At 39.0% G+C, this 50,537-nt stretch overlaps 1 long non-coding RNA gene across 1 annotated transcript; it reads left to right on the top strand.

Moving 5' to 3' along the window:
* The first annotated feature begins 21,500 nt into the window (after positions 1-21,500).
* On the top strand, positions 21,501-48,983 carry LOC108583777. The gene is made up of 3 exons (XR_002519441.2): positions 21,501-22,568; positions 44,713-44,813; positions 46,523-48,983. It is a non-coding gene; the product is annotated as an uncharacterized LOC108583777 (long non-coding RNA).
* The last annotated feature ends 1,554 nt before the right edge of the window (positions 48,984-50,537 follow it).

Genomic DNA, 50,537 nt, shown 5'->3' with positions numbered 1-50,537 from the left:
AAAGATCCTTGCTGCTTAGCTTTGACTCTGGACTCTGGTGGTCTTCTTCGGGGAATAAACGGTCTGGGCATAAGAGTGTGACCTTTGGCCAATCATTGAAATGCTATGAGCCTCAAGTTTCCTCATCTGTAAAATGGGGATAGTACATATCTCACAGAATTGTTGCAAAGACAAAATTCTTCTAGATGAGGCTAGGGCGGTGGTTTTCAACCTTGGCTATGCCTCAAAAATCATAGGAAAAACTATTTTTTAATATGTAAATACACATGCCCTATTTCCAGGAACTCTTAGTAGATCTGGGATAGGACTTGCTTATCTAGATTTTTTAAAAATGTATTCCTTGGGTAATTCTGGTTTGTAGACGTTGTTGAGAACCAATTGAGTAGATATTCTGGACAGGTTAGACAGCAGGGTAGGTGTCAATGAAGAGATAAAAATAGCAATTATTAATGAACAGCACACATCACTGTTAAAGATATTAAGCAGCCAAATCCATCAGAATTAAAGATCTTTTCAAAATTTTCAGGCAGCCTGCTTCAGAAGTTTTGGAATCTTTCAGTTCATTAACTTTCTCTTTCTCTTGGGTCCTATTTGGCTGTTTTGTCATTCAGCATGATGGTGATACTGAGCAGTAGGTATACCACCCCTGCAAACTGCATATTGTCTTTGTGTGAGAGGAGGAGGGCAGAGCTGGTGATGAGGTGGAAACCCCAAGGGAAAAAGCTTAGAATAAAAAATGTGCTTCCAAAGCTCAAGCAGAGCCAAGTATCTGTAAATCAGTCACTGCCCGGTCAGGTGGAACCTCACTGCAGGATCTGTTGCTTGTCATCTGCAATAAATTTGCTTGTGAAGCAATGCATGCCCTTCTCACAAGGGTGTGTCGGCCCAAGACTGAATTTCACCAACTGTTAAATTAAGAGGGCAAAAAACTGTACCATCTACCTGGTCTACTGAAGCTGACGGATATCAAGGGGTTCTCTCTCTTTCCGCATTAGTTTAGAGCATCCCAAATTTTAAACTCCATTTTAATGCTCATCTTCTCACTCACCTCTATCTACTACCTTCTCAGTAAGAAAACTCCATGGCAGAAAGCATCAGGGGCCTTTGTCAGACTGCCTTGTGGGTATAAAACAAAGAGAGAAATTTTCCTCCAGGGAGATGCAAACTAGGAATTTCCACAGAGACCCAATAAACAACTTTCAAACCTCTGATTCTCACTGTCATTTAAAACCTAATGCTTCAAGGCCTCATACCTCTGAGTGTGTAGGCTTTTTGTAGTTGTGACCATACTTCCTATCATAAGTGACTTTACAACTAGAATGTAGCCAAAACAGTGTGGGCAAAACAATATGAACATCATGAGACCCTTTCCCTCTCCCAAACCTTTCTTCCAAAAACGTTCATCAAATGACTTAGTTTAAAAATTTCCCAATATTAGAAATTAATTTGGAGGAAACTGATCTTCTTTTAAAATTCAGAGTCCCATGATTACTCAAGAATTTTCAATCATCCCTACCTTACCTTTGAATTAGTTCAATCAGATTGACTTCCTCCTCATATTTAGGTGAATCTGCACCTTAAAGAACATATATTTTATGATGAGCAGGAAGAATAGAAGCTGAACTTTTAAAAATGGGGGATGGAAAAGATTTTGGTGGAAAGAAATAAAAGAAAGGCCAACTAGAGAGCAGAACTGGGGAGATGAGAACAAGGAGGCTGAGAGCACAATTCTAAATTTTAAAAGAAACAAATGCAATTCTTTTCAGGGTTCACATCAAGCTCTGACCAATACTTATTATCCTTTGGATTCATGAATTATTTTTAATTATTATAAGCAGCAAATAGAGGAAATCATTTCATTAGAGTGTCTCAAATATTCATAAGACCATCAGAGGTTTCCTCTAAGGTTGAAATACAAAGCTGCTATTAGCTTTCCTTGCCTTTGACTTACTCATTCTACCACTTCCACATGACTGTACCCACATCCAATACCCAGGTTGCTTTACTAAGCAACACTTGGCTGGCACAAGGGATCTGTTGCTATTTGGCTTTCTCTCCCATGCCCTTTTGTTTCTGAGGTTTTCCATGCTTGGTAATGAGAGATTTGTGGAGGGGAGATTTCCTATTTAGGGCTTTATCCCCCAAACTCCATTTAAATGCTCAAGTGTCCTAAAGCCCATTTCTCTTGATTTAGAAAATAGACTAAATAAAGAGCAGAGAATGAAGGAGTCGGTGCTACACATCAGTTTATCCTAAATGGTTTTGGTGTAGGGCTTCCTACAGACTGAGGAACGAACTAAGATCCACATGGCCTGCCAAAAGCCCCTGCAATCCACTTGATCCTCTGGTTCTAAGAGAAATTGCTCTGTGTCTTTTTCAGGCTGTTACAATGTTGGATGCTGTGATTCCCAGTTTGTTCCCAGTGGCTTCAGTGATGATTTTCCTAAGCTCAAGCTTTGAGAAGACTAGCAGTAGGCAGAGTGCTTTACCAGCCATCAACCCAACACAACTGCCCTAGAACCAGATGCCGCCAGAGATCAGACTGTCCTTAAGGGGTCTGGAGATGGACACAGCAGGGATGTGCATCTACAGTTCTGACTCTTCCCTAGCTGTTTCTAATAAATGAAACCTAAGAGCAGAATAGACACCAACAGAAAAACATGATGCAATGTTGCTACACTCGTTTCTCACAAAACAGTTATCCCAAGCAACCTGCATGTTTTCTGTTTAAACACCTAAGAAGGGCTTTACATTGCAAAATGTCAAATGTATTTTAAAAGCAATTTTATTTATACATATATCCAACCAGGGAAATTGTAGTCCCCATTTTATTGTGTGAGAATTTCCATTTAAATCTAGTTTCTTTAAAGATGGTACTCTACATTCAAGCAAATGCCCGACTGACTCTAATCATGCAAACCGAGAGGTTACAGCCTATTTCGTATGTATTTGATTATAAATACCACTGGATGTAGGGCCCTCACATATTTCTATATGGTGTTATAATGATGATCGACACTTACTAAGTTCTGACAATGTGTTGGGCACATTTCTAAGCGCTTTATATGAATTAATTTATTCAGTTTTCACAAGAATCCTTTGAAGTAGGTACTACAGTATTATGATCTTCATTTATCAAACAAGAAGACTGAGTGACAGAGATACAAGTAACTTGTCTAAGGTTAAATCTGGTGGTAGAACTGGAAACTGAAAGCAGGTAGTTTAGCTCTAGAGCCAATACTCTTTATGTCTATGCCATGGAGCATACTGTGGCACCAACCACGCAGTAGGCACTTAAGAAATAAAAGTTGTGGTTTTAAAGAAATGAAACTAATTTTGGAACAAACAAACATAAGCCAATGTTTTTAATGCTCTAGAGTTATGGCATCAAGAGGCTATACTGATTCCTATAATGCTATCATAAATAATCCCTTATACTTGTGTTATATTCCCCACTTCAAGAGAGTTTTTCTTGCAATTTTCACGTAAAAAAATCATGTAAAAAATCTTGTAACATACAATGACTATTGTTCTTCCCATCTGAGAAATAAAGCAGGTGAAACCAGGCAGATTAAATGACTTGCCCTAGCATCCCATGTTCATGGATTAGAAGACTTAACATGGCTACAATGGCAATATTCCTCAAAGCAACCTACAGATTTAAAACAATCTCTATAAAAATTGTAGCTGCTTTATTTTTGCAGAAGTTGAGAAGCTGATTATAAAATTCATATGGAAACGCAAGGAAATCAGAAGAGTCAACATAGTCTTCAAAATGAAGAACAAAGTTTGAAGACTTATACCTCGATTTCAAAACTTACTACAAAGCAATAGTAATCAGGACAGTGAGTTCTGGCATAGGATAAAGATATAGACACATATACAATCAATGGAACAGAATTGAGAACTGAGAAATAAAAACTTACATTTTTGGTTAACTGATTTTTCTCAAGAATGCCAAGACAATTCAATGGGGGAAAAATAATCTTTTAAACTAACAGTACTGGGACTACTAGAATATCCACATACAAATGATTAAAGTTGAACCCCAACCTGTCACTATACATAAAAATTAACTCAAAATGGATGACAGACCTAAATGTACAGGCTAAAACTACACAACTGTTAGAAGAAAGCATAGATGCACATCTTCTTGATCTTGGATTAGAAGTTTCTTAGATATGACACCAAAAGCACAAGAAATCAAAGAAGAAATAAATAATGGGATGTTCTCATAATTAAAAACATTCATGCTTCAAAGGAAACAATCAAGAAAGTGAAAAGATAACTGACAGAATGATAGAAAATATTTGCAAATCACATATTTTACAAGGGACTTGTGGAATCTAAATAAAAAAAAAGCCTCATAAAATAAACAGTATAACAGTGGTTACCAGAGATTGGGGAGGGGATAAGGAAGGGAAAAATGGAGAAGGGTTGGCGAATGAGTACCAAGTTACTATTAGACATGAAGAATATGTTCTGGTGTTCTGTTGCACAGTAGAGTAACTATGGTGGATAGTTATACTCTTTATTGCATGCTACAAAATTGCTAGAAAATAGTTTTTTTTAATGTTCTCACCACAAATAAATGATAACTAAATCATGTGATGAATATGCTAACTATTTGATTTGATCATTTTACAACAGATATGTGTATTGAAACATCAAATTGTACCCCATAAATAACTATGATTATAATGTATGCTTTAGAACGTTTAAAGAAATTGACCAATGTCACAGAGTTAATGCATAGCAGAGATGGGACTTTTATTCAGCACAGCTCTCTTCTAACCTGCATTTTGAATCTCTATTAGTCATTCTAAAATCACAGCTTTTGTTGTGACTTTCCTCTGATTAAAATCCTCTGGGGTACTTCTCATCAAATAGAAACTCCTCATGATGATATTCAGCCTTATTTTACCTTGCAATCTTAATTTTCACTAATAATTTATTTCTTAAACATTAACTGAACACCTCCCATGGACATCTCGACTTGCTAGGACTGAAGATTAAAAGTTTGGGTACCTGTCCTTAATTTTAAAGTACTACTTTAAAGTTAAAGTACTAGTTGGGATAACCCCCCATCAAATAACTATAATACAAGCTAAAATTGATAAGTGTCACATGAACTAGAGTAATATTAGTGGTGTGGTAAGTTTTAAACATGAGACAGCTTTTAGCTAGTGTTTGAGCATATTTGTAGGTGCACGGGGTTGGTAGAGGGAAGGATTTTTGCAGAGGAAGTAGCATTTGAATTGAGCCTTGATAAAGAAAGGACTCACCATCTAGAAAAACACATAGACAAAGGCAGTAGAATATAGGCATATCTTGTTTTATTGAATTTCACTTTATTGCACTTTACAGATACTGCATTTTAAATAAATTGAAGGTTTGTGGCAACCCTGCATTGAGCAATGCAATCAGCACCATTTTTCCAACACCATGCGTTCACTTTGTGTCTCTGTGGCACATTTTGGTAATTCTCACAATATTTCAAACTTTTTCATTATTCTTGTATCTGTTATGGTGATCAGTGATCACTGATCTTTGATGTTATGGATTGCAATTGTTTTGGGGCACCACAAGCCACACCCAGATAACATGGTAAACTTAATAGATAAATGTGTGTTCTGACTGCTTCACTATCCAGCCATTCCCCCATCTATCTCCCTCTTTTCAGGCCTTCCTGTTCCCTGAGAAACAGCAATACTGAAATTAGGCCAACTAATTACCCTATCTATGATGGCCTCTATGCGTTCAAGTGAAAAGAAGTCTTACATCTCTCACTCGAAATCAAAAGCTAGAAATAACCTTAGTGAGAAAGGCACATTGAAAGGTGATATAGGCCAAAATCTATGCCTCTTGTGCCAAATAGCCGAGTTGTGAATGCAGTGGAAAAGTTCTCAGAGGAAATTAGACGTGCCACTCCAGTAAACACATGAATGACAAGAAAGCTAAATATCTTGATATGGTTTGGCTGTGTCCCCACCCAAATCTTATCTTGAATTTTAACTCCCATAATTCCCACGTGTCATGGGAGGAACTCAATGGGAGGTAACTGAATCATGGGGGTGGGCCTTTCCCATGCTGTTCTCGTGATAGTGAATAAGTCTCATGAGATCTGATGGCTTTATAAAGGAGAGTTCCCTGCACATGCTCTTTTTTAAAATTGTTCTTTCAAGGATTTCTAAAAACAGTTTTACTTTTTTTTTTTAATTTTCATTTTTTTTAATTTTACTTTAAGTTCTGGGATACATGTGCAGAATGTGCCATGGTGGTTTGCTGCACTTATCAACCCATCATCTAGGTTTTAAGCACCACATGCATTAGGTATTTGTCCTAATGCTCTCCCTCTCCTTGCCCCTACCCCCTGACAGTCCCTGATGTGTGATGCTCCCCTCCCTGTGTCCATGTGTTCTAATTGTTCAACTCCCACTTATAAGTGAGAACATGCAGTGTTTGGTTTTCTGTTTCTGTGTTAGTTTGCTGAAAATGATGGCTTCCTGCTTCATCCATGTCCCTGCAAAGGACATGCACTCATTAGTTTTTATGGCCACATAGTATTCCACGGTGTATATGTGCCACATTTCCTTTATCCAGTCTATCATTGATGGGCATTTGAGTTGGTTCCAAGTCTTTGCTATTGTAAATAGTGCTGCAATAAACATACGTGCCCTGCACATGTTCTTATTGCCTGCCACCATGTAAGAAGTGACTTTGCTCCTCCTTTGCCTTCTGCCATAGTTGTGAGGCCTCTCCAGCCATGTGGAACTATGAGTCAATTAAGTCTCTTTCCTTTATAAATTACTTAGTCTCCAGTATGTCTTTATTAACAGCATGAGAACAGACTATCACAAGCCTCATTGCTGATATAGAGAAAATTTTGGTGGTCTTGATAGAAGACCAAACAACCCACAACACTCCTTTAAGCCAAAGCCTAATCCAGAGCAAGCCTCTAATTCTTCAAGGCTGAGACAGGAAGGAAAACTGCAGAAGAAATGTTGGAAGCTAGCAGAGGTTGGTTCATGAAGTTCAAGGAAAGAAGCCACCTCCACAACAGAAAAGTGCAAGATGAAGCAGCAAGTGCTGATAGAGAAGCTGCAACATGTTACCCAGAAGGTCTAGCTAAGATGATTGATGAAGGTGGTTAGATTAAACAACAGATTTTCAGTGGAGATAAAACAGCCTTCTAATGGAAGAACATGCCATCTAGGACTTTCATAGCTAGAGAGGAGAAATCAACGCCTGGCTTCAAAGGAAAGGCTAATTTTTATTAGAGCCTAATGCAGCTGGTGAATTTAAGTTTGAAGTAAATGCTCACTTACTATTCCAAAAATCCTATAAGAATTATGCTAAATCTATTCTGCCTGTGCTCTATAAATGAACCAACAAAGCCTGGGTAACAGTGCATCTGTTTACAGCATGGCTTACTATTTTAAGCCATTGTTGAGATCTACTGCTTAGAACATTCTTTCAAAATATTATTGCTTGTTGACAATGCATCTAGTCACTTAAATGCTCTGATGGAGATGTACAAAAAGATTAATGTTGTTTTCATGCCTGCTAACACAGTATCCATTCTGCAGCACATGGATCCAGGAGTAATTTTGACTTTTAAGTCTCATTAAGAAATACATTTCATAAGGCCATAGCTGCCATATGCAGTGATTTCTCTGATGGATCTAGGCAAAGTAAATTGAAAGTCTTCTGGAAAAAATTCACCATTCTAGATATCATTAAGAATGTCCATGGCTCATGGGAGGAGGTCAAAATATCAACATTAACAGGAGTTTGGAAGAAGTTAATTCCAACCCTCATGGATGACTTTGAAGGGTTCAAGGTTTCAGGTGAGGAAGTAACTGCAGATGTGGTGGAAATGGCAAGAAAACTAGAATTAGAATTTGAGTATGAAGATGTGACTGAATTTCTGCAATCTTACGATTAAACTTTAATAAATGAGGAGTTGCTTCTCATGGATAAACAAAGTAGTTTCTTGAGATGGAATCTAATCCCGGTGTAGATTTACTGGAATGACCACAAAAAATTTAGAATATTTCATAAAGTTAGTTGGTAAAACAGTGGCAGGATTTGAGAGGATTGACTCAAATTTTTTATCAGTATGTAATATTTTACATATTTATATGGGTACATGTGATATTTTGCTACATGCATAGAATGTGTAATAATCAAATCAGGGCATTTGGAGTATCCATCACCTTGAGTATTTATCATTTCTATGTGTTGGGTACAGTTCAAGTTCTCTTCTGTAGCTACTTTGAAATATACAATAAATTGTTGTTAAGTATAGTCACACTACTCTATCATCAAACAGTTGACTCTAATTTTGAAAGAACTTCTACTGTAGATAAAATGTTGTCAAACAGCATTGCATGCTACAGAGAAATCCTTTGTAAAGGGAAGTGTCAATTGATGCAGAAAACTTCACTCTTGCCTTATTTTAAGAAATTGCCACAGCCACTCCAACTTTCAGCAACCACCACACCGATGAGTCAGCAGCCATCAACATTGAGGCAAGACCTTCCACCAGCAAATGATTATGACTCTCTGAAGGCTTAGACTATTATTAGCAATAAAGTATTTTTAAATTAAAGTATGTATATATTTTAGACATAATGCTATTGCACACAGTAGACTACAGTATAATGTAAACATAATTTCTATATGCACTTGGAAACCAATACTGCATGATTTACTTTACTCTAATATTTGCTTTATTGTGGTCGTCCAGAACGAAATCTACAAAGTCTGCAAGATACACCTGTACAGGGTATGTTTCAGAAGTGGCAAGTTGTCTTTATAGGCAGGAGTAGAGTGGACAGAAGGAGGAGTGATGTGAGAGAGAATGGAAAAGTAATGGAGGTAGATTATGGAAGACTTCAATCACCAATAAAAGGTATTTGGACTATATTCTGACATGGTATGAAGGAAAAAGACCATGGACTTTGGAAACAAATGTACCTGAGTTCAAATCCTGGCTGAGTCACTAAACAGGCCAGTGACTTCCAGTAAATTATGTTCCTAATTTCCAAAATGGGAATAAGGATATTTATTGTATTTGGGTTGTTGTGAAAACTAAATGTGATAACTAGCTATTAGGTGTTGGGAGAACCATTGATAGATTTAGGGGAAGGATAGAAGAGGTGATTAAAGCTATGTTTTTGAAAGGTTCCTTTATTAGCAAGGGGAATAGGGAGGAGCTGGGCAATGAAATAAGTCAGGAAGGCTGCTGCTATAGTTCAGATAAGAGATTATATACTGATTCTCAAAAGGTAGCTGTAAAAGAATCCCTTACACTGATGAAAATCTAAACAAGGATGGTGATATACAAAGACCTTCCATAAGATGAATCAACCAAAATATTTGACTGATAAGCTGCATGAAAAAAGGGGAAAAAAGAGTTAAAGAGGACCTTGGGCTTTCTAACTTAAATGAATAAGAATTTTATTTCTACTGACAAAGCTTGAAAAGTCAGAAAGCAGAACAGTCTTGGAATAAAGGTGAATGAGCTAGGTTTTGGACGTCTCTGAGGAAATATTAACTTGATTGAGGGTGAGGGTGAATAGGAATTTTGAAAGCCATGGGAGACTGGAGATGCTAAAGCAGTTTAGGAAGCTGTCAAGCTCTGGGTCTTAGGACAACCTAAAAGGCCCGGAAAAGGTGCAGAAAGGCAAGTGGGTATTTTTCAGAAACCATGTGGCATATTTGAAAATTTGCCTTAGGCAGGCCAGAACTATTCCCAAGGGAAGAGCAGGCACTGTGGAATTCTCTTCCTCTTTCTTCTTCTCCTCTTTCATTCTGTATTACACAGGCCCTATTAACCAGAAGTGAGAATTCCAACTAATACTACAGTATTACACCTCAGCTACACTGGAAGATTAATAGGCTTTTTTAACGGGCTGATTTGGAACCTGAGAATTAATGTATAGCATTAAATCTATGGGAAAATGTGTTTTGAGTTCCAAATCACTAAATCTTTGGAACATATCTCATTTGTAAGCTGAAGACTGCCTGTATTAAAATCATAGTTATAATTCCTCTTGTTCCACTGCATTCAGCCTTTTCAGAAAGCTAGATAGTATTTAAAGCACATAGGAAAACGATCTGTTTTGTGTGGAAGGTCCAATATCAGCTTAATCAGATGGTTGGCTGCTGGTCCATCTGCTTTAAGGGCCCTAGCCATCCACAGCTCTTGAAGGTATTATGCAAATGAGCTTCTTAACAGGTGTTAGCCGTTTCATTCATAGCCCCTTGGCTCCCATCTAGAAAGAAACTTGTGGGTCACAAATTATCTCTGTTTCTCTGAGCCTCTAGCTACTGCCTTCTTCTAGCAAAAGCCAGTTGGTAGAGGAATTCTTTGGTTTATTTGCCATTCTACAAGCCTGGGAACATGCTGGGCACAGGCATTCAGTGCCCTTTCAGAAACCTTCTGTACCCTGATATATGGAATGTCTTTTTAATGCCCTCTTACTGGCTGTTTGTAGTTTCCTACAGTCCTGCCTTGTCAATTAGCCAGCTGGCAAGTGTCTCTAATCTCTCCATGTCCTTTCTTCTGAACATTAGCTTTCTGTGCCACCTGAGAAGCTAATTGACAGTTAACTGGTGGTGGGGATCACAGTAATGTTCAAGGACGAAACAGCATTGGACTGATGTTACTGAACCAGGGCCTTTCCTCTTGGAGAGCAGCCATTGTACTAGAAATACTTGTTAACTGGTTTCCCATTTTTTTCTCCTACTTCCATATTCTAAATACATTTCTTGGGGGCAGGGGCAAAATAATACCAGACTTGTTTGACTGTAGGAATAAAAATTTCAAGGACAGCAGTAGAAATCACACTAAAGTTAAAATGATATTGTGTCAAACAGCAACTGACCAAGGATTATTGAGACTCTGAGATCCCTATGCTTCCAAGGAAATAAACAAAAAACATAAGGACCAGACCACTGCCAAAGCTCCAAGCAGAACTGATTGCTCCTTTCTCCATCAACCCAAAGTAATTTGTGGCATTGAATTATAGTAACCCTGTAACTACATATCCAATAACCAATTTCCTCTACTAGATTATAGTCTTAATACTTCATTCAGTCACTCTTTCTACGAGAAAATTATCCAGAGATCTGATGTGAAAACTTGAATCAATCACAGATTCACAGATTATAGAAATCAGAAAATTTTCTATATCTATATAAAACTGCTTTCTGAAAAAAAATCAAAAATGCGAACAAAGTTTTATGTATAAGGATAATATAGTATTATTTATTAATGGTAATATGATTTGGATGTTTGTCCCTCTAAACCTCATGTTGAAATGTAATCTCCAGTGTTGGAGGTAGGGCCTGGTGGGAGCTGTTTGGATCATGGGAGTGGATTCCTCATGAATGGCTTAGTGGCATCCCCTTGGTGATGAGTGATTTCTCACTCTGAGTTCACACAGTATCTGATTATTTAAAGGAGTCTGGGACCTCCCTGTTTGCTCTCTCTCACTCTCACTCTTGCCATATGATGCAATTATTCCCCGTTTGCCTTCTGCCATGATTATAAGCTTCCTGAGGCCTCACCAGAAGCCAAGCAGATGCTGGCACCATGCTTCCTGTACAGCCTGTAGAACTGTGAGCCAAATAAACCTTTTTTGTTTATAAATTACCCAGCCTCAGATATTTCTTTATAGTGATGCAAGAATGGACTAATACAGAAAATTGGTACTGAGGAGTGGGGCATTGCTACAAAGATACCTAAATATGTGGAAGCAACTTTGGAAATGGGCAATGGGCAGAGGTTGGCAGAGTATGGACAGATCAAAAGAAGACAGGAAGATGAGGGAAAGTTTGGAACATCTTAGAGACTGATTAAATGGTTGTGACCAAATGCTGATAGAAATATGGACAGTGATGGTCAGACTGACAAGGTCTCATATGGAAATGAGGAAGTTTTTGGGAACTAGAGTCAAGGTTACCCCTGTTATGCCCTAGCAAAGAGCTTTGGAACTGGGTAATGGGCAAAGGTTGGAAGAGGGCTGCATTGTGTTAATGCCACAGGAATCTATAGAAGTTTGAACTTAAAAGTGATGACCTAGTTTATCTGATGGAATAAATTTCTAAATGTTCAAGAGAGGGCCTAGTTGCTTCTTACAGCCTATGATCAGATACAGGAGCAAATAAATGACTTAAAATAGGAACATATACTTAAAAGGGAAGTAGAACATAAAAGTTTGGAAAATTTGCCACCTGGTCCTGTGGTAGAGGAAGAATTCAAGTGGGCTGTGGAGCAACCACTTGCTAGAGAGATCAGTGTGACTAAAAGGGAGCCAAGTGCTAATATCCAAGACAATGGGAAAAAGACTTCAAAATCATGTCAGAAATCTTGGCCTCAGCCCTTCCCATCACAGGCCCAGAAGCCTAGGAGGAAAGAATGGTTTCAGGGGTAAGGTCTAGGGCCCTGATGACCTATGCAGCCTGAGGAGGTTACTCCTCAAATCTCGGCTTTTCCAGCTCCAGCCTCAGCTCGAAGGTGCCCAGGTATAGCTCAGGCCACCACTCCAGAAGGTGCAAGCCAGAAGCCTTGGTGGCTTCCATGTAGTGTTAAGCCTGTAGATATGTGGATTGCAAGAGTAAATGAGGCTTGGCAGCTTCCCCCTAGATTTCAGAGGATGTATAAAAAAGCCTGGGTGCCCAAACAGAAGCCTGCTACAGGGGTGGAATCCCCACAGGGAACCTCTACTAAGGCAGTACAGAAGGGAAATGTGGAGTTGGAGCACCCACACAACCTCACAACTGGAGCACAGCCTAGTGGAGCTGTGGGAAGGGGACTACTGCCTTCCCAGACTCAAGAATAGTAGATTCACCAGCAGCTTGCATCCTGAGCCTGGAAAAGCCACAGGGACTCAACTTCAACCCGTAGGAGCAGCCGTGGAGGTTAAGCCCCACAAAGCCACAGGGGTGGAACTGCCGAAGGTCTTGGGAGCCCACCTCTTGCATCAGTGTGGCCTGGGTGTGTGACATGAAATCAAAGGAGATTATTTTGAAGCTTTAAGGTTTAGTGACCTTCCTGCTGGCTTTCAGACTTGCATGGGGCTTATAGCCCCTTTCTTTTGGCTGATTTCTCCCTTTTAGAATGGTAATGTTTACCTAATACCTGTATCACCATGTATCTTGGGAATAAATAACTTGTTTTGATTTTATAGGCTCATAAATGGAAGCAGATGAGTCTCACATGAGAGGACTTTGGGCTTGATGTTGAAATGTTTTGAGGACTATTGGCAGGGGATGATTGTATTTTGCAATGTGAGAAGAACATACGATTTAGGGGCAAAAATGATATGGTTTGGATGCTTGTGTCCTCCAAATTTAATGTTGAAATGTAATCCCCAGTGTTGGAAGTGGGGTCTGGTGGGAGTTGATTTGATCATGGGGGCAGATCTCTCATGAATGGCTTAGTACCACCCGCTTGGTGACAAGCAAGTTCTTGCTTTTAGTTCATGTGAGATCTGGTTGTTTAAAAGAATCTGGGACCTTCCCCTGTGCTCTGTCTCATACCTGCTTTCACGATGGGATGTACCTGCTCCTCCTTTGCCTTCCATTATAATTGTAATCTTCCTGAGGCCTCACCAAGAGCAGATGCTGGCACCATACTTCCTGTACAGCCTGCAGAACCATGAGCCAACTAAACCTCTATTCTTTATAAATTACCCAGCCTCAGATATTTCTTTATAGTGAGGCAAGAATGAACTAATACAAGTGGTGATAAACTAGAAGCCATTTGAATGCCCAGCGATGGGGGAATTATTAAATGAGCTAAGTTATAGATACAAGGTGGAAAATTATACTGCCATTAAGAAGCACTATTTGAGAGTGGATAATGATATGGAAAATGTCCATGAAATACAAAGCAAGATATACAACTACAAATAGAGTATGATCCCTGTTTGAGGAAACACACACACACATACACACACACACACACACACACACACACACAGAGAGAGAGAGAGAGAGAGAATGAGAGAGAGAGAAAGAGAGAGAAATTTCTAACCATTAGGGATAGGTGATCAGGTTCCTGAAGATTCATTTTCCTTCTTGATACTTTTTTATGTTTTTTAAGTTTTCCACTGTGGACATGTATTACATATGTTCTACAAAATACACTAAATATCATATGAAACATCAATGGTATATATAATAGAAATGGAAAAGACTCCCTCTATACTAACCTTTTTTTCCATTATGTTCTCATAGTTTTGAATTTTCTTTTTTGTTGTTGGTCCTTATATTAGTCTGTTCTCTTGCTGCTAATAAAGACATACCCAAGACTGGGTAATTTATAAAGAAAAAGAGGTTTAATGGATTCACAGTTCCACTGGCTGGGGAGGCCTCACAATCATGGTGCAAGGTGAAGAAGGAACAAAGGCACGTCTTACATAGTGGCAGGGAAGAGTGCATGTGCAGGGGATCTGCCCTTCATGAAACCATCAGTTCTTGTGGCTTATTCTCAAGACTTATTCACTATCAGGACAACAGCATGGGAAAAACCTGCCCCCATGATTCAATTACCTCCCGTGGCGTCTCTCCCATGACATGTGGGGATTATGGGAGCTACAATTCAATATGAGATTTAGGTGAGGACACAGCCAAACCATATCAGTCGTATTTACTCAATCCATGAGAGACAAGGATGATTTGCCAAAGCTTTTATAAAATTAACAGAGTCAATTAATGGGATAATACATAACGTTGGTGAGGAATGTTTAAAAGAATGAGATCTGTGGAGAAGATAACCCACAGGGATGGAATATGACCAGTTAGCAACCGGAAGATGTACAATGGGAAGACTTGTTTCCCACTGAAGACTAAATAACAGAAGATTAAATTGAAGCTAGGGGGAATTTAGGATAGAGACATTGCAAACATTATTGGTAGTAAAGACTGTTAAACTTTCAAGTGGGTCACTAAGAAATGACTAGATAATCAGCTGTGTGAAGTGATTTTAAGTCTAGATTTATTTACAGATGGGGGATAGACAAAATGACTTCATGCAATTTTTTTTTAGTCATAAAATACTATGACTTTATGCTAGATCAGGATATAGAAATGATGGTAACAGCTTTTTTTTTTCTCTTTAGAGACAGAGTCTTGCTCTGTCACCCTGGCTGAAGTGGCAAGCTCATACCTTGCCACAGCCTTGAACTCCTAGGCTCAAGGGATCCTCCCTCCTCAGCCTCCCAAGTAGCTGGGACTACAGGTGCATGGCATCATGCTTGTCTGTTTATTTTTATTTTTGTAGAGACATGGTCTTGCTATGTGGCTCAGACTGGTCTCAAACTCCTGGCCTGAAGTGATCCTCCAGCCTTAGCCTCTCAAAGCATTGGGATTACAGGCAGGAGCCACCACTCCTAGCCTGGTAACATATTTTAAAAGGGAGAATGAGCATTTAGAAGTGATTGGGAGCCTGTAATCCCAGCACTTTGGGAGGCCGAGGTGGGCAAATCACCTGAGGTTGGGAGTTCAAGACCAGCTTGGCCAAAATGGTGAAACCCTGTCTTTACTAAAAATACAAAAATTATCCAGTCCGTGGTGGCACACACCTGTAATACCAGCTACTCGGGAGGCCGAAGCAGGAGAATCACTTGAACCTGGGAGGCGGAGGTTGCGGTGAGCCGAGATCATGCTATTGCACTCCAGCTTTGGCGACAAAGTGAAACTCTGTCTCCAAAAAACAAAACAAACAAAAAAGTGATTGGGAGCTGGTAGTCATTTGTATTTTTATCTCTACCTTCTGGCATGTCAATTGATAAGAGATTTGGATATAATCAGGACTCAATCAAGCATAATTTTTGACCACAATGCAACGAATAAATCTCAAAAATTTCAGATTAGGCTTTTACTAGCTCTTAAAATATACCATCCCCAAGGAATTCTAAGTGCCAGCATCCTTCAAACAGTAACTCTTGGAACTAGAGCTCTGGGAGGTTGGCTCAGGCCCAGGGACCCATTTAGCTGATGTTGTATTCTGAAATCACTCTGCAGAGCTTCTAAGTGCCAGATCTCAGACAACTCAACGAGTTGACTCTGCAAAGCTAACAGGAACCCAGGAAACCCATTGGCAGCACTGTTAGTTATTACTGTTTTTCAGCTAGGGAATTGTTACCATTACAAATCTCTATGCTCCAGAAAAAAACAAAAAAAAAAAAAACAAAAAAAAAACCAGGGAGCCCAAAGGGACTGCTTATCTTTGAGCAGAGAAACTCAAAAGTATGAGGCTAAGTAACCTCCTGGATGTAACATCAGGAGCAATGTGAAAGTCCTCCTTACTTCTGAAGAAATTCTGGCTTAGATTAATGGATACCTGAAATATCTTTAGTAGAAAAACGCCATTTTTCTACAATCACAGATAAATATTGCTATGCAAACACTCTCGGGTGAGAAAATAAGTTAATGGCATAACTCATCCATACTGAGGTGAATGTACAGGCAGAAAACTTTAATGGGAAGATATCTGAAGTAGTGGGTATGCACAGAAGCAGTGAGAGGCACTGGGATGGCATGGCAGAATTACTCCCTCTCCAACTTTGGCCCCAGGGCAGCATTATCAGAATCCAAGTGCATGTGTTGGTATGTATGGGTACTCCTGTGTGAGTGCACATGGGCCCAGGCCTATTATATTTAAAGATTGTGAAGAAATATTAACACCTGCTGAGCACCCAAGAGTGCTAGACACTGTACACCTATTATCTCACTCCATCCTTACAAAGTAGTTATTATTCCCATTGTCAGAAAACTGATGCACAGAGAGGTTAAATTGCTTGCTCAAGATTTTAGAACATGATGAAATCTGGAAATAAAATCAGTTTGGGGATGGAGAGTGGCCTAGGCTTCTACCTAGATTAACAACATCTCTATATGAGATCACAGAACTAGTCATTGAGTTAATGTGTGTATTTGAAGTGTTAATTTGTTAAATATAATAATTTTTGAATAGTTCATACTGTTTTTGGCTTATTCTATAATTTCTGTTTTTTTTTTTTGAATTATTGTGCCAAGAGCCTTCATAAAATGGAACTGGACTGAGCTTCCCTGAGCTCTCAGAGGTCTTGTCTCTATTGCTTCAGAGTAGCCACCACCTGGTCAATAAATGATGTCTCTATAACACACATCTGCTCTTGTCATTCACTTACTTAAACCCCTTCATCGGCAATCATTTTAATCTGTTTAAAGGACAAAGTCCTTAACATTTTCTTTACTAATCTGACTCTACGTGAACAGCCTGCCATATTACTTCATACATCCTCTGAGAGCCTTGCTGAACTTCTGGTTGGCTATACCCTAAATGTGTTGTGCTGACGATTTTGGTTCCTCTGCCTGGAATCTCTCTGTCTACTTTTCCGCCTAGATAACTGCCACTCCTTCTCTAAAATCATTGTTTAAGGTGCCAGGATGAGGTAAGGATGGGGATGTGGGATGCACGTCAGAGGCAGCAATGTAATATTTAACTACATATAGTCATAACTACTCTGTAAAATGTATTAAACACCCCAAAGTACATGATACATTGTTTTGTTTGAAAATGTATTAAACACCTCATAGTACATGATACAACTTTGTACCTAAATATGTAGGTAAAAAATATGTATAATTAAACACTAGAATCATATTCAGAGCAGTGTGGTGAGATGCCAAAACTGCAAAAGTAAGGAACTAAGATCCTGTGGGACAATCACAAATGCATTTCTGCTGTCTCACACTCACATAATTCTGCACTCACTAAGTCTTCTTGGTAGTCTGAATTATTAAAATTCTTCCTCTTTTTTTCTCTTTTCAATGTGGATGCACCCCTGTAATGTTACTTCACTATAGCCAAAAACTCTGTGAAATTTTTCTGACTCCCTGTGGCAGTATCAGCTTCGTAGAATTATATTCATGTCTCTACTACAGCACTAGTTTGTCTAGCTGTAATTAAAGTATCTGTTCTTTCAAATAGACTGTGAACTTCTCAACAGTGTGACCCATATCATCTTTATTACTCTACTCATAGCACTGAGGACAATTCTTAGTAAAGATAAGGCCAAAGCTTCTCTAAGAATATCTGTGGATCAATATCAGAATTACCTAGGAAACCTCTTAAGATGCAAATTCATTAAGAGAAATAACAACTTTTATTTAAGGTTCTGATTCAGCATTTCTTGGGTTAGCTCCTGGAATTCCTATTTTCAAAGTACTTCACAGGCACATCCACATTTATATATGGAAGCAAATATAAACGTGGCCTCTTGTGATGCCTTCTGTATTCACTCCCTGTCTGTCCTCCATAGATGTGGCCTTTCCTGTTGTAATAGGATGAGATCTGAAGAGGCATCAGAACTGAAATGCAGAGAAGTGTTGCAGGCACTGGAATGAAACAGCTGTGAAGGAACTGGAAGGAGAGCTTGAATTTTGCACAGAGGTTTTGTATCCTAGTCTGTGCACTTGAGTTGAGGTTGCTCCACAAGTTGTAAATTGGAAGTAGTGGACATTGTGGTTGACTCCCTAGGACTCATTTTCTTCCTCTCCTATTGAATTGCAGCAATGCAAGTTGGAGAATTGATTTCAGCTCAAAGGGTGAGCCTGGTTGGTCTGAGGATAAATTTATATCATTTTCCAGCTATGGTTCAGATACTCAACCTGCCTGAAATTCAAGGAAAAGTATATTGGAAGCTTTGCAGGAACTGTCTTTGGTTTTAGGAAAAAGGCTCTTCCCTCGGTTGTAAGCAAGAAAACATACAGCTCTGATTGTTGTTGTCTATCATGACCACGAGGAGATTCTAGCTTTAGAAAGCAGTGAATGCTCTAGATAACAGAGTATAGTGACAAAAAATGAATCTGGACCAGGGGCAGCGGCTCACACCTGTAATCCTAACACTTTGGGAGACTGAGGCAGGAGGATGACTTGACCCCAGAAGTTCGAGACCAGACTGGTCAACATAGTGAAACTCTGTCTCTACAAAAAATAAATAAATAAATAAATAAATAAATAAATAAATAAATAAATAACTGGGTGCTGTGGCCCATGCCTGTAGTTCCAGCTACTTGGGAGGCCGAGGTGGGAGGATTGTTTGGGCCCTGGAGATCTAGGCAGAAGTGAGCCATGATCATGCCACAGCACTCCAGACTGGGTGACAGAGTGAGACCCTGTCAAAAAAACAAAACAAAACAAAACAAAACAACAACAACAACAACAAAAGAATCTGGGTCCTTCATGGCTTTTTTTATTGGTAAAATACACAGAACATACATTTTATCATCGTAACCATTTTTAAGTGCACAGTTTAGTGGTATTAAGTATATCCATATTCTTGTGCAACCATCACTACCATCCATCTCCAGAACTTTATCTTTCTCAACTGAAAGTCTGTCCTCATTAAATAATACCTCTGATATTTCCCACTCCCCTAGCCTCTGGCAACCACCATTTTGTTTTCTGTTTTTATGAATTTGACTACACGATGCACTTCATATAAAAGAAATCAGCCCGGGCGTGGTGGCTCATGCCTGTAATCCCAGAACTTTGGGAGGCTGAGGTGGGTGGATCACCTGAGGTCAGGAGTTCAAGACCAGCCTGGCCAACATGGTGAAACCCCGTTTTTACTAACAATACAAAAAAATTAGCTGAGTGTGCACACACCTGTAATCCCAGCTACTTGAAAGGCTGAGGCAGAAGAATCGCTTGAACCCAGGAGGCAGAGGTTGCAGTGAGCCAAGATCATGCCATTGCACTCCAGCCTGGGCGACAAAAGCAAAACTCTATCTCAAAAAAATAAAAAAAGTTAAACAAATCATACAATATTCGCCCTTTTGTTACTGGCTTATTTTATTTAGCACACTGTCTTCAAGGTTCATTCATGATGTAGTGTGTGTCAAAATGTCCTTCCTTTTTATGGCTAAATAATATTCCATTTTGTGAATATACAACATTTTGTTTATCCCTTCATCTGTTGATGGACACTCAGGTTGCTTCCACCTTTTGGCTATTGTGAATAATGCTGCTATGAACATATATGTATAAATATCCGTTTAAGTCCTTGCTTGCGATTCTTTAGAAGTATATACAAGGAAGGGGAACATCACACACTGAGGCCTGTTGTGGGGTGGGGGGAAGGGGGAGGGGGGAGGGATAGCATTAGGACATATACCTAATGTAAAAGACGAGTTAATGGGTACAGCACACCAACATGGCACATGTATACATATGTAACAAACTTGCACGTTGTACACATGTACCCTAGAACTTAAAGTATAATAAAAAATTAAAAACTAAATAAATTAAAAAATAAAAAGCAATCAGGAAGAGTAAAAAAAAAAAGAAGTATATACAAGAAAGAGGAGTTGCTGGGTAATATGATAATTCTATTTTTAATTTTTTCCACAGAGGCCGTACCACTTTATATGCCAGCCAAGAATGCACAAGGGTTCCAATTTGTCTGCATCCTTGCCAACACTAGTTATTTTCTGTTTTTATTTTTATTTTTTTCTTTTTTTAATAGTGGCCATCCTAATGGTTGTGAGGTGGTATCTCATTATGGCTTTGATGTGCATTTTCCTAATGACTAGTGATGTTGAGTATCTTATCGTGTGTTTATTGGTTATTTGTATATTTTTTTGAGAAATGTTTATTCAATTTCCTTGATCATTTAGATACTCTTTCCTGTTCTTTAATGTTATGCTATGTTTTACATTATTAGAGATAGGGTCTCACTCTGTCACCAGGCTATAGTGCAATGTTACAATCATAGCTCACTGCATCCTCAGATTCCTTGGCTCAAGGGATCATCCTACCTCAGCCTCCTGAATAGCTAGGACTACAGGGTCATGCCACCAGGCCCAGCTAAATTTTGTCCATTTTAAAAATAAAGTTGTTTGGTGTTGAGTTGTCCTCGATGATAGTTTTAAATGTTTGAATCAACCAACAACAAAGTCTCCTTTAACTTTGTACCCCCAATGTGTAATCCAGTAAACTACGTATGGTAGACAGAATAATGGCCCACCAAAGATGTTCATGTCCTAATCATTGAAATCTGTGAATATATTCTCTTACATGGCAAAAGGGACTTTGAAGATGTGATTAAGTTAAGGATCCTGTTATATGAAGATTATCCTGGATTATCCTGGAGGGCCCAATCAAATTACAAAAGTCTTTATAACAGGAAAGCAGTAGAGTCAAGAGTTACAGAGAGCTACAACAATGAAAGCAAAGGTCAGTGTGATACATGTCCATGAGCCAAGGACTGTGGGAAGCCTCTAGAAGCTGAAAATGGAAGGGAATGGAATTTTCCCTAGAGCCTTCTGAGGGAAGGCAGCTCTGCCAACACTTTGATTTTACTCCGGAAAGATTTATTTAAGATTTATGACCTCTGGAACTGTAAGATAACAAATTTGTGTTGTTTTAAGTATTAAGGTTTGTGGTAATTTGTTACAGCAGCAATAGGAAACAAATACGTTACCTTATTGTTTAAGCCAGTTTGAGTTGAGTTTTCTGTTATTTACAGCGAAGAACATCTTAATTGACAGAAAAAATAAACCAATAATATAAGGTAGCCAATCCCAGACTTTTAATGAATTCTAACTACATAGCAACCATGTTCAGGAAGGTTGATAATAGGCAGTCATTGCATGACAGGAGACAGGCTGGGAAAAGAATTTCCGATGTACGTTATGGTTAAAGAACAACTGGAATAGCACTTAATAAATGTTTGATTAATGAATGATATTTTTGTTTAGTTTAAATATTGGTGTTTATAATTTCCTCTCTGGTTTAATGATTCTGTGGTACTGACTGACAGGGCTGTGTATTTCTCACCAGGCTTGGCTTGCATGTATGTTGGAGGATGAATATATATAGGAGTTGATTGTTGCCCCAGAGACTTGTCTTAGAAACTTAGGCTATTTGCAGACTCCATCTTGCCTCCCTCAGGGACCTTTTCCTTCTCCGTTATTTTTGTTAAATAGCTAGGCTGAGCTAAGCACCCAAACAACAGATCTTTCTCGTTAGGACCCAGAGGAAAGAGGTTTGTACTACTCACCTTAGACCCTTCTGTCCCTAGGCCCTAAACCACCAATGAAACATAAGTTCCCTAGGCCAGGGTCTTCATTCCATCCTGGATGAGCAGAGCTCTTGCCTTAAAACAAAAAAATCAAAATTAATAGGCTTGTTTTCCTTCCTCTCTTGATGTTTAGAGTTGATGTTAAAACTAGGTTTCCTGTTGTTACTTTCAGATAAGAGTGTGGGGAATTACAGAGCAGTGCTGAAAAGACCATTAAAGACCCTGAAGATTGCTTTAAAGTGAAAATAACACTTCCTGGAAATCATATAAGCAAGTGCTGAGAATATAAGTAAAGCTGTTTCCTGGAATAAAATTTCCATTAATCAGATATCCCTTTCCCCAGGATGAGCTCCAAACAACTAGAGATACAATCATCTTTCTTTCTAAGCTGGCTGATGATCTAAGTTGTGGATTACTCAGAAACTTGGCGTCTCCTCAACCTCTCCATGGGCTGCTGGATTTTTGGACTTTTCACAGCAGGTCAGTATCCCCAGTAAAGCTAAAATATCATCCTCAACAACTACCACCCAGATCTCAAGAACAGTGAGAAATTGGATGTTTATGTGAAAACAGGTTTCCAATTAACTGCTTGACTCCAAGTTTCAGGGCTTGAAAGGTGAATCAGCCTATGGAAGCAGGTCTGTCCCATCTCACGTCCTTCACAAATTAACTTCAGGCACAGAACTTAACTTTCAGCCTGTGCTTCGGAGGAAGACAAGTCTGGGTTCAAGTCTTGGCTCTCTCATAATACTAGCTAAAGGTAGTTTTGAGGTTGTTTAAACATTCCAAGCCTCAATTTCATCATCTGCAAGAGGGGGATTACAGGATCGTTCTGAGCATTAAATGAGATTATATGTATATAAGTGCTCCGTAAATGTTAAAGGAATTGGAAAATGTTTGTATTGGCCACTTGGGGGTCAAGTTCTTGGCCTATGATACTCTAGAGTTGGCTGATAAAATCATCATTCCTGGCTGGAACCTTGCAGTAAACTCTTGATAATCATCTCAAACTGCAACTTAAATTCTACCATGAGAGTACACAGCCCTTGCTCTGTTGTATTATGTCTGTTTGAGACAAAATACCACAGAAATATTCATTGTCTGAAAAAATGAGTTTCATTCAGTTCCACCAGGTGTGACTTATGATAGTTTATCTTAGGGAGCAGGCAGCTTCTTTGCAGCAAAGTAAGCATTAGGCCTAACAGGTATCAGGTAACTATTGAATGTACAGAATCACTAATCCTACTGCCCAATTTGAGGAAACAGACATTCCATTTCAATTGTTTTATCTCTTATGCCAGTGACCCCCAGGGCTAACTCAGCCAGTCAGGTGGAGTAAACCCAGCTGGCTAAACAGGTGGTCCCTTCCTCTCCCACTGTTCCATTTGTTGTGTCATATTAACTTCTTTTCTTGGGAATATTAAGGCTCAAGGGGAATATAAATCTATTCCTGCTTGAACTGTAAACTATGGAAAGTAAGGTCGAGGTCTATTTCATTCCAGTTCCAGAGTGGTATATTAACATCAGTTTCCTAATCCAAAAGAGGCATTTGAGTTCATTTAAATGATTAATACAACCTCCAAGAGTACCTAATGTTCACCTGGAGAATGATATTAAGTTAAAAAGGAATTGGTCTCCTTACCATCATTCAATAGGAGGGCACAATGGACCTTAAATAAATTTCAGACCTCAGTAATTGTGCCTTTCTAGCATCACTTGTCCTTAACTTGGTAATGAGAAAAAAATATTAATACATATACAGTTGACCCTTGAACAACAGAAGAGTTAAGGGTGCCAACTCCCTGCACAGCCAAAATCCGTGTATAACTTTTGACTCCCCCAGAACTTACCTATGAATAGTCTGCTCTTGACTGGAAGCCTTACTGATAACATAAACAGTCAACTAATACACATATTTTATGTGTCATATACTGTATTCTTACAATAAAGTAAGCTATGGAAAAGAAAATGTTACTAAGAAAATCATAAGGAAGAGAAAGTATATTTACTGTTCATTAAGTAGAAGTGGATCATCATAAAGGTCTTCATCCTCTTCACCTTGTTACTGAGTAGGCTGAGGAGGAGGAGAAAGAAGAGGGGTTGGTCTTGCTGTCTCAGGGATGGCAGAGACAGAAGAGGCAGAAGAGGTGGAAGGGGAGGGAGGAGAGGCAGGAACACTCAGGATAACTTTTGTTGAAAAAATTCCACAGATAAACAGACCCGTGCAGTTCAACCTCATGTCAAGGGTCAACTGTACATATATGAGACTTAGGTGAGCCAAAAATCATAGCAAGAAGAGAAACCCACAAAACCCTCCTATATTTGGATATAGTTTTGGCTGTTTGTAATAGAGACCTAAATTGACAATGGCTTTAACAAGTAGAAGGTGATTTCTCTCTCGCATTACAGTCTGCAGGTAGGTAATCTAGGGCTGCATGAGGTTGTCTAGGAATACAGATGTTTCATATCCTGTGGTTCAACCAATCTCAGGGTATTTCCTTTGTCCATGGGGATCAAAATGGTTCTACACAATGTCTAAAAACCAACCAGTAGGGTAAAGGAAGCAGGAGATATTCTCTTCCTTTAAGAGTTAGATCAGGGGTGCTTCAAATCTCTTCCAGCTGCATCCCATTGGCAATAGCTTAATCATATGACCAGAACTAGCTGCAAGAAAGGTTGCAGAATGTGCTCTTTGCCTAGGTGGTCATGTGTCCAGCCAATAATCCTTTTACTTTGGAAGAAGAGGAGAATGGATATTAGATAACAATGAACACTTCTGAGCAAATGCCCATGTCATCACTAATGTCCTCATGACGTGTAAAAGGAAAAAAATAATATGTTAAAAATGTTTTCATGTATTTGGTTTTTCAGGAGAAAAGCATAAACCTGCTTGCCTTCTAACCACACACATTCCTAGGCAGTATTTCTGATTATAAGCACCTCGAGACAGCATTTATAGCCAGTAAGACAGTGCTGACATTCAGCCGGTCTGTCCCACTAAGGCTGTTTCTGTTCAATTCTTGAAATCCTTTCCATACTGGTTGGTAAGTAGCTACTGCTTCAAGATCCCCACCATCCCCTCTGACCCTGCTCTATACTTTCCATGATCCAGCAACTAAAGACTTAGGGCCTGGCTCAGCAAGTGGCTTTGGAAACTGCTCCAGGACTAAGCTATTGCCCATTCTAATTAGTTAATGCAGGCCAATACAGGTGTTAACCTATTTTGACTATCACCCTGCACTAAAGATGAAGGGATGCTCCAGCAGGAAGTTAACTCCAGATTTTTCAGTTGCTTGATCATGCACACCTGAGACCTAGTATTAGCAACTATCCCACAAACCTGGCCATGGCTGACATTGTGTCTTGGTTTCTCTACCCCTAAAATGTGAGAGGTTTCCTTTGTAATTATGTCAGGAAACTAGCAAGAAAAGGAAACAGTGACATCATTAACGAGATGTACCAGTAAGGAATTTCATCCTGACCCTAGTCAAAGGGAAATTCAAGAGAGACCATTTCATAAAAGGGATTGGAGGAATCATCAAAACGAGGTTTGAAAATACAGAGTCTGGACTAGAGCTGGCAAAAAGAAGAGGTAGTTTTCTACAATAAAATATCATGAAAATGAGAAAGCTATATGGAGTCTCTCAGCAGCAATACTGGCTTCTTAAAAGACGAATTACAAATGACCACATTCTCCTTATTCAGAGAGAGAGAGGCCTGGTGATTGGCCTCTTCTCAGTTATTTCCTAGAGGAACACCAAACACAGAGTATGTGTGGAGATTCAAAATAATGTCATAAAGCTAATCAAAGTGCACACCCCAATGTGCACCTTGCTCCATCAATAATCAGTCTGCCTTCATATTCTGAAGGAAGCACAACAAGAAAATCAGGCTCAGGCAAGTTCCTTAACGTCTCTGAGCCTTGAAGGTTTTCATTTGTAAAACAAAGGTTTTGCCTGCCTATCATGGCAGTTGTGAGGCTTACAGTGAGAAAATGCACATATGTATCCTGTGGCCTTGGTACATGGATAGTTGCTTAGAAATTTTGAGTTCTCTCACCATCAGCTCTTGGATATTTCTAGGTCACAGGTTATTAATAAAAGTAAGAATTTAAGTTCAGCACAGACTCCTACATGATTTCTCCTTCTCAGTCTTTCTGAAAGAAAGCATTAAAATTAGCAAAGCTTCTACCCTATGAAACCCAACTCCAGATCATTCCACCTCACCTGCCATCTCTGATCCTTCCACAGGACTGTAGAGCTCTGCTCGAGATAGCCACATCAGTATGCCCATTGGTGCCATGTGATCTTCAAATTTAACTGACTCAACACAGAAACACCCTTTGATGTGTCCCACCTCCTCAGCAGTCTCTTATTCATCACCTTTCAACCTTTGTTAGTCTCTGCCTCACCACCATCCTCTCTCTATCATAGACCATCTCTTATCCTAGTCACTAAGAAAATTGATATTGCCTACAGGTATATCTGTATTCCTCCTTTATCTCTTTGCATCCTGATTTGACAGGAGAGGAATTCTGACTCCTGTCCACATTTAATCATCCCACCCCTACATGAATCCCATTCCTGTCATACACTGGGAACCATGTTCCATCGCTGATCTATTCTCTCTCTCTCTTTTTTTTTTTTTGGTAATTTCGGCTACTAATTTTCTGCTAGCTTCTTCTCATCAGCATTATAAACATGTTTAAATATCTACTATTTTTCAAAAAACTTCACAATCAGCAGTTTGTTCCACTCTAGCCCCTGCCTTTATTTTTCCTTTACAGACAACCTTCTGGAAAGAAGCTCCTATTCATCTTTCAGCCATTTTATCTTCTGCTTCTAACACTCACTTTCCAAAGTCACCAATGGATTCCTTGTGTTAGATCCAAAGGGCAATTTTACTTTTTAAGATTTATTTATTTATTCTTTCCCTACTTTGTGATAAAGAAAAGGGATAGAAAAGTAGGTACTCTTACTATCTTCATTTTATAGATGAGGAAGCTGAGGCTCAGCAAAGTTAAGAAATGTACCCAGGGTCTAGTAGGTATTCAAAGTAAAACAGCTAGCAAGTAGAGAGCCAGGACTTGAACCTAGGTCTATCTCGTGGTATACACCTCATAGATTACTACTTCTCAGTCTCCTTTGCTGGTTCCTCTTCATCATTTGGCTGTTCTAGACCTCAATTCTCAGAAATTATGTTTCTCTATACTTACTCCCTTAGTCATCTCATCCAATCTCATGACTTTTTTTTTTTTTTTTTTAAATGTTACTTTAAGTTTAGGGGTAGAGATGCAGGTTTATTACATCGGTAAACTTGTGTCATGGGGGTTTGTTTTACAGATTATTTCATCACCCAGGTATTAAGCCTAGTACCCATTAGTTATTTTTCCTGATCCTCTCCCTCCTCCCAACCTCTTCCCTCTGATAGAACTCAGTGTGTGTGTTTTCCACTCTGTGTGTCTATGTGTTCTCATCATTTAGCTCTCACTTATAAGTGAGAACATTTGGTTTTCTGTTCCTGCATTAGTTTGCTAAGGATAGTGGCCTCCAGCTCCATCCATGTCTCTGCAAAGGACATGATCTCGTTCTTTCTTATGGCTGCATAGTATTCCGTGATGTATATGTATGACGTTTTCTTTATTCAGTCTATCATTGATGGGCATTTAGGTTGATTCCATGTCTTTGCTATTGTGAATAGTGCTGCAATGAACATACATGTGCATGTGTCTTTATAATAGAACAATTTATATTCATTTGGGTATATACCCAATAATGGGATTGCTGGGTATCATGATAGTTCTGTATTTAGGTCTTTGAGGAATCACCACAGTGTCTTCCACAATGGTTAAACAAATTCACACTCCCACCAACAGTGTTTAAGCACTCTTTTTTTTCTCCACAACCTCGCCAGCATCTGTTATATTTTGACTTTTTGAAAGTAGCCATTCTGACTGGTGTTAGATGGTATCTAATTGTGATTTTGATTTGCATTTCTCTAATAATTGGTGATATTGAACTTTTTTCATATGCCTGTTGATGCATATATGTCTTCTTTTGAAAAGTGTCTGTTTATGTCCTTTGCCCACTTTTTAATGAGGTTGTTTTTCTCTTGTAAATTTGCTTAAGTTCCTTATAGATGCTGGATATTACACCTTTTTCAGATGCATAGTTTTCAAAAGTTTTCTCCTATTCTGTATGTTGTCTGTTTACTCTGTTGATAGTTTCTTTTGCTGTTCAAAAGCGCTTAAATTCAATTAGATCCCATTTGTCAATTTTTCCTTTCATTGTGATTGCTTTTGGCCTCTTCATCATAAAATTTTTGCCTGTGCCTATGTCCTGAATAGTATTGCCTAGGTTGTCTTCCAGCGTTTTTATAGTTTTGGGTTTTACATTTAAGTTTTTAATCCATCCTGAGTTAATTTTCATATGTGGTGTAAGGAGGGGGGCCAGTTTTAATCTTCTGCATATGACTAGCCAGTCATCCCAGTACCATTTATCAAATAAGGAATCCTTTTCCCATTGCTTGTTTTTGCAATCTCATGACTTTATTTTATTTTATTTTTTTTAATTTATTTATTATTATACTGTAAGTTGTAGGGTACATGTGCATAACGTGCAGGTTTGTTACATATGTATACTTGTGCCTTGCTTGTTGGTGTGCTGCACCCATCAACTCGTCATTTACATCAGGTATAACTCCCAATGCAATCCCTCCCCCCTCCCCTCCCATGATAGGCCCCGGTGTGTGATGTTCCCCTTCGAGTCCAGTGATCTCATTGTTCAGTTCCCACCTATGAGTGAGGTATCGCGATTGTTCAGTTTTTCTGTTCTTGTGATAGTTTGCTAAGATGATGGATTCCAGCTGCATCCATGTCCTACAAAGGACACAAACTCATCTTTTTATGGCTGCATAATTATTCCATGGTGTATATGTGCCACATTTTCTTAATCAATCTGTCACTTTGATGGACATTTGGGTTGATTCCAAAGTCTTTGCTATTGTGAATAGTGCTGTAAACATACGTGTGCATGTGTCTTTAGAGCAGCATAATTTATAATCGCTTTGAGTATATACCCAGTAATGGGATAGCTGGGTCATATGGGTACATCTAGTTCTGAATCCTTGAGGGAATGCATGTACTATTTCCATAATGGTTGAACTAGTTTACAATCCACCAACAGTGTAAAGTGTTCCTATTTCTCCACATCCTCTCCAGCACCTGTTGTTTCCTGACTTTTTAATGATAAACCATTCTAACTGGTGTGAGATGGTATCATTTTGTGGTTTTTGTTTTTATTCTCCTGATGGCCAGTGATGATGAGCATTTTTCATGTGTTTGTTGGCTGTATGAGATGTCTTCTTTTTGAGAAATGTCTATTCATATCCTTTGCCCACTTTTGATGGGGTTGTTTGTTTTTCTTGTAAATTTGTTTGAGTTCTTTTGTAGGTTCTGGATATTAGCCCTTTGTCAGATGAGTAGATTGCAGAATTTTCTCCCCATTCTGTATGGGTTGCCTGTTCACTCTGATGGTAGTTTCTTTTTGCTGTGCAGAAGCTGCTGGGATTTAATGAGATCCCATTTGTCAATTTTATTTTGCTGCCGTTACTTTTGGTGTTTTAGACATGAAGTCTTTGCCCATGCCTATGTCCTGAATGGTACTACCTAGGTTTTCCCTCTAGGATTTTTATGGTATTAGGTCTAACATTGAAGTCTCTAATCCATCTTGAATTGAATTTTCGTATGGGAGTAAGGAAAGGATCAGTTTCAGCTTTCTACTTATGGCTAGCCAATTTTCCCAGCACCATTTAAATAGGGAATCCTTTCCCCATTTCTTGTTTCTCTCAGGTTTGTCAAAGATCAGATGGCTGTAGATGTGTGGTATTATTTCTGAGGGACTCTGTTCTGTTCCATTGGTCTATATCTCTGTTTTGAATTTACCAGTACCATGCTGTTTTAGTTACTGTAGCCTTGTAGTATAGTTTGAAGTCAGGTAGCGTGATGCCTCCAGCATTCTTTTGACTTAGGATTGTCTTGGAGATCACGGGCTCTTTTTGGTTCCATATGAACTTTAAAGCAGTTTTTTCCAATTCTGTGAAGAAACTCATTGGTAACGGTAAAATCATTGAATCTATAAATTACCTTGGGCAGTATGGCCATTTTCCGCGATATTGATTCTTCCTATCCATGAGCATGGTATGTTCTTCCCATTTGTTTGTGTGTCCTCTTTTATTTCCAGTGAGCAGTGGTTTGGATTCTCCTTGAGGTCCTTTACATCCTTGTAAGTTGGATTCCTAGGTATTTGATTCTCTTTGAAGTAATTGTGAATGGAAGTTCATTCATGATTTGGCTCTCTGTTTGTCTGTTACTGGTGTATAAGAATGCTTGTGATTTTTGCACATTAATTTGTATCCTGAGACTTTGCTGAAGTTACTTATCAGCTTAAGGAGATTTTGGGCTGAGACAATGGGGTTTTCTAAATATACAATCATGTCATCTGCAAACAGGGACAATTTGACTTCTTCTTTCCTAACTGGAATACCCTGATTTCTTTCTTGCCCTAGTACTTCTTAGAACCCAGCACTATGTTGAATATAAGTGGTGAGGGCATCCCTGTCTTGTGCCAGTTTCCAAAGGGAATTTTTCCAGTTTTGCCCATTCAGTATGATATTGGCGTATTATAAGGTTTTGTCATAAATAGCTCTTATGATTTTGGTACGTTCCATCAATACCGAATTTATTGGCGTTTAGCATGAAGGGCTGTTGAATTTTGTCAAAAGCCTTTTCTGCATCTATTGAGATAACAAGTGGTTCTTGTCTTTGGTTCTGTTTATGCTTCTTGGATTATGTTTATTGATTTGAATGTTAGACCAGCCTTGCATCCCAAGGGATGAAGCCCTTGATCATGGTGGATAAGCTTTGATGTGTTGGATCCGGTTTTGTGCATTGAGGATTTTGCATCGATGTTCATCTGGGGATATTGGTCTAGAAATTCTCTTTTTGTTAATATCTCTGCTGGAAGGCATCGGGATGATGTTGGCCTCATTAGAGGTGAGTTAGGGAGGGATTCCTCTTTCTATTGATTGGAATAGTTTCAGAAGGAATGGTATAACATCATGGCATGGTAGAATTCGGCTGATGATCCATCTGGTCCTGGACTTTTTGGTTGGTAGGCTATGACTAATTGACCCCTCAATTTCAGAGCCTGCTATTGAATCCTAATCAGGGGATTCAACTTCTTCTGGTTTGCAGTCTTTGGAGGTGTGGTGGTAGGAAGGCAATAGAACATTGCAGGTGCGGTTTGTTGCGTAGAAGTGTTTATAGTGCTCTCTGATGGTAGTTTGTGTTTTCTGTGGGGTCGGTGGTGATATCCCACTTTATCATTTTTAGATGCGTCGTTCGATTCTTCTCTCTTTTTCTTCTTTATTAGTCTTGCTAGTGGTCTGTCAATTTTGTTGATCTTTTCAAAAACCAACTCCTGGATTCATTGATTTTTTGGAGGGTTTTGTGTCTCTATCTCCTTCAGTTCTGCTCTGATCTTAGTTATTTCTAGCCTTCTGCTAGCTTTGAATGTTTGCTCTTGCTTCTCTAATTCTTTTAATTGCGATGTTAGAGTGTCAATTTTAGATCTTTCCACCGCTCTTGTGGGCATTTGGTCTATAAATTTCCCTCTACACACTGCTTTAAATGTGTCCCAGAGATTCTGGTATGTTGTATCTTTGTTCTCCGTGGTTTCAAAGAACATCTTTATTTCTGCCTTCATTTAGATTTGTACCCAGTAGTCATTCAGGAGCAGGTTGTTCAGTTTCCATGTAGTTGAAGCCCGGTTTTGATTGAGTTTCTTAGTCTAGTTCTAGTTTGATTGCACTGTGGTCTGAGAGACAGTTTGTAATAATTTCCTGTTCTTGTACATTTGCTGAGGAGTGCTTTGCTTCCAGTGGGTGAATTTTTGGAATAGAATACGATGTGGTGCTGAAGAATGTATATTCTGTTGATTTAGGGTGGAAGTTCTATAGATGTCTATTAGGTCTGCTTGCACCAGAGATGAGTTCAATTCCTGGATATCCTTGTTAACTTTCTGTCTCGTTGATCTGTCTAATGTTGTTGACAGTGGAGTGTTGAAGTCTCCATTATTGGCCTGGGAGTCTAGAGTCTCTTTAATAGATCTCCTAGGACTTGCTTTATGAATCTAGGTGCTCCTGTATTGGGTGTATATATTTAGGATAGTTAGCTCTTCCTGTTGAATTGATCCCTTTACCAGTATGTAATATGCTTCTTTGTCTCTTTTGATTTTTGATGGTTTAAAGAATCTGTTTATCAGAGACTAGTATTGCGGCAGCTTTTTGTTCTCCATTTGCTTGGTAAATCTTTTACCTCCATCCCTTTATTTTGCAGGAGCTACTTGTATGTGTCTGCGTGTGAGATGGGTCTCCTGAATACATGAACTGATGATCTTGATGACTCTTTATCATTTGCCAGTCTGTGTCCTGTAGTGGGCATTTAGTCAGTTACATTTTAAAGAGTTAAGATTGTTATGTGTGAACTTGATCCTGCCATTATGATATTAACTGGTTATTTTGCTCATTAGTTGATGCAGTTTTCTTCTAACCTCGATGGTCTTTGTTTGGCATGTTTTGAGGCCGGCTGTGCCGGTTGTTCCTTTCCATGTTCAGTACTTCCTTCCCAGGGTCTCTTGTAAAGAGCGAGGCCTGAGTGGTGACAAAATCTCTAAGCATTTGCTTATCTGTAAAGGATTTTATTTCTCCTTCACTTAGCGAAACGGATTTTGGCTGGATGTAAATTCTGGGTTTTAAATTCATATTTTAAGAATGTTGAATATTGCTTCCCACTCTCTTCTGGCTTGGAGTTTCTGCCGAAGATCTGTAATGAGTCTGATGGGCTTCCCTTTGTGGAGTAACCGGCCTTTCTCTCTGGCTGCCCTTGCAGGTCCTCCTTCATTTCAACTTTGGTGAATCTGGCAGTGTATGTCTTGGAGTTGCTCTTCTCGAGGAGTATCTTTGTGGCGTTCTCTGTATTTCCTGGATTGTTTGGCCCGCCGCCCTACTAGGTTGGGAGTTTATGCCGGATGATATGCAGAGGTGAACAAACTTGGTTTCCCTCGCTTAGGGCTTTGTCAGACAGTTTGTTCTTTTTGATCCATTTGCACAGGGCTTTGTTCATTTCTTTGTACTTTTCGCTTTGGGTTTCTCTTTACCATGCCGGGTGCAATTGGCTGGTCTCATTGGCTGGAAATATGCGCTGTGCCGGTGGTGGGGCGTTTGCTGGGGAAGCACGTGGGCATCGCATGTTTTGCCGTATTAACATCCTCGCGCAATTTGGTGACTGCCGCGTGATGATGCGTCGGGGTTTCATAAAAAACTTGAAGGTGCGTTTAACGGTGGCGGTTGCTGACCGAGGGTGATGGTTGAGCCTTCTTCTCTCATCTCGTCAAAGTCATTCTCGATCCAGCTTTGATCCGTTGCTGGCGATGAGCTCGCTTGCGAGGAGATCGCGGCTCTTGTTTTTGAATTTCCAGCTTTTCTGCCCTGCTTTTTCCCCATCTTTGTGGTTTTATCTGCCTCTGGTCTTTGATGATGGTGATGGGGTTTTTTGGTCAGGTGTCCTTCCTGTTTGATAGTTTTTCCTTCTAACAGTCAGGACCCTGGCTGTGGAGTCTGTTGGAATTGCTTGAGTGCTCAGACCCCTGTTGCCTCAGGTGTGGGGACGCAGAAGATAGAATATTTCTGAACAGCAAGTGTACCTGTCTGATTCTTGCTTTGAGCTTCCTCTCAGGGGTGTACTCCACCCTGTGAGGTGTGGGGTGTCAGGCTGCCCCTAGTGGGGATGTCTCAGTTAGGCTACTCAGGGGTCAGGGACCGCTTGAGCAGAAGTCTGTCCCTTCTCAGATCTCAACCTCCGTGTTGGAGATCCACTGCTCTCTTCAGCTGTCAGACAGAGTCGTTTGGGTCTGCAGAGGTATCTGCTGCTTTGTTGTGTGTTTGCTGCCCCAGAGGTGGAGTCTACAGAACCAGGCAGGTTTCGCCCAGGCTGCTGTGAGAGCTCCACCCAGTTCAGGCTTCCCAGCAGCTTTGTTTACCTGCCAAGCCTGAACGTGGTGAGCCCCTCCCAGCCTCGCTGCTGCCTTTTGGGTGGTCACGGACTGTGATAGCAATGAGGGAGGCTCCGTGGGTGTGGGACCCTCCCAGCCAGGTGTGGGATATGATCTCCTGGTGTGCCTGTTTGCTCAAGCGCAGTATTGGGGTGGGAGTTACCCGATTCTCCAGGTGTTGTGTGTCTCAGTTCCCCTGGCTAGGAAAAGGGATTCCCTTCCCCCTTGCGCTTCCCAGGTGAGGCAATGCCTCGCCCTGCTTCAACTGTCGCTGGTCGGGCTGCAGCAGCTGACCAGTACCGATCTTCCGGCACTCCCCAGTGAGATGAACCCAGTACCTCAGTTGAAAATGCCGAAATCACCGGTCTTCTGTGTCGCTGGCGCTGGGAGTTGAAGACTGGAGCCGCTCCTCGCAATCTCATGACTTTAAATATTGTGATGCATTACCTACAAAGAGGGCCACCGACAACTCCTCCCATTGTTGTATGTGCACCTTGTTCCTTCCGACAGGTGGTGAAGTCCGTTTCTCCTCCACCTTGAATCTGGGCTGGCCTTGTAACTTGCTTTGAACCATAGAATATGTGGAAATATAGTGAAATTAGAAGGTGCCAATTCTGAGACTAAGCATTAAGAGGCCTAGCAGCTTCTGCTTTTGCTTTCTTGGGAGCCAAGTCCCATGTATGAAGCTTGTGGTACATAAGTAAATGATGAGAGACCATATGGAGAGAAAGAGATGCCACATGAAGGAGAACTGGGGCACCCCAAAAGATAGCCAGCACCAAGGCCCCAGACATGCATGTACCAGCTGTAGCTGAGCTTCCAGATAATTGCAGCTACACAAGCCACAAAAAACACACAAAATTATGACAAATAATAATTTATTGTCACTTTCAGCTACTAAGTCTTAGGGTGTCTTTTAACAGAGCAGTAGATAAAAACAAATGCCGTCAACATGCTGATGACTTTCAAGTTTATATCTCCAGTTTCAACTTCTCCCCTGAACTTTAGACTTACATATTCAACTGCTTACTAGATAGCTAAGAAGCATCTAATAGGTCTAACAAATACTCAATTTTTGGCAATGGTTTTATTGAGATATAGGTCGTACATATACCATACAATTCACCCATTTACAGTGTACAATTCAATAGTTTTTAGTATATTCATGGAGATGTAGTGCAGACCTTTGATTCCCACCTCACCACCCCCAAAAACTCTACCCCTATTCTTATTTGCTTTGCTACGTGTTTTTAAGCCCCAAATATAGGAATCACCATTGGTTCCTCTCTTTATGTCCTACTCCTCATCTGACCCATTAGCAAGTTTTGACACACTTGTCTTTCAAACATATCACAAATCTAACTATCTCCTTTCACTTCCACCACTCTCATCTTAGTTATGCCAACATCTCTTCTTTCCAGATTTACTGCAGTAGCCTCCTAATTAGTCTTCCTAACTCTCTTTCTAACTGATCATCCACTCAAGTGACACTCAGTCAAGTTTTCCACAAAACAGAGTGGTGATTAAAATACATAGATCTTGTCACACTCCTGCTCAAAACCCTTCATTGACTTCCCATCATGGAATAGATTCCAAACCGCTCACCATAGCCCACTAGACCCACCCTTACTCATGCTGTTCCAGACACATTGGTCTTCCTTTTTTTACCTTCAAGCCATCAAACTTATTCCTGCCTCAGGGCCTTTTCACTAATTCCTCTACCTGGAACGCTTTCCTCAAACTTTCACATGGCTTCTTCCTTCCTTAATCAGGCCTCTGCACAAATGTCACCTTCTCAGAAAGGCTTTCAGTGACTATGTTATCTAAAATAAAAGTCCTCCCCCTTCCAAACAAAGTCACTTTTTATGGCCTTACCCTGATTTATATTTTTTTCTAGCACTTGTCTCTCTCTGACATTTATCCTACATTCAGTTGTCTATGTGTTTGTCATTTGTTTCCCCTATTGTGGCAGCTATGGAAATGCTCTTCTCAGATCTTCTTCAAATGAACACCTGGCAGGGAACGTGGAAACTTCACTAGCCTCTCAGAGCTTATTTCTTCATCCGTAAAGTGGGATAATCTAGCTCCTGTCCAGATTGCATAATTATGGTGAGGACAAGTCATATATTCTAAAACCTTTATGTAAATTTATTTTGTTAATTTTACAAAACTTTATACAAAGATAAGATTGTTTTTAAAGATCCATTACAGCCTGAGAATGCTGATCCATTCTTTGAACTGCTTTTTAAAATTCTGAGGCTACCTTTGATATGAGGATGCCCTCTGTTGTTCTCCTGTATATCTGATTCACAGTAAATATGAGACATGGTCTGTATCATCATTCTATACAAGACTATCAGAGTAGGAATGATACTCAGAGAATACATAGTCTCATTTTAAAGATGAGAGAGCTAAGCACAGACATGATGATAAAGTGCCTAAAAGCAGTCAAACCAGGACCAGAAACCAGTATTCTTGACTCCAAGTTCAGTGTGCTTTAGTCAGAATGGCAATATACAAGTATGGAAATACTATTGAATTTGACTTAAATGTCCAAGTTGACTTCATTTTCTTGCCTTAACACTTGTTATTCCTCCCAATTTAATTATTCACATTAACAGAATTACTCTTGGTATCTACCCAGTCTCCCAAGACGGAAACCCTAAAGTCAGTTTTAATTCTGTTCTCTCCTTTATGCACCACATTTTGTTATGTGGTCTCATTAATTCTACCTTCTAAATTTCTTTCACCCTCTTCTCCATGTGGGCTGTCATCCCCTAAGCCTTCATCTTTTTAAGTCTGTTTTATTTCAATAGCCTCCTAAGTGTTTTGGCATCCTCCAGGCCCACTCACCCTTTTTTCATTCAATATCATTCTTGCTTAAAATTTTTATAATATTCCAGGGGTTAGGCTAGATATGGAGAATGAAAAGATGAAGTGGACATAGTGTGTGCTCTATAGGAACTAGAAATCCTCTAATGGAGAGATGTAAACATGTAAATAAATATTGATTTCTTATTACTCCAAAATATCATCAAAACAAACTGTTGATGAAACAAAGCTGAGTTTATTCTCTTTGCAGTAAGGGGTGGCACTACCTCAACAGACTTTAGTAGTATCTACACATGGTGAGGGTGGATTTGGGATATTTATGAGTTTTGAAGTCTGGTTTAAGGCAGATCTTTCAATGGGAAGAGGGCATTGTTATAATTGATTAAGAATCATGACACAGTAGTTTAAGATTGATATATCCAGCACATAAGGATTTTGAGGAGTGGAGTTCAAAGAATCCTTGCTTATAACTATTGCTTGATGTTCCTGATGAGTTGATCGTTTTTTCAGTAAGTCCCTGGAATAAAGTTGATTTAGAACTTTCAGTTTCCTATGCAAAAGTTTCCTGGAATAGTAGAGTTATATTGATGAAGACAGTAGAATAGTAAAATCATGTTGATTTAAGCATAAGACTGTGTGGTGGTAGATAGTTTCACTTCTTAAAAGTACAGCAAGACATTATAGATACATGTGTGGAGTACTGTGGGAGCATGAAGGAGGGGGTGGTCAATGATTCCTAAAGTCAGAGTGAGGAAGAATTAGAAAAGACTTTATGGACTTGAACTGTATCTTAAAAGGTAAATAATATTCCATTTATGGATATATCACATTTTGTCTATCCATTCATCAATTAATAAACATTTGGGTTGTTTCCACTTTGGGGCTACTACAAATAATGCTTCTATGAACACTCACGTATACATTACACTTTTTTGTGAACATGTGTTTTCATTTCTCTTGGGTATACAGCTAGGAGTAAAATTGCTGGGTCATATGGTAACTCTATGCATAGCTTTTTGAGGAACTGCCTAACTATTTTCCAAAGAGGCTGAACCATTTATATTTCTACCAACAATGTATAAGGGTTTAAATTTCTCCACATCCTTGTCAATGCTGGCTATTTTCTGTTTTGTTTGTTTGTTTGATTATAGCTATCCTAGTGGTGTGAAATTGTATCTCGTTGCGGTTTTGACTTGCATTTCCCTAATGACTAGTGATGTTGAACATCATTTCATGTGCTTATTGGACATTTCCATATATTCTTTGAAGAACTGTGTTGTAAATACTTTGCCCATTTTTAATTGGGTTATTTGTATTTTTATTGTTGAGCTATAAAATTTCATTACTTTGGATACAATTTCCTTATCAGATATATGACTTGCAAATATTTCTCCCACTCTGTGGTTTGTATTTTCACTGTCTTGATGGTATTCTTTAAGCACAAACGTTTTACCTTTTCTTATTGAGGTGAAAGTCACATAACATAAAATTAATCATTTTAAAGTGAACAATTCAGTGGCATTTAGTGAATTTAAAATGTTGGGCAACCACAACCTCTGGTAACAAAATATTTTTATCATCTCCAAAGGAAACACTGTACCCATTAAGTAGTTGTTCTCCACTCCTCCTTTCCTCTAGCCCCTGGCATCTACCATTCTTTGTTCTGTCTTTGTGGATTACCTATTTTTGACAATTCAGATAAACGGAGTGATACAATATGTGACCTTTTATATCTGGTTTCTTTCACTTACTATAATGTTTTTCAGGTTCTTTTACATTGTAGCATGTATCAATATTTCATGCCTTTAGATGGCCAAATAAATAGGGAAGTGTGTATCCTCTACCTTTGTCCTACTTTTTCAAAAATGTTTTGGGTATTTGGGGCCCCTTGCAATTCCATACTAATTTTAAAATTTGCTTTTCCATTTCTATGAAAAGGCCGTTGGAATTTTGATAGAGATTGCATGGAATCTGTAGATTCCTTTGGTAGTATTGCCATCTTAACAACATTAAGTCTTCCAATCCTTGAAAACAGGGTGTGTTTCCATTTCATTAGGTCTTTAATTTATTCTAGCAATGTTTTAGTTTTCAGTGTATAAGTCTTTTATCTCCTCGATTAAATTTATTCTTAAATATTTTATTCTTTTAATGCTATTGTAAGTAAAATTGTTTTCTTAACTTCCTTTTCATTGCCGAGGTATAGAAATACACTTGATTTTTTGTTTGTTTGTTTGTAGATCTTTTAACCTGTAACTTTACTGAATTTGGTTAACGCTCTTGTAGGTTTTTTGGTGGATTCTTTCAGATTTTCTTTTTTTTTTTTTTTTTTGAGACGGAGTCTCGCTGTGTCCCCCAAGCTGGAGTGCAGTGGCGCGATCTCGGCTTACTGCGAGCTTCGCCTCCCGGGTTCACGCCATTCTCCTGCCTCAGCCTCCTGAGTAGCTGGGACTACAGGAGCCCACTACCGCGCCCGGCTAATTTTTTGTATTTTTTTTTAGTAGAGACGGGGTTTCACCGTGGTCTCGATCTCCTGACCTTGTGATCCGCCCGTCTCGGCCTCCCAAAGTGCTGGGATTACAGGCGTGAGCCACCGCGCCCGACTCAGATTTTCTATATATGGGATCATGTCATCTGCAAATAGAGATAGTTTTACTTTTCCCTTTCCAATTTGGATGCCTTTTATTTATTTTCTTGCCTGATTTATCTGACTAGAATTTCTAGTACAATGTTGAATAGCAGTGGTAAAAGCAGGCATCTTTGTCTTGCTCCTGATTTTAAGAGACTATTTTCAGTCTTTCATCATTGAGGAGGATGCTAGCTGTGGGTTTTTCATAAATGCCCTTTAACATGCTGAGGAAGTTCTCTTCTACTCTTAATTTGTTGAAAGTTTTTATCAAAAAAGGGTGGCTAGACTTTGTCAAATGTTTTTCCTGCCTTAATTGAAATTATCATGTGTTTTTTTCCTTCTTTCTTTTAATGTAATACGTTACATTGATTAATTTTCTTATACTAAACAACCCTTTTGTTCCTGGGATAAATCCCACTTGCTCATGATGTGTAGTCCTCTTCATATGCCATTAAATTCAGTTTGGTAGAATTTTATTGAGAATGTTTATACCTGTATTCACATGAGATAGTTGTAGTTTTCTTTTCCTGTGATGCCTTCATGTGGCTTTGGTATCAAGGGAAAACTGACTTCATAGAATATACCCTTTTCTTCTGTTTCTTGGGAGAGTTTGAGAAAAAATTGGTATTAATTCTTCTTTATATGTTTAGTAGATTTCACCAGTGAAACCGTCTCGTCCTGGACTTTTCTTTTTTGGGAGTTTTTTTTTTTTTAACTATTGATTCAAACTTTGTAATTGTTATAGGTCTGTTCAGATTTTCTATTTCTTTCTGAGTCTGTTTAGGTAATTTGTGTGTTTCTCAGAATTTATCCATTTTATCTAGGTTATCTAATTTGTTGCTGTACCAAACAAATTTTGATGAAGTCCAGTTTTTCTACTTTTTTCTTTTGTTGCTTATGCTTTCATTGTCATATTTAAGAAACCGTTGACTAATTCTAGGTAATAAAGAATTATGTTTATCATGTTTCCTAGGTTTTCCTATAAGACTTTTATAGTTTAACACCTACATTTAGGTCTATAATCCATTTTCAGTTAATTTTTGTATTAATATATGGTATGAGATAAGGGTTGAGATGTATTGTTTGTTTATTTCTGTATATGGATATACAATTGTTCCAGCATCACTTTTTTAAAATAATAGGAGTCTGATGCTCATTAGTTCCCCAAACTTGGTACAAACTTTAGCATCAGGGTGAGGATATTGCAGGGTGAGTTTTAGTTTGGTGTCGGTTTGACGGAGAGGGAAGTACAGCTATCTGGTAAAGGTTTTGCTTGTTGGGCAATTCAGAACAAGGAAGGACATACTGACATCTCTTTCATGTCTCAGACCTAAGGCAGGATGCAGCAGGTCGGCATTTGTGTTCATGGTAGTCATTTCAAGTGCTCATGCTGTACTCCAGCTGCCTGACATTTATCTAACATGCAGCAACTGAGTTGAGCTGACTTTTAAAATATTTATTTATTTATTTACTTATTTATTTATTTTTTAGACAGAGTCTTACTCTGTTGCCCAGGCTGGAATGCAGTGGCATGATCTTGACTCACTGTAACCTCTGCCTCCTGGGTTCAAGCAATTCGTGTGCCTCAGCCTCTTGAGTAGCTGGGACTATGGGTGCATGCCACCACACCTGGCTAATTTTTTGTATTTTAGTAGAGATGGAGTTTCGTCATGTTGCCCTGGCTGGTGTCGAACTCCTAAGCTCACGCAATCCACCCGCCTCGGCCTCACAAAGTATTAGGATTATAGGCGTGAGCCACCGCGCCCTGCCCTAACTGACATTTTTTTTTTCCTCTCTCATTTCCTTCTCTCAGGACTCTACCCTCTGCTTCCCAAAGTAGCTTCAGATAATCTGGGAGATTGGTTTTTGGTGGGGGGTGGGTAGTAGTAGTAGTACTAATAGTAGTAGCAGATAACAAGATGGAATCTGGAGAAATAAAGAAGATGTACTTGGCAGGAGGAGAAGAGGAGGAAGGAATAGTGGAACTAGAAAGCAGCTGGAATGACCAGGAAGGGTATCCAAAAACCCAGCCATGAGGCTTTAGTTTTTGCAGAAAGGAGACAGAGAGAACTTTAGTAGTGCACCAGCTGGCTGCTACAACATTCAAGCTGGGGAAAAGTCAGAGGGATGGGGCAGGGAAGACTGAACACTCAGATGTATTAATAGAAGGGAAACAAGAGGAAAAAGGCAATTTCCATCTCACTGTAGAAAAAATTCAAGAAGAATGAACATAGGTGGGAAACAGCTTCTTCCTCTTCTTGGGCAAACACTGCTCACACTCTCTTGGGGCCCAATTTCTATTCTTAGGCCTTGCTAGAAGATCAAAGCCACTCTGATACTCTTGCTTTAATGTAATGGTTGAGAAAAATAGAATTTTGCCCTGCCCAGATAACGTGTACAGTTTATTAGGAACTGTGACAGGCCCGTGGAGGTGATTAATTGGAGAAGAGGGTCTGTTTCCTTTGCATCATTCAAACTGCACTCTAGGGGGCAGTGTGGTGTAGTCGAAAGATCACAAGCTTTGTAGCCTGACAGAAAAGGGTCCAAATCTAGGTTCTGCCATTTTACTCCTCGTGCACCTTTGGATGAGTTACTTAACCTGTCCGAGTTCTGATTTTTCTGTCTCCAAAAAAGCAGATTATGTGTACCTCATAGAGTTTTTCAGGGAATTAAATGAGAGAATGTCAGTAAAGCCCCTTGTACAATGTCTGGTACATATACTAGGAACTCAGTATGTGCCAGTTTCTCCCCCAGTGTCTTATCACTGACTGCATCGTAGGCACAAACTGAAGCTGTCTCCTGTTTTTAAAGACTTTGACCCCAAAGTTCTACTTTTAGTACTTTTATTAAATTTTGAAGTTGTATTAAAAAGAAACAATCCAAAGAACAGAAAACATTTTGTGGTTAAGGATGTTCACTGGGTTTGTTCATAGTAAAACAAAGAAAAAATATTCTGAGCCCCCCAAATGTAAGCAAATGTTATTTATTTAAAAAGACTTCCAGAAATAAAAATAAATTAAAAATAATATCCATGAGGATGTTTAATAACACAGTGATATGTTTACATTCTACTATTAAGGTAACAAAATTTATACATACAATTCTATATACAACTATCTTAATTGTTGAAAAAAATGTATCGAAACAATATTGAGATGAAAAACACCAAAATATTAATGATGGTTGATCTACCTTTGGGAAGAGGATTATGAGTTACTTTTTTAAAAACTTTCCTACCATGCACAAAACATGACTTTCATACTGAAAAAAACAAAATTTAATTTAACCACATACCAATTTTTTTTTTTTTTTTGAGATGGAGTCTTGCTCTGTCACCCAGGCTGGAGTGCAGTGCACAATCTCAGCTCACTGCAACCTCCGCTTCCCAGGTTCAAGCGATTCTCCTGCCTCAGCCTTCTGAGTAGCTGGGATTACAGGTGCATGCTACCACACCCGGCTAATTTTTGTATTTTTAGTAGAGGTGGGGTTTCACTATGTCTGCTAGGCTGGTCTTGGACTCCTGACCTCAAGTGATCCACCCACCTAGGCCTCCCAAAGTGCTGGGGGTACAGGTGTGAACCACCATGCCCGGCCACCGCAGACCAATTTTTAAGAGGCTCTTGAGGAATACTCTACAGCAACAAGAATGATCTACAACTATATGCAACAATATGATACATAGAGAATACCTCAATTTCTATAAAGTACAAACACAAGCAAAATAAATCTACGCTGTTAATCATGGGGATAGTGATAACCCAGGGCAGGGGGTGGGTACTAGCTTTTACATCTGGCCTTATTTTGCACAATGTTATATTTGTGAAATTAACTGTGAGTGTGGGTTGGGGGTGGGGAGCAGTGACTAAAAAGGGGCACAAGAGGGCTTGTGGGATCTAGTAGTGCTCTGTTTCATGATCTGAGTGCCAGATATGCTTAGTCTGTGAAAATTTAGCATCCTTATTAATGGTGAAATTTTCTATATGTATGTTATACTTCAATAAAAAATTAAAAAATAGGATAGATAGATGATAGATACATAGATTATGAGCAGATGATAGAGATATAGATAAACAGATAGATTATAGATATACATAGATAGATAGCTATAGATAGATATACATACATACATAGATGATAATATACTCAATGAATGCACATCATCATTTGTTTCTTAGCTGGAGAGCCATCTTTAGAACAAAAAGACAAACTTGTTTTGACCACAAGATGGCAGCATTAGTTGCTTGGGAATCAAATTCCAGGGTGCTTCAGCACAAACATTTCAAGAACCAATTATGCAGTGGGTACATATGGACATAAAGACGGGAACAATAGACACTGGGGACTATAAGCGGGGAGGAAAAGGTTGAAAAATGACCTATTGGTTCCTGTGTTCACAACTTGGATGATGGGTTCAATCGTACTGTACTCCAAACCTCAGCATCATGCAATACATCCATGTAACAAACATGCACATGTAGCCCCCAAATCGAAAATAAAAGTTGAAAAAAAAAAAAGCAACACATATTTGTGTTAGTAGAAGATAATTTAGAGATTTTATACTCTGACCTTCTTTAATTTTCCAGATTAAAAAAAAATGCCATAGAAAGACTAGTTGCCCAAGGACGCACTGCTAGTTAGAAGATAACCTAGGCTGAAAACCCCGATTTCTGGGCTTGCTCTGCCACACTTAAAAACTCCTATTTTCAGCTATGGTTCCTTTCTATCCCGCTGTGGAAGAGGAAGTTTATTAAGAAGAAGCACTCCTCCTTTTATAACTCCAGAAAACAGAAGTGTCAAACGGAATAGAAAATTCATGAGCAGAATTGGCAGTACTGACAGGCTGTAGCATGATATTTCCTTATATGGACTTTTAAAAACATCACATGGCCAATTCTGCCTGAGCTCACTTAAGCTTCTACTTCCTTAGATGTAAAAGATAGACCCTGTGACCTCTCTGGGTTTTGTTTGTTCTCTCTCTCTCTCTCCTTCTCTCTCTTTCTTGTTTTGGGTTCATCCATATTTCATCATATAATTTTGCTTTTTATTTTCTTCTAAGGCAAGAAGTACTGAAGCCAGTTCTCAAAAAATCGAGTGCCAGCTATGCACAAAGAAGGCATAGCACTGTCACCAGAGACCCTCGAAGATCAGAATCACAAGGTGAGAAGGTCAAACTTAGCTTGATGTTTCCCTTTCCTCTGCTCTCTTTTGTAAAATTGCAATGCAGGAATTTTAATCTAAATCTTTTCTAAAGAACAGCTAAGCATTCCCTGGCATCACTTATATTTCATAAATGGCCAAGGTCATTCCTGACACCTAATAAGAAAACATGATTGTCAACTACTCTGCAGCCCACTGAGTCCAGACTCCAGCTACTCCCACTCTTACCCTTAGTCTTGCTTCTTGTCACCGACAAGCATAAAGGACACTGGCAGAAAAGCTTCTCAGAGGGAAAACCAGGTTAGCAGAACTCTTGGTGGCTGAGAGAAAAGTTCTGGTTGATTTATTTTTCTGGGTAACCAAAAAAGGCTTCATTGTTTCAACTTTTGTGCTGAAAATCTTCTGTGTGCTTCTACTATGTTAGGAAGTAAGAGAACCTGGAGAACATAGTTGGAGCAGATGATTTCATGGATTTAGTCATTGTCTTGCACATCAATTACCATGTTCAAGGGATGAACATGGTAACTGAAATACAAGAGCTTTGGAAGTAGTCCAGTCCTTCATTTTACAAATTAGGGAACTGAGGCCCTGAGAAGGAAGTGAACTAGCCAAGGTAAGGTCACATGAGTCATAAAGCTGGGAAGGCAGAGAACTAGCTCCAGTGTGAGCTTATATCTTCTAAAATTGGGAAGGAAAATAACCCCACTTAATTTGAAGGTCCTGGCTTGCTTAAATAGAAGTCATAAGTTTCCCTGTTCATCTAGTTCTTCTCTAAGTACCAGCCAGAATCCTACTGACAAAGTAAAAGATTGAAGTAGTTTTCTGAACCATTTGGACTGAAACCCCATTGCATAGCTATAGCCTTTAAATATATGTGGTGTGGCTATAAAGCAGTGTGACCAGTTTCCACAAACCACAGAATAAAACTGGGCACACTACTATATATTCATACTGTATGCTTTGGATTTTCCATGAATACAGGGGACAGGAAATCCAGAAATAGCCCCCAAACTTATTTTGAAACCAGTTTCTACCTCCACCTTCAACAAACCTTTTGCAAAAGGCCACGAAGGAGAAGCACGTTGACTTAGTCATGACATCACATCTGCTATCTTTTCTCTTGTGCGTATTTCATTATTTACTGGTACTAATACCAAGGCAAGTGTCAAAATGGACAAATGAAAGCAGGGGTAATAAGGAGATGAAAAATGAAAAACAGTCTGTATTTCAAAGAAAGATGGTGAAATAAACATGCACAAGATAAAAGATAAGATAAGAAGAAATGTGATGGTATGGGTAAGTCAATTTTGTTTCTCCTTAGTAGCCTTTTGTAAAAGAGCCTCAAGTGATTTGTGTGCATATTGAAGTTTGTGAGGCACAGATGTAGTAAAAATAACTCTGGATTCAGACTTGGAAAACCAGGTTTCTTTCCTTGCTTCTGCCACTTTGTGGTTTAATAAATTTATCCAAGTGACTTCCTTTCCCTGAGCTTCAGTTTTCTCATGAGTAAAATGAAAGATTCAACCAGAAGGCTTCTGAAGGTATTTGAGCCCCAAAGTTCTAGGATTCTAATTAGCAGTGAACACTTGACCTTGGATGCTTCCTTGCAAATATGAATAGCTCAACTTCCTTCAGATTAATGAAGTTTATGATTGAAAACCAGGTGGTAAAACATTGGTTTGTTGGATATTTCCAATTCCTCCTTTCAGATTGCCTCAACTCCACTGGCCCTTCCAGGCATTCTGAGATGAGGTGTTCATGATTGTCACCATTCCAGTTTTGCAAAGTGAGCCCGCATGAAACTACAGGAGAGGGTAGCTGTGCTGATGGTGGGAAGAAACCAACATCTGAGGCTTTCCCCCCAGAGCTAGATTGAACAAAGGTAAATTCTCAAGGTAAAAAGAAATACAGACAAGTTCAGAAACTGATCCCAGTTCACCTGGCACTTCCTCTTCACAGGATCACTTAAGAATAAAGCATTAATTTTACCCTCAGTGTTGATTTTCCTCTTTCTGTTCTTCCATCTCTGAAATCAGGTCAAGTTGGCCCTACCACCATTTAACCATGGCAACAAGTTCCCATGTTTGGCCACGGCCTTATTTTTGTTTGCTTGTTTGTTTTTAAAATTATTTTATTTTAAATTTTGTGGGTACATAGTAGATATATAGATTTATAGGGTATATGAGTTTTTTGATACAGGCATGCAATGTGAAATAAGCACATCATGGAGAATAGGGTAGCCACAGATCCCACTTCTTGATGGAAGGAGTGACAATGAATTTGTGGCCATTTAAAAAAAACCTCTATATTATCCAGGAGATAAATAGCACTGAAGGAACTCTCTTTATTCAATGCTAGATTGAAACATGTATACTGCCAGGGATTCCTTTTTCCCATCTAGCTTGGGGTTCACACAAGAAAGCAAGCTCAGCTCACATCATATCTTAGTTCACTGGATCTTAAAATTTTGGCCAAAAAGGAGAAAATAAGTGAGAACATAGAAAAAAAGTGTGCACACTCTCTCTCTGTCTCTCAATCTCTCTTTTTAAACGCCCTTTCCCCCTCTTTCTCTTTCTTGTTTTTCTAAGATCTAGATGAGCTAAACCACCCACTCTCTGTCTCCTTTCCCCTGAGCTGCACCCTGATCCTGCTCAAATTTTCAAGAGCTGTGGAATGGTGTCTTCCTGCACCAACCCACTGGGATCAGAAGGAATCAAAAGAGCAAACTATGCAGAAAAGAAGGGATCCAAGAGAGCCAAAAGAAAGCAAGGGTTTGTTTGCCTTAGACCAGTTCTATTTATATTTCCTATACTCCACCCTAGCAGGGTGGTCTAATTGTGTGGCTCTATGGACTCCAGAACTAAGCTTTATTTTTGATCCACACCAGAGCTCCTACTCTGAGCAGGAGGAGAGAATTTCAGTCCCGCATTTCTCTCCCTTTCCAGAGTTACTATGTGTGCCACTTAGCTAATATTTATTACTTACTCTGTGCCAAGCACTGTGCCAAATACTTTATAGCCATTATCCCATTTAAGCCTCACAGCAACTTTATGAGGTACGTAAAATTATTCCTGATTACAGGTGAGAAAACCAAGACATGGTGAGCTGAAATAACTTGTTCTGGCTCACACTGTTAGTATAAAGTAGAACTTAGTTCAGAACCGAGGCAATCTGACCACAAAGCCTGTGGCAATCTCTCTGTATTTATCTCAGCTGAGCAAGAGGGACAATAGTATTTATCATAAAGCTATAAGAACAGTATATTTATAGTCAATAAGACTTTTGTTTAAGGGCTGCATGCAACTAACTGGTAAAAATAACCAGTATCGATAAAAGTAGATTTTTAAGAGAGGCTGGGTAATTATAATAATGACAGTTAACATTAACCAAAAGCTTAAAATGTGCCAGGAGCTAATGAAATATTTTATTAACATATATTAATAAAATTAATAAAATTAATTAATTAATTAACATATATTAATTTGTTAAATACAACAACCTAGGTCGGTAGTATCATTATTATATTTGATAATTGAGTAATATAGAGCATAGAGAAGGTAAGTAACTTGCCCACAATCAAACTCAAAGTAAAAGACACAGCAAGGATTTAAACACAGGCAGCTAAACTTGGAAGTAAATGCTCTTATATTATGCAATACTGCCTCCCTTGATTGCATCTGCTCTTGAAAGTTGAAATTATAGACACTATTAATCTTTCTGGGAAGATGAAGGTATATAGCCTACCCTAGAAGTGCATAGTATTAAACACCTAAGAACTATTTTGGTCAGGGTCTTGCATCCTCACTGACAAGAGTTTTGTTTTATTTTGCTTTTTTATTAGTCTAGTAACAGTACTCGGCATGTAGTGGATGCTCAATAAACAATTTCATGATGGTATTATTTTATTCACTTAATCATATTCTATGAGGTTCAGGATCATGTGAACCAGCAAGCTAAATCAAAACAAATCATTTCTTTTCTGCTTAAATATGGTGAACATCATCAGTGCATGAGGCTGTGTACTAAGCATTCATGGAGACGCAAGATATAAAATCAGTCATTGATAGCTCCCCAAAAGACCTCATCTTATTATTTCTTGTATGTTTGCAGCACTACTCTTTTCCTCTAGGAAGATTATCTTTTTATATCTGATCTCCTAATTCTGGAGTTCTTAGGTTGTCACAAATTAGGTTTTTTTTCTTTTCTTTTCTTTTCTTTTTTTTTTTTTTTTTTTTTTGAGACAGAGTTTCACTGTTATCACCCAGGCTAGAGTACAGTGGTGCAATCTTGGCTCATTGCAACCTCCGCCTCCCAGATTTGAGTGATTTTCTTGCCTCAGCCTCCCGAGTAGCTGGGACTACAGGCATGTGCCACTACGCCCGGCTATTTTTTGTATTTTTAGTAGAGATGGGGTTTCACCATGTTGGCCAGGCTGGTGTCCAACTTCTGACCTCAGGTGATCTACCCGCCTCGGCCTCCCAAAGTGTTGGGATTACAGGCGTGAGCCACCGCGTTTGGCTCAGTTTTTTTTTTTTTTTTTTTTTTTTTGGTTTTCTTTACTCCTATCCCCACCACTTTTTAAGGTATGTTCCCTCCTATGTAGATGGCTCTCTGCCTTGCCATATTCCACAGACCATGCCTGGGGAGTTGCAGCTGCCAACCAGTTTGTTAGAGGAGTGAGGACAGAAACCTAACATGGCTGCAGCTTGCCTTTTCTTTCATATGGTACTTTCAATGAATGCCAACCCATCGGCCTATCACATCAAGTACAAATCTTTCTGATTTTTCAGTTCATTTATATCTGGCCCCACCCTAATTCACCAACCCCATTTCTCCCTGCTCCTATATAAAGATCTTCTGTCAGGCAGGCAGGCCTCTGTCACCAGAAATTACTTCATGCTCATTTCCACCCTCTTGTGATTGTTCACTCAATTTTTCCTTCTTGCTGCTACCACTAGCACTTGTACCAACTCAAGCTAACACTTGGTGGTATTCTTGTAATAAGCACTCATTATTTCATGTATCAACTTGGAGTTCCCAACTATATTGTCAATGCCGCTAAAACTCATGCTATTCTGCTGTAGCACCCTTGGTTCCTTTATGTCACCAACATCTACTATCCTCTCAAGCCTAGCTTTTCATTTAAGTCAGCTGGTATCTTTGGTGTAAGGTGTCTACTCCAGACTTACAAAATTGTTAATGAAAGGAAAGCATCACATATAGATTAAAAGAGAGGAAGGGTCTCAAATTAATAATCTAAACTCCTGTGTCAAGTACCTAAAATAAGAACCAAATAAGCCTAGATTAAGCAAAAAGAAAGAAATAATGAAGAGGAGAAAAAAATGAAATTGGAAAAAAAATGGAAAAAAAGAAAAAAACAAAACCAAGAGCTGGTCCTTTAGAAAGATAAATAAGATGGACAAATGTGTACCAAGACTGACAAAAAAGAGAAAACATACAGATTACTAATATCAAGAATGAAATAGAAGATATCACTATAGACCCTGCAGAAATCGAAAGGATAATAAGGGAATAGTATGAAAAACTCTAGCACATAAATTTGGCCACTCAGACTAAATGGACCACTTTCCTGGAAAACATAAAGTACCACAGTTTGCCTAATACAAAATATATCATTTGAATAATCCCATAACTAGTAATAATATTGAATTATTATTCTTATAACTCCAAAAAAACTTCCAAACCCAGAAAGTTTTACAGGAG

Source organism: Papio anubis, chromosome X, assembly GCF_008728515.1.
Source record: "Papio anubis isolate 15944 chromosome X, Panubis1.0, whole genome shotgun sequence".
Lineage (NCBI taxonomy): Eukaryota > Metazoa > Chordata > Mammalia > Primates > Cercopithecidae > Papio > Papio anubis.
This window is presented reverse-complemented; position numbering and strand designations above follow the sequence as displayed.